Here is a 72,089-nt window from a genome sequence, read left to right as displayed (position 1 = left end):
TGTCTTGAGTAACTTTGGCTCAAGTCATGATCTCAGGGTTCATGAGTTTGAGCGCTACATCAGGTTGGTTCTCTGCTATCAGTGCAGAGCCCATTTTGGATCCTCTGTCTGTCTGTCTCTGCCCCTCCTCTGCTCACATGTGTATTCTTTTGCTCTCTCAAAAATAAGCAAGCATTTAAAAAAATTATTTATTCCCTCAAGAAAATATTAAATATGAAGTATTACTTAAGAGCAGCTTAGTTTTTAATCATATTTGCCAATAATCATGTATTAATAGTTAAAACACTCAGTATTTTCTAAAGACCTACCTACTAACACACAGTCTCACCACCAGCCTAACTAAAAAACATTTATGTTAAAAATGTTACTATCACACTCTTTCCAAAAGAAATTCATTGTGTTAGTCTCGTATAAATAACTCAAGGTTCATCTCAAGATAGGACATATATTCCTTTCTTTCTTAAAGCTAGTAAAATTCTGTGAGAAAGGATGAGGAAAACTACACAGTTTTACCTATAGTTTAAGGAATATTCAATACAGCAATGATATGTAAAAAATATTACAAACTGTGATGGCTAATTTTATGTGTCAACATGGCTGGCCACAATATCCATATATTTGGTCAAACACTAGTCTAGATGTTGCTGTAAAGGTATATTTTAGATGAGATTAACATTTAAATCAGTAGTTTGAGTAAAGCAAATTACCCTCCATAATGTAGGTGGGCCTCATGCAATCAGCTGAGAAGACTAAGGTCCCTTGAGGAAGAGGGAATTCTGCCCCAGACTTTGGACTTGGGGACCTTTGGACCCCAAGCTGCAAAATCAACTGTCCCCTAGGTTTCCAGTCTGTCACTTTACCTTGCAGATTTTGGAATGGCCAGTCTCCATAATCACATGAGCCAATTCTTTAAAACAAATATTTTATGAACATGTACACATTCTAATTGGCTCTGTTTCTCTAAAACTCTTGACTAATATATAAATACTTTTGCATGTTATGTCCAAAAAATTCAGCTGGCAAAATTCACAACAAAGCCAATTAAAAATTTCAAAAACTAGTAAATTAATAACCAGATGACTAAATGAGCATTGCAAATGATACATTCAAAATTTTTCCTATGATTATTCTTCATGTCATTTATTTCTTAAATATTTGAAATATTTTTCTACATCAAATTGTTGTATATTACTTACCTTGTTTTATGTGACACAACACCCTTATATTTCACATAAATTACACATAAAATGATGAATAGTCAACCATAGGAATTCAGCAAATTGGGTAACAAAGCTTTCTTTTCCCAGTTTTTTTTTTTTTCTTTTGAAGCAGAAAAATCTTAACAGATACATTCACAAATTCAGAACTAATTAAAAACTATACAAAGCTTCCCACCTTTATATTTCAAACAATATAAAATGATTATGTATCTATGATAAACTGTAAAAAATGTTGGGGCGCCTGGGTGGCACAGTCGGTTAAGCGTCCGACCTCAGCCAGGTCACGATCTCGCGGTCCGTGAGTTCGAGCCCCGCATCAGGCTCTGGGCTGATGGCTCGGAGCCTGGAGCCTGTTTCCGATTCTGTGTCTCCCTCTCTCTCTGCCCCTCCCCCGTTCATGCTCTGTCTCTCTCTGTCCCAAAATAAATAAAAAAACGTTGAAAAAAAAATTAAAAAAAAAATGTTAGTATTAACTCTCAATGAATAGAATTACAATTATGTGTATTAAATATGAGCACTTTATTTTTTTTTTTAATTTTTTTTCAACGTTTTTTATTTATTTTTGGGACAGAGAGAGACAGAGCATGAACGGGGGAGGGGCAGAGAGAGAGAGAGGGAGACACAGAATCGGAAACAGGCTCCAGGCTCCGAGCCATCAGCCCAGAGCCTGACGCGGGGCTCGAACTCACGGACCGCGAGATTGTGACCTGGCTGAAGTCGGACGCTTAACCGACTGCGCCACCCAGGCGCCCCAAGCACTTTAAAAATTATATTCCACAGTAGTTACTTTGTTTCAATCACAATTAGAGATGCATCTCTTTATTACTTAATATATTAAAAAATGTTGGTATTAAAGAATAAAAAAATAATTTTTAAACATTTTAAAACATCTACCACTACTATGCAAAAGTAACAGGAGTCACAATATACATAGCCAAATATGTTAATAAAAATTTATTCCTTCAAAAGACATTCTTCTGGATAGGATCTTTGGAAAGTACTTATAAATTTAGAATGCTATAGCATTAATGGTGTTTAATATAATAAATACCATATTGCTTTTTAATAATATATCTGCCACTTTTGAGATATAATCATTTTTAAAGGAAATTTGAAGATGTATTCTTCTGGGACCAGTAAAGAGAGAGACCAATATTCATGTAAGGAACTTCTTCTCTAATTTCCATATATTTTATAAATTTTCCCTTTACTTTTGCTCTAAGAAAGTTCAGATAAGATATTTAGTCATGTAGCAGCACCTGGGTGGCTGAGTGAGTTAGGTGCCCGACTCGATTTCCGCTCAGGTCATGATCTCACAGTTCGTGGGATGGAGCCGTGCGTGTGTCAGGCTCCAGGCTGATAAGGTGGAGTCGGGTTGGGATTCTCCCTCTCCCTCTCTCTCTTTTCCCCTATCCTCTCTCTCAAAATAAATAAACTTAAAAAAAAAAAGATACTTAGTCATGTATTAAACCTTAATTTAGAAACTAAATGATTGAATACTTTCATAGCTACATTATCTAGCTAATTAATGTCAATGACCTCTAACCAAAGACTAAAGGAATACAGCCGTAGTTACAGTTAGGAACTACACACACAGTAGAATGAACTGTCCAACATCCCAATAAGAGGGTACTCAAATAAACTTACTATAGGTTTGGATTTATGTTTTGTGATTTTAGGGAGAGGTTAGGAAGCAAGGCTTTGCTCTTTGATTGGATTGGTTTTAATGTCAGGAAGTGAGGGGAATGTGTGACTCCAGTGAGGCTAAAACTATTCAGTAGAGGCAGGAGTCACTCGTTTTAGCCAGGATAAGGTGAAATTTGGTTATTTTTATGGTTTGGATAATGTCCTTTGTTTGTATTCAGACATGAGTACAGAGTGGTCTTGTTTTTATCTTGAACCATTATGGTCAGAGTAACTTTACTGATGTTGATACTCTGTGAAATTGTTTATGTGCCACAGAACACCAAGACCTAGCTATCACGTCTCAGATATCAGGGGTTACTTTTCTATTTCTCAGTAATCTGCATAAAATTTCTATTAATCTATATATCTCTATCCATTGTCAATCTCCTAACTTGCTCTCTGCTTTTTAATCTTACTCTTTTCTCATTCAGCCTTTACAGTGATTTTAGGAAACACACTCTGATCATTCCCATTTCTCTTATTACTCTTCAGTGACATCCCTCTACCTTCAGAACATGGTCCAACCTCCTTAACAAGGATTAGAAAGATCCTCAGTGCCTTGGCCCAGCCAATTTATCCACAAGGATTTGAGAAAAAACAAAGCTGGAGAAGTTTTACTTCATCAACCTGACTTAGCTAACACTCCGATATAGAAAACTGGCATTTACTCATTTTATGAAAAGGGCAAAGCAAATATATCCTCCTGCTTTTCTTTCCAGATTCTTGCTCTTAAACTAAGACCTCCAGTACAAATGAAGGCGCACCCGTGTATGAGTGTCACATGCATACACGCACAGGTACACACACTATCACCCCATCCTCTTCCAATTGTTATATAATTATTTCATTTCTCCTAATATGACATTCTTTCCTTTGCCTCAGAGAATTAGTTCATCATTTACAATAGATTAGAGTATTCACTGCTATTGCCCTTGTTCTACTGTCCCACCCCTCCTCCGAACTCGGGATATTCTGACTCAACATTCATAGCTCAGTTTAGAAGTCACTCCCTTCTATTTGTGGAACAAACTACCATAACAGGTCTTTCTCCTTGATTAATTTGGAAGCTTATTCAGAGCCCATGACATTTATGCCTTTGTATTTTCAATATCCAGAACTGCATTTGACCTGTAGAAGGGGTAGTTAATAAAGTTAGTTTAATATTAGTAAGACTTTAGAGTCCTGAGAAAACACAAAGTGAAATTATTTTCACCTATTTCCAACCTACAGTTATTAACATATTTCATGGAGGGATGTACAATAATTATACCTTTATTTTATTGATTTAGCTTATCTGTTCAATGTAACATATCTAAGTATTGTTCTGTGCTCACATTGGTCAATCAACATTAATCTTTATATTTTCCGAGTTAATGATAATCAGGGATCATGGCTCCTTTATTTTGGCTCACATCAGTTTCCTTTCTTTGTGAAACATAAATACATAAACCTATATCATTTTTAAAAAATGAAATTTGGAAGAAAAATATAGGAAATTTCCCAAAAGTCTTGTCACTAAAATACGGGAGAAATATTTTTGGTCACTGCAAAAATTATCCATAATATGAAATAAAAAAAAGATGTCTTTCACAACCTTACTTTATCTGTTTTTTTTTTTTTAATTATTTTTGGTAGTAAAATTAGTCTGCTTTCCACAAAAGAAATCAATTGACAAAAGAAGTTATCTTTCTGAAAAAGGCAGAGAACAACAGTGTAATATTTAAGCCTCTGCTTCAGGTTCCAGAAAAGTTTGTTAAAATCATAATTATTAGAAGAAGAGTGATAGTAAATTTCAAAAGCAATCTAAGCTGTTAAAAAGATTATAGGAATCCTTTCCCCACCCACTCCCCCCCAAAAGAACAGCCAGGTTTTTTGCCCCTAACAATAAAAATACATTCTTCACTAGTTTAAATAATAGATTTAAATAGAAATGAAGACAATATGCTCATTGGTTACAAGTAAATTTAATACACTTTATATCTCAAACAAAGGTCTTCAGGCAAAATCATAGTATATACATACCTCAACATTTTATTTTACTTTATGCATATGTATGTGTGTGGATGTATATAATACTGAAATGTATATACTGATATGTATATATATACATACATGTCTGTGTATATTCAAAAAGGCCCCTTTTTAAGTCAAGTTCCACATTGTCTAGTTTTTAAACATCACGTACTAAACATGATACATCCTAACGTATCATGTACATATTCTTGTCTGGGTACCTTTGAAGTGACAAAAGAGTTAAAAAAATGCTCTGAGAGTTTGAATGCAGAATCTTTCTAGGTTTTTATTATAATTTTCTTAGTATTTCTTGGTTAAAGTATTTACACCCACAACTTTTGTTGAAATCTCACATTATATTTACATTAATATGGATCAACTATTTAGTTTAATGCATATCAAGGACTCTACCAATTCCTTATGAAGTTTGAAAACTTGCAAAAGTTTGGAAAGGAGAGATCAAGGCCAATTTCCTTTGATAATGTTACCATAATTATCTTCCTCTTTCAGATCATACTTGGCAAACTGCTTGGCCTTCTCATTCAGTTTCTTTTGTAAAATGAAGTGTTGGACTATATGACATTTATAAACATTTATGTCTCCAAAATTCTATAATACAACATTTACAATACCTTTCCTTCAACATTCCATATTTGGATTGAAATAATTTATGGGATTCATTTATTTATTGATTTTTACTTTAGTTTTAGTTTCCTCTTGTGAGTATCTTCAAACTAGGAATCTTTTCTACTGGATTTTCCCAGTCCTGCTGTTGAATGAACAATTCAGTAAGAACCTTCTTAAAAGCTAAAGGAATTGGATGTGTAATGTGGAATCTCAATATCCAAGGAAAAAAAGAGAAGTTCATAGCAGGAGAATCAATAAGGAACAAAAAAGTATAAAAAAGTGTGAATACAGTCCCAGGGAGAGGAATCAAAGTGGCTCACACAAAGACACAGCACTGACCACATTAATCAACTGGAAAAGGTTCAGAGAAAAGACTTCACAATTCTCATAATAAAGGTAGAAGTTCAGAAAAGGCTTTAAGAAAATACTCTGAGGTTCGTTGATCTCCCAGAGGGCATAAGACAGCTAAATGTGGAAGTGTTCATAAAACAAAGAGATAAAAGAAAACACAGTCTGAAAGATCTCTCTACTGCACACTGACCCAACTTACCACCTTGGAAGTTTTGTTCGAACATTGATTTTAAATAGCTAAATAGAGGGAAAGGGACATTATACTAAGCTAAGTCTAAAAAAAACAAGACTACTGAGGCTGCGGAGAGCTCTTCAGGTATACCAAGATTTACTTTATACTTAGAGCTATATGGTTATACTTTATAGAATTTTGAAATGTGTACCACACTCTTGCTATTAAAATAGTAAGAAGCTCTTTGTGAATTGATAAATATCTTGCTCTTTTCTCAAGCCTAACAATGCTTTGAAATTCATAGAACCTAAAAAAAAAAGGAAAACAAAATAAAAAACAAGAACCTGATTTTGTAATGTCAAAGGAACAAAAGATAAAACATGATTGAAATATCTAAATTGTATGATCCATTTATTTTAAAAATCCAGACTGGGAACCACCAGGGAATGTATAAACACAGACCTATTTTAATGTAGATGGATAAAGACAGACAAGCAGAGATAAGAAAAGATTTGGTAAAACTCAAGGGAATGTTATTTCTGTCTCAACTTTAAAAAACACACAAAATGTCCCTTTTCTAAATTTACAGAGTTTCTATTGTTTAAGGAGTTGAAAAAGATTCATGCTTGGCATCAAAACTGAATGTCCTATAATCTCATTGAGAAGGGGAGGGAGTAAGAGGAGAGGAAGGAAAGAAGGGAGGAGCAGAGGGAGGTAAGGAGAGAGGGAGACAGACATAAAGAGAAAAAGAGAGAGGGGGAATTATTTGAGATGAACAAAGGTATCCTATGATGGGCAGAAAATAATGTGGTAGATTCCCTATAAATGAAAATCAATACTTCAGCAGGGATACTTATAGTTTAAAATTTAAGAGTACTCTTATATCCTCCCAAAGTCATCCTACAGGGTACATTTTGTTTTGAGAGAGGCCAATTTAAGTCTCCAATTTAGCCAGTTCATAAATAAGATTCATGAATATTCATTCAAATTTAAGGTAGTATGTTTTTCAGTAAGAGTTAATATTTATTTTGCAATGGACACTTGAGTTTAGAGTGCTTACTATTGTAAACCTTAAGAAAGGACTGCAATTTAAATAAAAAATACAAAGATAAATGTTAAATACATAGAATTCACTTTCATACTGGAAATGTTAGACAAAGTAAAACCAACTTAATCTTGATACATGACCCTAATTATAAACAGTTTGAACACTCTTTAAGTTTGAAAAAGATTAAAATTATAGACATTTATTTACATTGTATAATGGATGAATAGCAGAATTAACTCATTGAGCTACAATTAAGTTGTCTTTAGAGAAAATGGCAATAAGAATGATAAAAGGAATAATAAATTGGCCTATGGTTTTCATTCCACATGAATAGTTAGCTATGAGGTGTCATGAAGATGCCAAGAAATTCTCAAAATCCAATTCATTTTAATTAAAAGAAATAATACATTACTAGGAACTTTTTAGAAGGCTGTAAAAGGAGAGTGTATCTAAACAAAGAAAGGGTATTGCAGTGTCTAATACTGAAAAAAATCAGGAAACAATGCTTTAATTGAATTTGTACTTATTGTTTTAATTAGTTAAATAGGATCATATTAGTCTACAGCTATATACTTTGTGGATGCATTTTTTTTTTTCAGTTGAAACACATGCTGAGTAGCTTAAGGACAAACATAGGAATAAGAATGGTTTTATTCTTGAACTTTGTATCTTTTCTTTCCTTTTAAATAATTTTTAAAGGTTTGTTTATTCATTCATTCATTCATTCATTCATTCATTAATTTATTTATTTATTTGAGAGAGAGAGAGAGAGAGAGTAAGCATGAGCAGGGAGGGCCAGAGAGAGAGAGGGAGAGAATCCCAAGCAGATTCCATGCTGTCAGCACACAGCTGGATGCAGGGCTCTATTTCACCAACCTCCTGGTTTATCTCATGACTTGAGCCGCTAAGATCAAGAGTCAGACACTTAAGGGGCGCCTGGGTGGCGCAGTCGGTTAAGCGTCCGACTTCAGCCAGGTCACGATCTCGCGGTCCGTGAGTTCGAGCCCCGCGTCAGGCTCTGGGCTGATGGCTCGGAGCCTGGAGCCTGTTTCCGATTCTGTGTCTCCCTCTCTCTCTGCCCCTCCCCCGTTCATGCTCTGTCTCTCTCTGTCCCAAAAATAAATAAAAAACATTAAAAAAAAATTAAAAAAAAAAAAAAAGAGTCAGACACTTAACTGACTGAGGCACCCAGGTGCCCCACTTGTATCTTTTCTTATTCATATCACATTTCCTAAAAATTGTAATTTTTAATACAGCAAAGTAAGGTGCACTCCTTTTTCTGTTGTTCATTAAACAATTTTCAGGTGTCATTTATTAAGTACTAATTTTATTTTGCATAATTCCTTTGCCAATAGTTATATGATAACCAAGTCTGAATTTCCTGCCAGAGTTAATATTTAGCTGTACAAAATGACCAAATAAAATATATCTAAATCATTTTACTTAAGAAACTATTGTTTGAAATGTAATGTTCCAAGGTAATGTAATACCTACAATAAACCAAATACAGAATTAAAATAATGATAATTCTATCTTTTTACATAGTAATGAAGTTAGATTAATTCACTTAAAGATTCCAGAGAATCCCCTCAGAGTACACAATAGCTATGTTCTCAATAAATGAATTGCCTAATCACTATTGGTTTTGGATATATTTTATATAGGTAACCCTATGCTACCATTCCCCATTATTTGATTATCAATATTCCATATAGAAAAGTTTTTTTTTTTAATTTCCATGTTAAATTTATTTAAGATAGAAATAACATTTTTTCTTTTTCTTTTTTAAAGTTTATTTATTTTGAGAGAGGGAGAGAGAGAGCACAAGCAGGGAAGAAGCAGAATGAGAGAATCCCGAGCAGGCTGCACTGTCAGTGTGGAGCCCAACACAGGGCTGGAACTGACAAACTGTGTGATCATGACCTGAGACAAAACCAAGAGTTAGACGTTTACCCGACTAAGCCACTCAGGCACCCAGTAAAAATTTTCCTATGTTATTTTCATGTTATTCATCTGTGCAGGTTTTTAATTTCAAGAAGATCATTGTATTTACGTATCAAATACTTACATTAACCTTATACATAGTTACTTGATTATTTATAAGGCAGCTGCGATCATGATCATTTAACCTAGATACTAATACAAGACCAATTATAATTAATTCATTAGTCCCTTATTGAAGGATATCTGAATTGGATACATTATTTCACCATTGGTTTACAATGCTTCCCTTTCTGGCTTTACTCATTCATTACATGTTTAATTTCTTTTCATTTTTTGTTTTTATTTTTTGTTTAATATAAATCTGTTTACTATAAATGTTCTTATAATTACATATTATGCTGTAAATTCTAGTTGATTTCTTTTATATATTTCCAAAATGTTCTGAAATATTAGTCTGTATTTTCCCTTAGGCCCAACAGTTGATTAATAACATGTTTAAATTTTCGATTTGAATTTGAAAATCCAAAATTTGAATTTTGTCATGGATTTCTAATTTTATTGTATTGTGGTCAGAGAATATGCTGTCTAGTATTATCTTTTTTACTTGTTATTATGAATCTCTTTAGGTGGTTTGAAGGATAATCAATCCTCATACATATGCCATTTGCAATTGAAATCCCAAATAAGAGAGAAAACACCATCATTGCTACAGAAATCTCCTTCATGCCTTCTCTTTCAATCTTGTATCCACTTACCCAGAGAAAACAATAATTCTGATTATTTTCTGGCACATATTCACCTAGCTTCCTCTAGAAATTCATCTAAGTGGATTATACAATGAGTAATCCTATGTGTCACGCTATAAATTTACTTCCAAATTTTTTTCTGACCTAAAATTTACAACTATAAATTTACCCAATTATTTTTATAGCCAGCATCACATTGACTTTGATATGTTATGCTTCCTAGTTCAAATTATTTTCATGTGTATCCGTGTCTGTATATGTGTATGCAAGGATGAGAGACAGATCTCCTTTGTCCTATGAATTATTTATTTATATCTACGGTTAAACTTAACAAAATTTGTAGCTTTCAGAGATGTTATTGATTACTCTAAATGCATTTTACTCATAAAAATAACTTTGCGCAATATTTGGATTTTTAAATTATTTGATGTTGTATTAAGTTTCATCAAGTGATATATCTTGCTGAACATACCATGTTCAACTGAGATGACTGCATCTTGTGAAGCTATTAGATTGAATGTTCTACACATCACAGTCAATGTTCTACACATCACAGTCAATTCCAGGTGATTAAGAGTGTTTTTCAGATTTTCTATGTATTCCCTAACTTTTTTTTCTAGTTGTTTTTTATCAATTTCTGAAAGATAAATTTAACATTGCAATCTGCTTATGATATATTTTATTTCTCCGTATCTATCCAGTCATGCTTCATATACTTAGAAGCTCTATTATTTGAACATACATATTTTTAGTTGTTTGGTCTTTCTGAATAATTCATCTTTCATCATTATTGAATACTGCCCTTTATTTGTTGTGGAAATCTACTCTCCCCATATTTTCTAGCACACACAGTCTACGTAAGCTTCTTATGCTTTTCAAGATCCCTATACCACTTTATTTAAATACATCATTTGTAGAATTATTTTTCTCCATTCTGTTATCATTACATTTAATTGGTATGTTTAGTTCATTGCTACTTAGTGCAATTATTGTTGAGGTTGGATTTAATTTGCTTAATTTATTTATTTTCCCCTTTTTTAATTTAAATTATAGTTTACATACAGTACAATATTGGTTTCAGGGTAGAATTTATTGATTCATCACATACATACAATACCCAGTGTTCACCACAAGTGCCCTCCTTAGTACCCATCACCCTTCTAACCCATCTCCCACCCACCTCCCTCGGTCAACCCATAGTTTGTTCTGTATCATTAAGAGTCTCTTGTCCATTGTTTCTCTTTCTTCTCTTCCCCGCCCTTTCCATATGTTCATCTGTTTTGTTTCTTAAATTCCATATATGAGTGAAATCATATGGTATTTGCCTTTCTCAGATTGACTTATTTTGCTTAGCATAATACATTCTAACTTCATCCATGTCATTATAAATGGCAAGATTTCATTTTTTTGATGGCTGATTAATATTCCATTGTATACATATACTACATCTCTATCCATTCATCAATCATGGACATTTGGGCTCTCTCCATCGTTTGGCTATTGTTAATAATGTTGCTATAAACATTGGGGTGCATTCGCCCCTTCAAATCTGTATTTTTTTATCCTTCGGGTAAATACCTAATAGTGCAAATGCTGGATCTTAAGGTAGTTATTTTCTTAGTTTTTTGAGGAACCTCCATACCGTCTGGGACATCTTTGATACGAATGTTATCATGATTTAATAAATTACTGAGTTCCTTAAGTCTGCCTTTGTGATCCCTGACGCTTGCTTCCCTCTTCTTCTCAGCTTCATTGTTTTCCATAATTTTATCTTCTGTATTGCTAATTTGCTCCTCTGACTCATCCATCCTCATTTCAACAGCCTCCCTCTGGGTTTGCATTTCGGTTATAACATTTTTAATTTCAGCCTGACTAAATTTTTTTAATGTTTATTTATTTTTGAGAGAGACAGAGACAGAATGCGAGTGGGTTAGGGGCAGAGAGAGAGGAAGACACAGAATCCGAAGCAGGCTCCAGGCTCCAAGCCATCAGCATAGAGCCCAATGTGGGGCTCGAACTCTCAGATCATGACCTGAGCCGAAGTCAGACGCTCAACCGACTGGGCCACCTAGGCACCCCCTTCTGTGCTTTTTCAAAGCCCAGCTAATATCTTTATAATCGTTTTAAATTCTAGTTCAGACATCTTACTTATATTTGCATTGACTAAATCCCTGGCTGTCATTTCTTCCTGTTCTCTCTCTCTCTCTTTTTTTTTTTTTTTTAGGTGAATTCTTCCATCTTGTCATCTTGGAGAAAGAAATAACAACAACAACAACAGACTGAAATAAAAATTTAAAAATTAAAAAAAATAAATAAATGAAGCCAGATCATAGGTGTATTTTGGTTTGCATGTTAAGAGAAGGTTGACAAAAAAGAGAAAACAGGAAAGAATGGAAAAAAAATAAAAATTAAAAAAATAAAAAATAAATAAAAATCAAATAAAAAATTTTACTCTTTCTGTATCCAAGAAACAAAAGAACAAGAATAACAAAAACAAAAACAGAAGTATCAATAAAAAATGAATAAATAAGCAAACAAACAAACAAAAAAACAAATGAAGCTAGATCCAGTTTCCCCTAGATCTCAAACTTTGCAGAAGTCTGTAGTCAATAGACTAAGCTTGTGTAAGGGATTTGTGCTGGTCCTCCGGGGCGAGGCCTGCTTTTCTGATTTTCAGGCTGACTTGCCCTAGTGGAGATGTGCCTGGAGGGCACAGGGAAACAGAGCTTAGTGTCAGGTTTCCATTCTCCATTCAGTGGTCCTGTTTAGCTCATGGGGGTCGATCAGTATTGGTAAGCTAAAGGTGAAAATGACTTCAACCTGCACTCTAGTCTCCAGAACAGGAAGTCTGAGCACTCACCGATGCACAGTCACCTCTCCTGTGTGCCCCATTTCCCATCTGCCCTCCCCACCTTCCCCCTGCCTGTGTCCAAGCTGTCCACTTACCAGGCAGCATCTCTCTCCAAAGTTTTATGTCAGGCATAGCTGCATTTCAAAACCCCACACTCAGAGACCCCCATAGTTTGGACCTGCAGTGATGTGGAGGAAGAGCTCACTATGCTGTGGCCAGCTTGTCCCAGGAAACAGTGGTGCCAGTAGGCATAGCAGAGGTTTAGAGCTTATGGTAAATCACAACATACAGCTGGCTCCAGGGTTTGCTGCCTTCAGCCATGTCTTTGTTTCTATATGTGTGAACATGGCGGCTTGATGGTGCTCACTGGGTCTTTTGCCCATGGTGAGGCTGTATCACCTCTACCAAATGCACTCCAACCAGGGGAACTGCTTCTGCCCGGCTGACCCAGGGGATCCTTAGACCATGCTGCCCACTCCTGGGGCTCTGCTCAGCTTCCTTTCTGGAGGACCACCAGTGGCTAACCTCTGAAACTTCAGATTCTTCTGTTTATAAAAAACTGGTAGTATTGAAACCCTCTCCTATTTCCCCATCAACGGTTTTGGAGAACAGTTTTCTTGTGCAGTTTCCTGTGTTTGTTTTCACTCTTTCTCTCTAGCTGCTTTCAGGGGGAGGACTTTCTTCTGCAAACCTGATGCACTGCTCTCTCTCTCCTTCTGTCTTTCTCTTCTGTGAAAACAGCTCCCTCCCCTCTGCAGCACCACAACTCTTCTCTCTCTCCCATTTCACCTTTCTGCACTTTGTACCTGACATATTCTGTCCCTCAAATTATGCAGATTGTTCTGTTAATGCTTAGATTGATTTCCTGGGTGGTCAAAATGGTTCGATGTTGATCCAGCTGTGTTCGAGGGATGAGACAAGCCTAGACTCCCCTTACTACTCTGCTATCTTAACTCAGATTTAATTTTAGAGTTTTGTTTTATATTGCTTATTTTTCTCTTTTTTATTTCTGTACCCTTTGTCTTCTTTTGAACTGCTGGAATACTTTTAGACTTTCATTTTAGTTTATGTAATGACATTTTAGATAAAACTATTTGCACACATTTTTAGTATTTGCTCTATGAATTAAAATATACCTCCATACATTTTCATAGTCCATGAGAAAGAACATATTTACACCTAATATAAAATGTGAAAGCCTTGTGACTATATTTAACAATTTACCCATCCTAAGTTCTTTATATTGCAGTTGTTATATATACATATATTATGACTATGTATGTTTTAAATCCCACAAGACAATAATATAATTTTTCTTCAAAACAATTATATACTGTTAAATATATTAATAAGGAAATAAATCATTTTATTCATCATTTTTTTCTGTTAATATCTCTTCCATATTCAAGCTTCCATTTAATATCATTATCCTTCATTTTATCTTTGTACTTTTTTATCTTTTTTTTAAAGAACTACTTTTAGCCTTTCTTAAAGTACAGGTTTTCTGCAAAAAATTCTCTTTGTTTTTTCTACCTGAAAACATCTTCATATCAACTTAATTTTTAAAAGATCTCAGTGGATGGAGAAATAAATTTTGGTGGCACTTAGAAATACATTGTTCCACTGTCTTCAGGCCTCTGTTGTTTCTGATGAGAAGTCAATGAGTGTTCAAATCATTATCCTTTTGTGCAAAACATGTTGTTTTTCTCTAGCTACTCAAGATTCATCTTCATTTGGTCTTTTTCTTTGATTTTAGTATTTTGACAATATGCCTAGGTTATTTTCTTTGTTTTCATTCTGTGTTTTGCTTGGTTTCTCAAATCTGTAAATTTGTATCCATCAATGCTTTTGCAAATATTTCAGCCTTTATTTCTTCAAATATTATGTCTCTCTCTCTGAGACTCTAATTACAGATATATTGGAGTTTTTAATATTGTTCCACATGTCCCTAAAACACTGTTCACTTATTTTCCAATCTTTCCTCACTCTTGAATTTGCACAGAAAAAATCAAAACCAAACCAAACCAGAATACTTTGTTAGTCTAGGTTTATAAATTGATTTTAAAGAATCAAATTTTTCTGGTGAGATAACCTGTAGGACATGAATGTTAAGTTTTAGCATTAAAAATAGTTAAGTTTATTATAGTGTTTTCTACATTGCAATAACTTCAATCTGTTTGCTGATTTACAGGTGAGATAACCTGTAGTACATGAATATTAAGTTTTAGCATTAAAAACAGTTAAGTTTATTATAGTGTTTTCTACTTTGCCATAACTTCAATCTGTTTGCTGATTTATATATATATATATATATATATATATATATATATATATAAAATGAATCTATATCTATCTATATCTATATCTATATCTATATCTATATCTATATCTATAATGAATCTACAGCAGAGGCCAGTAAACTATGGCTCATGGGCTGGCCATCTTTTTTTAAAATAAGTTTTATTATGTTACAGCTAGATTCTTTTATTTTCATATTTTCCATGGCAACTTTTGTACTACAATGCAAGAGTTAAGTAGTTATAACATAGACCAGAAGAACCAGATGCCTAAAATATTATTATCTGGTTATCGTTAAAGGAAACGTTTGACAACTCCAGATCTAGAATAAAGACAATTGAAAAATATACCAAAATATTTTTATAAATGAGCTCAAAAGATTCAGACTACAAATGATTTTTGACAATCATTTTCAGATAATTCATAAACAACATATCTAAGGAATATGACCCCCTAAGAAAAGCCATTATCTGATGTAGAATACAAAAGATATTAGAAATATTTTTTTCACATATGAAAACAAAATGATCACTGATATTAAATGAAATAGTAATAATTGAAAATTAGTCTAGTGAAATCTTTATGGGCCAATTGTTGCTTAAGGAAGAAACAATACACTTTAAAATAAATTGGCCCCATAGTTCATTTTTGCTTTTGCTTCCCCTGCCTCCAGAGACGAATTTAGTAAGATGTTGCTGGGGATGAGGTCAAAGAGGTTTCTGTCTGCTTTCTCCTCTAGGATTTTGATGGCTTCCTGTCTTATGTTTAGGTCTTGAGACCTCATCAAGATAAAAACCTTCTTCACAGCGAAGGAAATAATCAGCAAAACTAACAGGCAACCAACAGAATAGGACAAGTCTTTGCAAATGACATAACAGATAAAGGATTAGTATCAAAAATCTATAAAGAACTTATCAAACTCAACACCCAAAACACAGTCAGTGAAGAAATGGGCAAAAGACATGAATGCACACTTTTCCAAAGAAGACATCCAGATGGCAAACAGATACATGAAAAAATGGTCAACATCACTCATCATCAGGGAAATACCAATCAAAACCTCAAGGAGATACCACCTCACACCTGTCAGAATGGCTAGCATTAACAACTCTGGCAACAACAGATGTTGGCGAGGATGTGGAGAAAGAGGATCTCTTTGGCACTGCTGGTGGGAATGCAAACTGGTGCAGCCACTCTGGAAAACAGTATGGAGTTTCCTCAAAAAATAAAAAAAATAGAACTACTCTATGACCCAGCAATAGCACTTCTAGGTATTTATCCAAGGGATACAGGTGTGCTGTTCAAATGGGCACACGCACCCTAATGTTTATAGCAGCTCTACTGACAATAGCCAAAGTATAGAAAGAGCCCAAATATCCATCGATAGATGAGTGGATAAAGAAGATGTGGAGGGGGACAAAACATAAAGATTTAAATACAGAAAACAAACTGAGGGTTGCTGGAGGGGTCGTGGGTGGGTGGGGGATGGGCTAAATGGGTAAGAGGCATTAAGAGACACTTGTTGGGATGAGTACTGGATGTTACACATTGGGGGGGGGGCATTACCGGAATCTACTCCTGAAATAATTATTGGACTATGTGCTAACTTCGATGTAAATTAAAAAATTAATTAATTAATTAACTAATTAAATTAAAAAAATAAACTGGCAAGCAGTCAGGAAATGTACTAATGCTTGTCACTTGTCTGTTGTCTGAATGAATTCACTTTAAAAATTGAAAATAAAAATTGTGGTTATATTGTAAATATATATTAAAGATTTATAAAAACAGTAAAAATGTGTTTTCCTAAATAAAAAGCTAATGTGCATTATCATTAAAAGACAAAAATATGCAAAGAATTGTTTCAAATAAATCAAAGTAAACCATACATAAGGCATTATATAAATAATAATTCAGAAGGCATCATCAGATTTATAGGTACTGAATTTAACCATCATGTAAAGATTATCAAGTAGTTAAAGATACTAATATGAGAGAGAAGATCCAATGCATCTATTATACACAGATAACAAAAAAGTCAACATATCATTTTATATGAATAAAAAATACAAAGTTTCTGATAATGTTCAAAAGTTGGACAGAAAATAACTGTCCTAGTTGAAGAAACTAATGTTTGGCTGATTACCTCAGGAAAATATCCAGAAAAATAGATTTACTCAGATCTATGGATGTTAAGTTCAAGAACAAAAATGTCATCACATCAACAGGAAAGGTGATTCTAGAACAAAGAACCTTGAACTGTAAATTCAATCCCTTCATTTAGAGAGTGAATGTAGGAGACAGATGAGTAGAGGCTCTATGGCAGTTGACCAAAATCAACAAAAATCAATTAAGATCTTAACAGTGACTGACTGTACACACTTCTTTAACTAGTGCTTGCTATATTAAAGTCATACTTAAAAGACTTTATTTATGTCAAAAATTAAGATAAGAGATAATATTTATGTAGTGCTTAATTTGCTTTAAGAACTATTCTAAGTGCTATAAAACATTAAATTAGGTAATTTTCACAAGATTTTGGCAGCTTCTTTATATGCCCAGACCCACACTAACTGTCCTAGAAGTCTGTTACTAACTCCTACTCTACTCCAAAGCCAAATTTTAAAGAGATATTTAGTTGTGTAAAGTTTGTAAGTCCCCAAGCCATTTTCACTTCTCATACATAACCATAAGTCTAGGGGTCCCCCAAACCACCTTCATTCAGACTCACAGAACTCACCAAAAGCTATTATCCTCATAGCTACTATTTGATAAAGAAAAAAGATACAGATTATTATCACCTACAGGAATAAGTTCATAGGATAGAATCTAGGGAATTTCCAAGTTTGAAGCTTCTAGTAGTACTGTTGCAGTGGAGTTATGAACAATACTAACAGCTCCAGGATTGAGGTGTAATAATATACGTGTAATATGACCAACAAGGAAAGTCATCCAAGGTCTGGTGTCCAGAATTTAATTGGGGTTTGGTCATGTGTCAAGCCTGACTGGCCATGTGGCTGGCAGAGGCCTCTAAATTCTCCATAGGTCCAAAGCTGTCACCATAAATGACTGTCAGCCTAGACTATAAGGCATGTTCCAAGGACCCCTGGCCAATAAAGACATTTTATCAGGCAGGATGTCCCAAGCATTAGAGATTACTTTTCAGAAAATTAAGGCAAAGGACAACCTCTCTTTGGGTAAGGTTAATTTTTTAACAACACTAGTCCACAGCTACAATTCATCTTGGTTGGGCTCTTTGTAATCATAAAAAATATGTAAGGTACAGAAGTAAAGTACATTTTCAGATTTTTGTTAAAGGAAATAGTAGTAGAACTAAATGACAGACACACAAAAAAATTATATCTAGTTGCACATTCTTAACCAAACCATCTTAACCAAATATGCTACCTCTTTAAATGGCAAACTTACACTCCCTTTCAAATTATTGTTACATGATTTCAAAAGTATCCTGCATATATTTCTGTGCTTGAAAATGCAAAATGTATTTGGTAAGGAAATACATACTCAAAGCTATTGTTACAATTTGTCCCCCTCCTGTCATACATGCAAGATATTTATAAGAAGAATATAGCCTAAAATATAGTAACAAGTAAGCATGCTGCAATTTCATGTCTTAGGAAATTATCATTTTCCTTAATCATGAATAACATTCTTATTAATAAGTTGTAAGGGACAAATATACACGCTTACTTTATGTCAACATAGGTATAAGAATGACAAAGTAAGGAAAAGCATAGTGAAAAGTAGCTAAACTATGTAAGCACAATTTGCAATGCCTTATATAAATGTGGGCTTTGGCTTTATGAGTTGAAATTAAAAAGTAAACATACCTTTAAATAAGCTTAGTATGCCAAACTAACCATGGTAAACTCCATGTACCAGAGAAGAAACATGCCTATTTGTATTATGTTATAAACATGCATAAATAAAATATTTTGCTTGTTCTAGATAATATACAGAATGTGGTAATGTAGAATTTCCTTTCAATATTTTCAATACAGTTATTAGGATATAGTAGCTGCTAGCATTGTGATGTTTAGCCTTAATGATTACTTGCACTGACAATAAAATGCATCATTTTGGATATTCATTTCAATTTCATCTTCCAAATGGAATGGTATCATGTACAAGATCAATAGAGTGATCTGACCAAACACACAAATCAGATTATACTCTCTTATCACCACTAAAATTTTAAATTATCAGGAGCACATAATGCATCATTCAAAGGTTTCCAATTTTTTGCAACATTTTTCTACAGTACACAAGAGAATGTCTTTCAGCAAGCTAATGAAATCCAACTAATTGGATATTTTATTTAATATTAGCTTTATTAAGGTCATGTTTATAATGTCATTAATCAACTTCCTCATTTTTATTAACATATTCATGGTAAATATCATATATCTTATATTGTCTATTTGGTGCATTGAACCTCTATTAAAAATATATTTATTATGGGGCGCCTGGGTGGCGCAGTCGGTTAAGCGTCCGACTTCAGCCAGGTCACGATCTCGCGGTCCGTGAGTTCGAGCCCCGCGTCGGGCTCTGGGCTGATGGCTCGGAGCCTGGAGCCTGTTTCCGGTTCTGTGTCTCCCTCTCTCTCTGCCCCTCCCCCGTTCATGCTATGTCTCTCTCTGTCCCAAAAATAAATAAAAAACGTTGAAAAAAAAAAAAAATTTAAAAAAAAAATATATTTATTTTTCATAGGTGTTTCATATAAATCTCAGAGGGATAATTACTACTTAGAACTCGTAATGTATTCCAATTCTTTGTCTAAACTCTAAAATTATAAATTCTGATTATTATTTTTTTTGAGAGAGAGAGAGAGAGAGAGTGAGCACATGCACATGCTTGTGAGCAGGGGAGGGGCAGAAGGAGAGGAAGAGAGAGAATCTTAAGCAGGCTCCAAGCCCAGAACGGAGCCCAACGCAGAGCTTGATCTCACACTGTAAGATCAAGACTTCAGCTGAAATCAAGAGTCAGATGCTCTACTGACTGAGCCACTGAGGCACCCTATAATTTCTGATTATTAAGCCAAAAACATATATATATATATATATATATATATATATATATATATATATATATTTAAGGTATTGTGTTGAAAATTTATCTCTTAAACCACACAGTGGTATTGAGAGAATCATTCTTTTTCAAAGGTATTTTCAGCTCCTGGTAAAAACTGGGCATACAAAAGGTGGTGAATGAATAGATTTTGAATAAAATTAATTTAGATATATGCTACAGGACTTCAATAAAAGATATCTATGAGCTGCCTCAGGCTTGTGCAAAGTGTTAAACATTTCTCATGATAACTAATCTAATAACCACCCAATAATAGAATGAAAGATTTAATCACAGTCTATTAGTTTCCCTTCCTTTCAGAAAATTCATTCTGCTCACAGTTATCAAAGGGCAACTATCAGGTATGTATATCTCTCAACAGTTTCTTACAATAACAGTAAATACAAACTACAGGCCAAAGTAAAATGTAGGCCACAGTTGATGCTTCTAAATATGTCTCATTGTAAGTATCAGAAAAGTACATAATTTTAAAACTATGAGAAGAAATTTAGGTGGAAACAGCATGTTTGTCATCTCAGAGATTTTTATATTTTTTAGATGGAAAGGTCACAAATGTATTAATTTGTATAAACTCTCTACAGGCAAAGTCAGGCAGACTTCAATAGTAGGGAAAATTCTTATTAGCAGCAAGTAATTAGTAAGACAGCCAGGCAAAATACTTTATTTTCTAATTTCTAATTTGAATTTCATTTATTTGGTAATATATTAATTTATTTGCATTATTATTTTCTACATGTGTGACTGCTTAACACAGTAAACAGATTAAAGTATTTTTGCTTTTTTGAAGACTGATAGAACTCTCTTTTGTTGCAAATTTCTTTCCTCTCCTCTCCTCTCCCCTCCTCTCCTCTCCTCTCCTCTCCTCTCCTCTCCTCTCCTCTATTCCCCTCCCAAAAGTTCATTTTTTTTGCAAAAGGCAGAAAAATTAGTTTTTCTAGAAGAAAATCTGTTTCTAAATGCCATGAAAGTCTTAATATATATTATATATTAAAAAAGACAAAAATAATGGGTAAGTGGAAATAACAGATTGAGTAATTGTAACTTTATGAAGGTATGATTAAATTAAGAAACAGCGCATACACATACCTAAGTTATGTAAATTAGAAATGTATATCAACAGTACAAATACATTAATACTGAATCTTGATACATTACTTGTATATATAACTACTACTGTTATTAGTAAACCTTTGGGACTCAGTTTTATGCCTAAGACAGCATCAGTATGTCTTTAAAATCTTCTCTTCTTCCTGTATGGGAGGGTATTTCTAGATACTAATTTTCCTATCTAATATTCAAACACAGAAAACCTACTCTACAAGATACTTCAATTAATGAGACTTTAAGTGTTTGTTTATTAAACTTTTGGACAGTAAACACTCCATGGGCACCACATACAAATACTATGTCAAAAGCGTTGTTACATTAAGCCTTTTGATAGGGCTTGATTGGTGATGAAACTTTATGACATGCTTGAGCCTCCTACTGAAGGGATCACATGTGAGGTAATACTTTGTCCAACCACTGTAGAGGTCCATTCAGAGGAAGTTCAATCCAGTGAGCAGTCTTTACCATCTGCCTTCTGTATTCTGCTTCCCACCCTTTCATAAAACTCATGGTACATATTCTAGTCAGCTGATACACAACTTCAAAACTGATTAGCACACTGAGTAAGAAGAGAAGTAAATTCCTGGTTGGTGAAGATCTTCAAATTGCAGCCTGGTGGAATTTTACACTCTTGCTGCAAGGTGCCAGCTCTATATCTGACTACCCTTGAGGCTCTGCACAAAGATTGCACTATCACTTAGGCACTCGGCAAAAACTTCCCACCTATGTAATACAAGCACACTCCTCTTCCTATATGTCTTTCTGTCATTCTTATGTAGCTTTTTGGTTGACATTGGAGAATAACCCTATGCAGAACCTTTCTTAATTGGATGGATCTGTGAAGCCATCTACAGCGAGTGAGAGCTATGATGTATGGAAGTTCTCTTCAACCCTCTGGTTTAATTCATAACATGATACTGAACACCAAAATGCAGGTTCTGAGTAACTGGATGCAAATCCAACTACGATTAACAGGCAAAGAGTAGTAGGATTTTTTTTTGCTGTAGATCCTATATCCATACATGTGTTCCATTGTTGATCACCTGTTCTTCCATCTTCACTGATACATCCAGAGGATGGAGTTTTTAGGATATAATTATTCTGTGGCTCAATTCCCACTAGGAAATTAGTGTTTTCTGTAAAGGAATAGGTATAATTATCTAGAGGTACCAGTTATGTTATTTCAATACCAAAGGCAACACTTGTGTTTCCAATCTATGGTAGTAGTGAAGTTAAACATACTTCATCCCTTTAAAGACTAAAAGCACATTTTCAGTTTATATTGCTTTGAGTCCACGATGACTATGAATACCAGGCCAGAACCATAATCAGGAACATATAAAATATGGCAGTCCTTTCCAATGAGATACTTGAAGATGACCATTGAGAGGCCCTGTTTGCTCAAAGCAGCTGTAAAGGCCATTGTATCCCACTGATCTATCACATATGGTGTACTTAGTCTCCAAATTTCAGAGTGAGGGCTTGGTATGGTAACATGTTTAGCGTTACAATTTTGAGTAGTGATGCCTTCGTCAAGTTCATCTAATTGTCCTGTTTTCTTTAGTTTCTTCTTCAAACTTTTAACTACTTCCTCATACCACTATTCTTCCTGTCAATTCTTCTCTCCTCTACCTGTTCCTCTAGATTCACCAGATGATTTCTTCTGTCCCAGCAGTCTCTTCACAACTGGTGGAGTGAATGACATGATGGACACTTTCTTACCAAAGGCAACAATCCACACTAAGAAAATATCTTCTTTTTTTTAATGTTTATTTATTTTTGAGACAGAGAGAGACAGAGAATGAACGGGGGAGGGTCAGAGAGAAAAGGAGACACAGAATTGGAAACAGGCTCCAGGCTCTGAGCTGTCATCACAGAGCCCGACGCGGGGCTCGAACTCACAGAGCGTGATATCATGACCTGAACCGAAGTTGGACGCTCAACCGACTAAGCCACCCAGGTGTCCCAGAAAATATCTTCTTTATCTAACCTGAAGCATTGCTGACCACCATGCCTCAGTGTCTCAGCCCAGGGCCCCTTCCATTGTCTCTTGTCTCATCATTGGATAAGGCCTATTGAGGACCACTGCCCTGGTCCACCTTCTGTAGTCAAGCCAGGAGTAGACACTTGTTTACCCCTTGGGAAAGCATGGGGGCTGCCCCATGGAGTACCTTGAGGACTGGACAAACTTTGGCCAAAGAAGGTTTCACAGAAGCCCTGGTGTAAAGTTTATTTTTTAAAATGTCATACACTACACATTCATTTTTAAAGATTATAAAAAGCAGACTGTTTTGAAGTACATAATCAATAAACCACCATTTTGTCACATAAATCATAAGAACTTCTGTAAAATTAACTTTACATAATGCTTTGATTTGAATTCAGATTTTTAAAAAATTGAATTGAAAATCTAAAAACAGTATAATATTTATAGTAGAATCCAACTTGTCTCCATGCTTTCACATATACAAAATCTCCCACATTATAACTCAAATCAGTTTGTCAGTACCTGAAGTCATTTATCCTCCAACCAAATTTGCCAGTGCTGGTGCTTTTACCTTTCACTTTGTCTAAATAAATGATTGTCTATAGGAACTACCCTAGTGCCTAGCCCAGAAGCCTATGTGTCATTATTCAGTGGCCCATTTTCTACTTCATGCCAATATCTAACAAACCACAAGTGGATTTCACTTTCTAAATACTCCCTAATTTTTCTCTTGCTACTTGCCACTAATTTCGTCTTGCTATCATTAATTTGCCTCTGAATTTCTGCAAATTATCATTGTTGCCTGACAATCCATTCTCTGCACTTTATTCAAATTGTGTAATTCCCCCTCCTTGAAAATACTCAGCAATGCCATTCTTACCAAATTACCGTATATATTATTTGCTTGACTGACCTCTTATGTAATTTACCACATAATACCAAAAAAACATTGTGATTGCCTATTTGTTTTCTTTGTGTTTAGGTATTTAAGAAGATCATGCCTCAAGATAGACTGCCTTCTTAAGGTAGATGACTTCAAAAGAATCCTGAATAGTTTCCTATACCTAAAAATTGGAAAGTATCTTTGGTAAAAATAAATAAATTACATAATACTCTTTCCACATTTACTAGCTGTGTAATCTTGGCCAGTTATTTAAACACCGTACCTCAGTCTTCTCATTTATTAAATGGAGATAGTAATAGAATTTATCACACAGGATTGCTGTAAAGATTGCATATATCTATGTTAAAGCACACAGAACAGTGTTGGGAGCCTGTTAAGTACTATAGAAATATTAGCTCTTATTTCATAAGTAGTATATGAAAACAAGAAATGTTTCTTACTCATAATTATCTAGGAAAGTAGTTTTTAAAGTTTATGCTAAATTACTATACATTAACAGATATACACACAATAAGTTAATTTATGAATAAACTCAAAATGATTATTAAATGAAGCAACAGATGTTACTTTCCCCACACACATACAAAAAGCTGGAGGATATGGTGAAATTCTATGTAACTACAGAAGAGTTATCCAAAAAACTAAATACTTAATGTCAGTTATGTTTACATGCTATAGATATATTATACTAAATTAGTTTTTATCTTTATCAATTCCATCATCTTGTTCAAAAAATAAACATTAGCAGTTTTATTTCAACCATTTTTATAATTGTTTGTATTCTTACTCAAGATAACCAAACTACCATGCTAATCTATAACTACAGGCATTAGCTTTCAAGAGATATAGATTTTTATCAATTACCATTAAAATAATAATACTGAATTTCTCCTTACTCTTTATTTTATAAGGCATCACTCTATATTACTTTAGGATTAGAATGCCCCTTTTATATAACTAAGCTACATATGTTAATGGTGCAATTTTTTTAGTGTTGTGCACAAAAGTCCTTTTAGAAGTACAAACTCCACTGTGAAATTATCATTCAGATATAGACTAAAGTGTGTGAAATAAAATATTATACTATTAGCTTTCAAAATTTTGGTAAATTTCTTTTACCGATCTCTTCTCAAAACATTATCCTAAAGCATCTTCTCTGGAAGAATGCCAGGTCTTATTATAGTAAGTTGGAGTAAATATCTTAGAATGTGACGCACTCTCTCTAAAAGGCTGACCCATCTGTGAGGTTCCAGGTAGCCAGAAAGCAGCAGGAGATGTCAATATACAGTAACATTTAAAATTCTCATTTAGAGGGGCACCTAGGTGGCTCAACCGATTGTGTCCAAATCTTGATTTCGGCTCAGGTCATGATCTTGCAGTTTGTGAGATCAAGCCCTATATCAGTCTCTGTGCTGACAGTGCAGAGCTTGCTTAGGATTCTCTCTCTGTGTGTCACTCTGCCCTCCCCACTCCAGCTTGTACCCCCCCCCAAATAAATAAACTTTAAAAAAAAGAATTCTCATTTAGAGATTTATTTTTGTTTTTACAAGTATAATTAATAAATAAGCTATATCAGCTTCCAGCAGGCCCAATCTCTGTTCACCTAAAGATGTCACCTTAGGGAAGATCATTCTGGAATCCCTTCCCTACTGCCGAAACAACCCGAGTTCTCATTCCCATTGCTTAGTTGGGGGAAAAAAGACCTGCCTTCTCTGATAGAATTCTGAATATACTTTCTAGAGGAACCAGTTTACGAGCTGTGGTTAATAATAATGGAAATGTTACAGTCAATAATAGTCTTCTATAACATCATGGTAAATAGTATTTAACTTGTTTCAACAATCACCTTTTGTGGTATTGTTAATAGGAGCAATTTAAAAAATCTGCATTTCAAAGTGCTAAACTTCTCTGTGTCAGCTTTTAGAAAATAACAGAAATGTAAGTTGGGGAATATTCCTAAATTCATATTCAACAATTTGAACATTCTACCATAATGTTGACAACATATAATAAACTATTTGTCAGTTTTAACTGCACCAAAATCATGACTGAGAAAATTATTGAATCTGAGTGTTTACAGCTGCTTTTAATTTCTCATTAGTTCCTGTTGTTTAAGAAATAGAGAAGTGAAATACAGTGAAATACATCAAATATACTTGGCTAAAATCTTAAAGGGAGGAAATTTGAAACATCAGAACAATTCAACTGAAAAAAAAAATTATGGATAGATTTAATATAGTGAAAATATCACTAACAAATAACATAGATCATTAAAATTTAACTACGCATGGTAGTGGGGGGGACAAGTCAATACATAAACTCTTAAGGGATGAAGAAATTTTGTGTTTTTCTTATCAGCAAACATATATATATTAAATATTATTTAAAAAATTTGCCAAGAAAACATACATATTAATGGATGTTCACTAATGTTCTTCTCATCATCCAAGAACCATGCTACAATTACTTTACTACAACACCTCAGGTTTTGAAGTTTTATTAACTGTGAAAGAAATATATAGGGATTATTGGCCAGAGCTTGCCACAGTTATTTCTACCTCACCAACTCCTCATCAATCAAGAAATTGTCATTTTTTTTTCCCCCATGGAGTATACTGAAGTTCATATTGCCTAAATGTCAGTGTGAAAGAGACTTAACTCTCTTTGGGACGAAGATCATGTACTTTCACTCTTGCTCATCATTTTGAACCATTTGACTAGATTTTGGCACCTTCTTTGTAGAAATGTGTGCACACATGAAGTAGCAGGAGTAAAATGCCAGAGGCTTCTTTATATTCCAGAGATATGAAATTCCCAATGTGCTATAAGCAGTATCTTAAACAAAATAAATTCCAACATTAATTCATAAAAATAATTTAAGGAATTTTCTTGGTTTGTTCTGACAGTTTCTATGCAAATAATTCAAGCTTACGAGACATTACTTGGCATCTCTATAGACAAAAGATGACTGTTGGTATTATATGTAGCATATTCTTTGCTTTACAAGTTTTTCCTAATAATAAGACTGAGTATCCTTATCACTTAGCCAATATGTTATATCTCTGACACTTTTGTCCTAATTCTGGAATAATGAAAACTATTTTTACATTTTGTCATTAGGTTTCCTTGGGTTCAGATTTTTTTTTTTTTAGTAAAGTGCTAGCATTTTTATATATTGTATATGATGCATCTATTCTTTGAAAATTCAAGGATCACTGACATATTTTATCTTTTATACCACAGGAAACTTTATAGTGTACGATAATTTCGAGGAAGATTTACTTGACTAATTACTTAACTACTATAAAACCCACTATAAAATTTCATACAAGCCTGTGAAATTCCACACTGATGATTTTACTAAAAATATAAACTTATACAAGAAGGTATGAATGTGCATATACATATACCCAGATAGTCTTAAAATGTGGGACTTCATTTATTATATTGTATAGGAAAATAATCCATAATTTATTACTTTTCTGTGCATATGGAAAGTAGGAGAAGGTGTTTTTTCGTGATATTTGGTGCAAGAGCACAGTGTGTTGTGTTTGTTTAGCACCTGCTGTGCTGCCACATGCCAATCCATGCTCTCCTCACCACTTTTCACTTGTACACACATCAAACAGAAGGGACATTGAGTAGGATGATTTTATTTGAAATAAATGTCCTTGTTACTAATAGCACTTTAAGTCATTATTAAAACCTACTCATATTTCAAGTTCTAGTTCATCTCCTACACTCTTAATAGTGCATTTCCAGATACTGATAATCCTATTGAAGATTCCTTTCTCAGAAATGTAATGTTTTTAAGAATCAGTAAGCTCTTCAAATGTGCCAGTCCTTAAGTGTCTTTTTTGATTGTTTAATTCTAAAAGGTTGACTGCTTGATGGGGCTATAGCCCCATATCTATTCTTTTTAACCTGATATTTTGAGAATTTATCTGAAATATTTATTGAGTAGTTCATATATAATTTTCCCTCAACTTCATTTGAGGTATAATTGGCATATATTGTGTAAGTGATGTACAGCTTGTTGATTTGATACATTTACATATCGCATAATGATTATTACCTTACCTTTAGCTAACACGTCCATCTCATCATCTCATCATATAATTACCATTTCTTTCTTTTTTTTTTTTTTGGTGATAATGTTTAAGATCTACTCTTTCAGCAACTTTCAAGTATATAATCCTGTATTGTGGGTTTTTTTTTATTTTTTTTTGAGAGAGAGAGCATGAGTTGGGGAGAGGGGCAGAGGGAGAGAGCGAATCCCAAGCAGTTTCCATGTTTGGCACAGAGCCCAATGCAGAGCTCAGTTCCACAACCCTGGGATCATGACCTGAGCCAAAACCAAGAGTCAGATGCTCAACCGACTGAGTCACCCAGGTGCCCTTAATTCAGTATTGTTAACCATAATCACCATGATGTGCATTATATCCCTCAAAGTTATTCTTTTATAACTGGAAGTCTGTACCCTTTGACCAAGATCTCCCCATTTCTTTCACCATGCTCCCCCAGCCTGTGGTAAACACCATTCTATTCTCTGTTTCTATGAGTTCAGCTTTTTTAAAGATTCTAACACAAAAGTGATATCATATAACATTTGTCCTTTTTCTGATTTATTTCATTTAACATAATGTTTTCAAATTCCATCCATGTTCTTACAAATGGTAGAATTTCCTTTTTCATCATGGCTAAATAATATTCCAGTGTGTGTGTGTGTGTGTGTGTGTGTGTGTGTGTGTGTGTGTACTACATCTTTATTCATTTATCCATTATTGAACACTTAGGTTGTTTCCATATTTTGGCTATTATGATAATGGTGTAATAAACATGTGTGTCAATGTCTTCAAGATTCTGTTTTCATTTCCTTTGGATATATAAAAGAAGTGAAATATTGATGGTAGTCCTATTTTTAATGTTTTGAGGAGCCTCCATATTATTTTCCACAGTGGTTGCACTAATTCAGATTCCCACCAACAGTGCACTAAAAGGAACCACAAAAGACCAAAGCTGGAGGCATCACACTTCCTTCCTTATATCAAGCTATGCTACTAAATTATAGTAATCAAAACAGTATGGGACTGGCATACAAATGGACACATAGGTTAAGGGAATAGAACACAAACCCCAGAAATAAACCCTTGCGTATACAGTGAACTAATATTTAGAAGGAAGCCAAGACTATTCAATGGGAAAGGATAGGCTCATCAATAAATGGGAAAACTGGATATCCACATACAGAAAAATGATACTGGACTCCAATTTACACCACTCAAAAAATCAATCCAAAATTGATTAAACACTTAACCATAAAACCTGAAACCATACAGTTCCTAGAAATTTAAGAAAAACAGGGAAAAATTTCCTTGATACTGGTCTTGGCAATGATTTTTTTCATATGACACCAAAAGCACAAGCAACAGAAGCAAAAATCAATAAGCAGGACACATCAAACTAAAATACTTCTACAAAGCAAAAGAAAGAATCAACAAAATAAAAAGGAACCTAGGACATAGGAAAAATCTTTGCAAATAATATATCTGATAAAGGGTTAATATCCAAAATATATAATGAATTCATACAAATCAACCACAACAACAATAAAAACCAACATTCTGATTAAAAACTGGGCAGAGGAACTGAATAGACATTTTCTCAAAACAGACATACAAATGGCCGACAGCACATTTAAAAGATGTTCAATGAATGTTCAGAGAAATGCAAATCAAAACCACAATGAGACATTACCTCACACCTACTGAGGTGGCTGTCATCAAAAAGGCATGAGATAACAAATATTGGTGAGGATGTGGAGAAAAGGAAACCCTCCACACATACTTTGGGAGGAACAGTGAACAAGTAGAATACTCTCAGCAAAGGTGGCCTCAATTGTAGGAAATTATGTCTAGTTAAGAAAAGTTGAAGAAACAGGTTGTATTTAGTTTGAAAATAAGACCTAGAGGGCAACTTGATCATTGCATTGATACCATTTAAGATGTTCCACATGAGTAAGAGCTTAGGTTTATTCTGTGTTGCTTCAGAGGGTAACAGATGAGCTATTAATACCAATGTACAATTACATTTTAGAGGAAGGAGAAAATAAAGTATTCTCCAAGATTTAATTAAGTCACTGGACAGCCTGGAAACTAAACAGTGAACAGTGAGAAAATGTATTAGGAAGGCATAAGAACTAAAGGCATAAGAAGACAGTCATTAGTCAATAAATTTGAGTCAATATTCCAGGAAATATCAAGCACCAATAATGCAAGAACAGATAATTTTTCTAGTTTTGCCCTCTGATTTACAACACTGCTGCTCTCAGGAAGGCTTAATCCCTCTCCACAGTCCTTCAGAATAAATGAGATTTACGAACTCGGTGGGGAACAACAGGAAACCAACTGAGGCCTGCTATCAACAAGGCACATGGCCCATCAGTTGCTCATCTTCTTCAAATGGCTGAAAAGCACAGTTCAGATATGAAGCCATATTTTATGAATTCCTGAGACTTACCTCATCTCCACAGGGAATGCAATTGTCAGTGTTCCCAAAAAGGCCTGTTTTAAGGTAAAATTTGAAAAGTAGCTGGTTGAAATCAATCTTGGTCTATGGAAAAATACATATGATAATTAACATTAACATCTTGTACAAAAAATAATAAAAACTACCATTCTTAAGTTAACAATCATCTGAAATTTACTTCAGTTGTAAAAAGTCTAATATTTTAGAAATAAATTAATTTAGGGTTTAGGTAAGTAGTTTATAAAGAAAAAGATATATACAAGAAACTACCTGAAAACGAAGTGAAAAATACAGGGTGGGCATAGTCTCATTATAGTCAAGATTTCACAGATGAAATACTCTGGAAAGAAGATAAAAAATAGTAAATTAGTCATGCAAATGTATAAAATTATTACTAAAACATATCTTAGCATATACATATACAAATATAACATATCAAGGTAATTTAGGTAGCCTCCCTTTAGCGCTTAAATCAATAAATATATTACATATCCAGTCTTTCTCTCTGTTTTTCTCTCCATCTTTTTCTCTCTCTCCCTGTCTCTAAGTAATACATTTCATTGTTTTTGTTATTGAGAATTTTTTAATGTTTATTTGTTATTTTTGAGACAAACAGACAGAGAGAGAGAGTGCCAGTCGGGGAGGGGTGGAGAGAGAGGAGGACAGAGGATCCAAAGTGGGCTCTGTGCTGACAGCAGCAAGCCAGATGCCTGGGCTCGAACTCATGATCCTCACTGTGAGATCATGACCTGAGCCGGTTTTGAAGGCTCAACCAACTGAGCCACCAAGATGCCCCAGTTGTTGAGAATTTTTAAAAACCGCTATTTCTGTATTTAATATCTGTCCTTTCAGTTTTTTCATAAACAATTTCTTATAATTAAATCAAAATGCTCGTGTAGTGCTGCTATCTTCTCATTAAACATTACTTGCTGTTATAAGAATATGGATTGCAATCAAACATATAAAAATGTTCAATGTAATTAGTTATTAACACTCACTAGTATGGCTAAATTAAAAAGACTGACTATAAGAAGTATTGGAGAAAATGTAGAATAAAAATTGTAGTACTTTGAAAAGTTTAACGAAATTAAATAATCCCTTAGAGACTAAGCAAAAAAAGAAACAGAGAAAAAGGAAAATAGGAAATGTAAGAGGATAGATATTACCATAGATCTCACAGACATTAAAAGGATAAAGTGAGCTCTTTTCTTTTGCAGCCATGGATGAAGGAAGCACCGGCAGCCAAAATAAATTTCAATCCCTTTGTGACTTCTGACTCAAGCAAGAACTGTAACAGGCATTTAAATTCACCTTCCTACATTTGCAGCAAGATTATGTTTTCTGCTCTTTGCAAAGAGCTGATACAGAAGTACAATGTTCTACCCATGCCCATTTGAAAGGATGATGATAGACAAGTTTTGTGAAAACACACAAATTGGCAATTAGTCCAGGTGTGCAGGAAGAAATACATAATCTACATTGAACAAGTGCAGCGAGAGATGGTAGATGGCACAAATGTCCATGTGGGCATTCACCCTAGCAAGGTGGTTATCACTAGACTAAAACTAACTGCAAAAAGATCCTTGAACGTAAAGGAAAATCTCACCAAGTGGGAAAGGAAAAGGGCAAATATAAGGAAGCAACAATTGGGAAGATGCAGGAATAAAGTCATCTTATATATGACTTTAAATAAAAAACAGAATGAAAAAAAAAAGATAAAGTGAAAAATATTATGAACACCTATTTGCAAAATAAGTTCAATAACTTGAATAGAACAGACAATTCCTACAAACACAGCTTACCAAAATTAAAAAAGTAGACATCTGAATAGCTATATATTCTTTAAAAAGAACTCATAATCAAATTATTCTCACAAAGAAAATATCCCCAGATGGTTATAAACTGTATCAAATTTCAAAGAAGAAATGGAATAAATTTCATAAAAGGTCTTTGAGAAAGTAGTTGGGGACGGAGCAAAGTTTATTATAAGCAAATACATTTCTGTCCTTTTCATGTACAAAAAAAATAAGAACAAACATCTGAATGATGTTTATTGAAATGATGAACATGTTTCTGCTTAATTTTCTTCTCATGATTTTAGAAGTAGATATTTTTCTAATATTTGTGCCAAGACATGTTTAGAAGCATCAACTGTGACCTACATTTTACTTTGGCCTGCATTCTGTATTACTGTTAGGTTAAGAAAATATTGAGATATGCAGACATCTGACGGTTGCCCTTTGATAAGTGTGAGCTGAGCAAAATGAATGTTGTGAAAACGAAAGTTTTCGTTATTAGGTTGTGATGAAATCTTCCATTCTATTGTTGGTCATTATTAGATTAGTTATCATAAGAAAAGTTTAACACTTTCCAGAGGGTTGAGGCAGCCCATAGATATCTCCTTACTGACGTCCATTAGCAAATAACTAGGTGAATTTCATTTAAAATCTATTCATTCAATAACTTTTGTCTGACCAATTCTTACTTGGAACTGAAGGTATCAATAAAAACATCAATTCCCAGCCACAGTATCACAGATATTGTTTAAGAGAGGATTAATAGATATTTTAAAAATTTCAATACGTACTATACGTACTATAACATGCATATACGTGGAAGAGCAATTCATCTCATCTGGAGAAAATTAAATCAAGATTCAACTTAAAAGCTATAATCCTGATGAAAACACAATTTACTAATGGTTTTGAATTTAATAATTGTTCTAAAAATATTTTTGAGATGAAAAAATATCGAGTGCCTGTGATAAATGTCTTGCATAACTGTATTTATAAAGTATAGTTAAGTTTTGCATGATATCAATGATCTTTGTTAGCAATGTTTTTAATGGCAAAATGAGTAACATTTCTTTTTTGCTTAATATTCTGGTTGTTTTCAATTTTCCACTATTAGAAATAATACTACATTTATATTTCTATATATAAACTCCTGTTTTTCTCATTTCTTTGTGATAATGTTCCAGAATAGGATTAGTAACATTACCAAAATTTAAAATTAGAAGTGTAATGGATATAACACATTAGGGGGCTCTATGCATATTACTAAAACAATTTCCTAGTAACTGTTAACCAATTTATAGCCCCATCATACAATTAGTTGTATTCTTACCAACATTAAGAATTGCACTTAGGGGCATCTGGGTGGCTCAGTCAATTAAGCGTCCAACCTCGGCTCAGGTCATGATTTCACAGTTCATAGGTTCGAGCCTTGCTTCGGGTTCTGTGCTGACAGCTCAGAGCCTGGAGCTTGGTTGTTTCAGATTCTGTGTCTCCCTCTCTCTCTGCCCCTCCCCCTGCTAGTGCTCTGTCTTTCTCCCTCTCTCTCTATCTCTCTCTCTCTGTCACAAAAATAAACAAACATTAAAAAGTTTCACTTAGATAATATTGTATAGTTTATAGAATATAAAAATATATAATAAAGGAAAAATAGAATATTAATGATAGAAGTAAAATTTTATCACAGTAATGTGTTAACCCATCAATGAAGATAAAGAAAGGAGATTTGGGATATGAATGGAGAATTAGTAACTACTAGCTGTGTAAGGTTAAGAAAATTAATGCATAAATGACATTCTAACTTTCAAAAACATTACGATCTATTGAATATTTTTATAAATCTCTATGATCCAAGCTAGAAAGCACTATGTCCTCTAAGGTAAAAATAGATACATGATCACTGGGGAGGAGAGAATACATCAAACTTAGACCATGGGAGGTTTTGCGGAAAAGAGGAAACTTTACAAGACTTTTAACAATCTCATAGGATTTTTCACTTCAAAACATTAAATATTGAGAATATATGATTTTTAATAAACAGTGAATTTCGACATACTGATAATATACAGCAAATCTTTAGTTTAGAGAGGCACTTGAATGTAGAGGGTAATGGCACAGATTCTGGAGAGAGATGCTCTCTTCAAATCCAGCTCATCTAACTTCTCTGTTAGATCAAAACCTCCTCTAGCACTCCCTGGTGTAGTCTGAAACTAGCCCCCCATACTTGGAAGGCAAAGACGTACCATGGAAAGAGGCAGTCCACTTCATGTTAGTAGGTAGCAGGTTTAATAAGCAAGGGAACTTACTTATGAGGCTAAGTCAGGTGGCCACAAGACCAGTAGATCTCCACACCCACTCATCCGAATCTTAAACATTTACAGAGAGGCCTTAACTGGGTTCAATCATGTACCCAGTCCAGATAGCGTCAACACCACATTTCTATCTTAAAATGTACGCATGGAGCAGCTTCAGGGAGTGGGGAAGGCAAGCTGATCACACAACCCAAGGACACAAGAGGGGCTAGACAGCCTCCCAATTGCAAGGGTCCAGCTTGCAGGTTTCCTGGTGGCCACATTTTCTTTATACCTTCTTCAACAATCTCTGTAAGTTTGAGCAAGTTATTTAGGTAATCTCTGCTTCAGTTGCCTCTTGTATAAAGTGGTGAATATAATTGTATCTGCCTCTTTGAATAGGGACAAATTAAATAAAGATTAAATTTAATTTAATTTAAATAAGGATTAAATTAAAATTAAAAATTTAATACATGTAAAAGGCTCAGAATAATGTCTGGCAAATGTTATATATGCCTAGACATCATTATTATTACTATCATCATCATCATCATGATTATTACAAATAGCTTAATCACTGAAAGTAAAATCAGAAGATATATTTTAACCTAATGGAAGTCCTGGAATAACAAATGTATGAATTTAAATTATGTTCTAAAGGTAATGGAAAGACATTAAAATGTTTTCAATAGAAATACAATCAATTAAAAAAATGGATGAGTGTAGTAGTAATGGGATAAAACAATAAGAATGTAATGTTCTCATCTGTATTTTTCCTAGCATATACCTTGAGCACAAACTACTTAGCAGATATTATGCATACAATGGAGATGATCATTTTAAACTCTGTTCTTTTAGAAAAAAAAATGGGCATCTAAACGCCTATTGAGACTTCAGGTCATAGACCAAGAGAAAAATGGAACGAATACACTTGCCATGTAAAATGTTAAAATTTAGGGGATACCTAGCTGGCTCAGTTGGTAGAGCATGTGACTTTTGATCTCAGGGTCATGAGTTTGAGTGCCATGTTGGAGAATAGAGATTATTTAACAGAAAAAGATTTTTTTTTATAATTTTTTTACATTTATTTATTTTTGAGAGACAGAGAGAGACAGCACAAGCGGGGGAGGGGCGAGAGAGAGGGAGACACAGAACCCGAAGCAGGCTCCAGGCTTCGAACTGTCAGCACAGAGCCCGATGCGGGGCTCAAACCCACAAACCTCAAGATCATGACCCGATACTTTATAAATGATTCCAAGATGTCAAACCATTAAAACTTCATTCTCCAAATTCTATGCCTATCCAGTACAGAGACACTTCACTTTGATGCTCTTGCGACACCCTCCCCCTTTTATCTCTTTTAAACAGATCTTTGTCCTCCATGGCATTTACACTTTAGAAAAAAAAATAAGCAATGTTTACTTATTTTGAGACAGAGAGAGAGAGAGAGACAGGGACCATGAGCAGAGGAGGGGCAAAGAGAGAAGGAGACACAGAATCTGAAGCAGGCTCCAGGCTCTGAACTTTCAGCAAAGAGCCCAACACAGGGCTTAAACTCACAAATTGTGAGATCATGACCTGAGTCACCCAGATGGCCCTACACTTTTTTTTTTAATAGAATACAGCCTCTAAAAGAGCCCTCACCCTTTCTAAGACTTGATCAGTGGAAATATAAGTCCTAACTATCTTCCAAGAAAATCTTGCTTTTAAAATCTTAGATTTTATGACAAAGTTGAGCACATTAAGACCAAAATGAAATATGAAATTTCCCTAGGTTAGCTCTTGGTTTGGAAAATAAGTATGGATCAGAAGTAAATCTTATTGTCACTAATATCCATGTAGAAAGTGAGTAAGGTTTGGTCTGTTTTTGTGGCCCATGGCTTTATGTTTTTCACATGATGCATATAAAAGCTAAAAGGTCTCTCATAAAAGAGAGAAACTAAAATTACAACTATAAAAGTATATAGTTTCTTTTTTCTGGTAGACTGCAAAGTTTTGAAAACCAAAATGGCCTGATAATTAACTCAAACATAAAATTAACCTAACTAAAAAAAAGTTTGGTTGGTCTAATTTTAATAAATAAAACAAGCTGATAATTTATTATTAAATTATTCCCATTGTTAAGTTGGCTGCTTTGGTATCAATAAATATAAATTAATGTCATTTTATGAAAATATACTTGTTAAAAGGAATTAAATTTAAACATGTATATTATCATTAAATTTTAATACCTAATAATAATATTAGCAAATAAGGATTATCTCTTGTTAAGGAAAAAATGGTACTATCTATATAACAAATTATTACAAGGAAAAAATAAATTACAAAGAAATATTTATTATATATCTTAAAGATACCATTAAATGCAAAGCTTAAATTGATTGGAGAACTTCTGCATCTGGAGAGAGGAAATAGCCATACTTTCCTCTACTTTTCCCACCAATACAACTAAAAATCCTGAATATTACATACAAAACAACACATGAAAATTCTGAAAGGAGGAGAGAAGAAGCCAACTCATCTAGGGACATTGAGACCAGAAAAATATTGCTATGGTGAGTTCCTTGGATATTCTTTTTGTCTCACGTATTCCAGATATGGAGGTAAAGAAGCCAACAACCTGGAAATGACAGTGGACATAGAAAAAAAAAGAAAAAAAATCCAAACAAATGCTTGCTTTTTCTAGCCAAAGGACCAGGAAAGGGGCAACTTTTCAAGAAAGACAATTTTTAGATAATACAAAATATACTCTGCTGAACACCATAAGAAACAGTTGCCCCATCACCATCCATGCCAACAAAGCCCAACTGGGGAGCTTGGAATTCCATCTTCATAAGGGTATAATGAGATACATGGACACCTCACTAGGATGCTGTCAGAGAAAGGTCAGTAAGATTCTGGTCTTTTATCATCACTTAGAGGCAGCAAGGACAGCCCTGATGTGGTATCAGTGAAGAATACATACGAAGACAGAAATCCCATTCCTGCTAAGTGGCAATGAAAAGGCCTACCACCTTGAATATAGCAGAGGCCAAGCAGTGAATCTAGACATTTAAGTCTACCTGGAAATATCATGGTGATGTTTCCCTTCCTCCCAGTCCTTTGAACTGGTGTCAAATAGCTAGCTAAAGCAAAAAGTTTAGATAAGATCAAGTCTTATAATATCCAAAATGTCTTGGGTTTCAGTAAAAAATAACCTGTTATATGAAGAAACAGGAAGATCTCAAAATGAATGCAAAAAGAGAATCAATAGATGCCATCATCGAAATGACACTAATGGCAGATTTATGTGACCATTATTTTAAAGCAGCCACAATAAAAGTGTTTCCATGACTAATTATGAATATCTTTGGAAAAAATATAAAAATAGAAAGCTTCAGCAAAGAAAGAAAAAGAAGTAATCAATAAATGAGAACATAGAGAAAGAGATACTAATCAATGTGAGCAAGAGAGAAAATCAAATGTAAAAAGCAGACTAGAAACCTATGCGATCATAACAAAAAATGCATAACATTCATGCCATTAGTTCCAGAAAGAGAAAAAAGATGGTGGAGATAAAAAAATAAATAAATAATAAATAAATAAATGTATTTGAAAAAATAATGCCTGAGAACTTCCTATTTTTGGCAAGAGACATTAAGATACAGATTTGAGAAGCTAAGCAGGTTGATTACACTGGATTGCTTCCATCATGGAAGGGGCAGCATTTGTTCTTACTGGAATAAACACATTCTTGATACAGATTTGCATTTCCCGCATGCAATGCTTCTACAAAACCTGCTATCTGTGGATTTATAGAATGTCTTATCCATTATTATCATATTCCACCTAGCATTGCTTCTGATCAAGAAACTGTCGATAGCAAATGCAGTAGTACTGCCATGGAACCATGCTCATGAAATTAACTGGTCTTATGTTCCCCACCATCCTGAAGCAGCTGGCTTGATAAAATTGTGTAATGGCCCTTTGAAGGTCCAATTATAGTGCCAGCTAGGTTGCAATATCTTGCAAGGTTGGGCCAAGGTTCTCTAGGAGATGGTAAATGCTCTGAATAAGCTCTAATAAATGGTGCTCTTTCTCCAATATCCAAGATTCATGGATCCAGGAATAAAGAGGTAGAAATGGGAATGACACCACTTATATTACGATAAGAAACCCCTAGGAAAAATTTTGTTTCCTGATTTCATGATTTTACATTCTGCTGGCCTAGAGGTCTTAGTTCCAAATGGAGGGATACTTCTAGCAAGACATAATAATAATTCCATTGGAATGGAAGTTAAGACTGCTACCTGGTCACTTTGGGTTCCTCATAATTCTAAATCAACAGGCAAAGAAGAGAGTTACTAAGCTGGCTGGGGTGTGTGATACTGAACAACTCTGGAAAAAATGGATTGCAACTCCACATTGGAGGTAAGGAAGAGTATATAGAAGTACAGGAGATCCCTTAGACTGTCTCTTAGTATCATTATGCCCTATGATTAAAATCAATGGAAAAATAAAGCAACCCAACTCAGGCAGAACTACTAATAGCCCATACCCTTCAGGAATGAAGGTTTAGGTCTTATTTCCAGGTAAAGTAACACTACATTATAGTATATAAATAAATAGTATATATATTGTTAAATATTATTAAATTTACTGCTAAATATTGTTAATTTTACTTAACACCATGAAGTTAAATGCTGTTAACTTTACTTCATAGTTAAAAATTGCTAAATGTACTTTAAGTACTGGTAAACATCATTAATTTTACTTCATAGCATTTAAGTTACAGGACAAGGGAGAGTGAAAAATCTTCCAAGGACTTCTCATTAACTTCTGGAGAAAGGCTTAGTGTATTTTGGTTATACATAGGGTTATTATATTATGATAAGTACAAGTATGGCCTTGTTATTGTCTTTATTTAGAGACTAGGTATTATTTAAAGAAATGCATATGGGTGCCAAATTTATAAGAGGTGGACTTGTAATATTTAATTTTGTGTGTCAACATGCCTAGGGCAAAGTACCAAGATATTTGGTCAAACAATATTCTAAATGTTTGTATGATGGTATTTTTAAAATGACATTAACATTTAAATCATTAGACTTTGAGTAAAGCAGATTACTCTTGATCATGTGAGTGGGTCTCATCTAATCAACTGAAAGCCTTAAGAGAAAGACTGAGGTCCCTTGAGGAAAAGAGAATTCTGCTTTAAACTGTCTTCATATTTGAACTACAATACCAACTCTTCCCTGACTCTCCAGCCTACTAGATATGTGATTGTTTGCAATCCCTGACTATTACATCATACAAGCAGAATCATACAGAATTTGTCCTTATATTGTCTTATTTCTCTTAGCATAATTTCTTTAAGGTTTATCTATTTGTAGCATGTGCCAAGAATTCCTTCATTTTTAAGGCTGAATGATATCCCATTTCATGTATATAACACATTTTTTTTATCTCTTCCATCCATCACTGAATGGAAAGCAACTTGGATTATTTCCATCTTTTTTGGCTAATAATGCTCCTATAAACATGGGTATACAAATATCTGTTTGATTCTCAGATTTCAATTCTTGTGGGTATTCTCAGATGTAGAATAACTGAGTCACATGGAAACTTCAGTTTTAACTTTTTGAGGAATTGCCTGCCATATTGTTTTCCATAGCAGCTGCACTATTTTACCTTCCTATCAACAATACACAAAAGGTACAATTTCTCCATATCATTGTCAACAATTATTTTCTGTTTTGTTTTGTGTTTTAATAATAGCCATCCTAATGGATGTTAAGTGGTATCTCTTTGTTTGATTTGTAGTCTCCTAATGATTAGTGATTTTGAGCACCTTTTCATGTGCTGATGGGCCATTTATATATTTTCTCTGTAGAAATGTCTATTCAAATCATTTGCTCATTTTTAAATGGGATTTATATTTTTTTTAGTCACAGGAGTTCTTTTTATTTTCTGAGTGTCACTGTTTATGAGATATATTATTTGCAAGTATTTTTTCCCTTCTATGGGTAGTCTTTTCACCCTGTTGATAGTGTACTGTTATGCACCAAAGTTTTTAATTTTGATATAACCTAATTTATCTACTTTTATTTTTGTTGGCTGTGCTTTGGTGTCATATCCAAGAAATCATCGCCATATCTAGTGTGAAGGTATCCCATGTATTTTCCTCTAAGAATGCTATAGTATTAGTGTTTTCACTTAGGTCTTTGATCTATTTTGAATGAATTTTTGTATATAGTGTAAGTTAATGGTCCAATTTCATTCTTTTCCATGTGGATATCCAGTTTTCTCAAAATTATTTGCTGAAAACACTGTTCTTTTCCCATTGAATAATCTTAGCAATCTTGTTAAAATTGTTTAAACATATATGTGAGGGATTATTTCTGGGATCTCCATTCTATTCTATTGGTATATATGTCTGCCTTTATATCAGTACTACATACTATTATATTACTTAATTTTGTTTTTTTTTATTTTTTATTTTTTAATATATGAAATTTACTGTCAAATTGGTTTCCATACAACACCCAGTGCTCATCCCAAAAGGTGCCCTCCTCAAAACCCATCACCCAACCTCCCCTCCCTCCCACCCTCCATCAACCCTCAGTTTGTTCTCAGTTTTTAACAGTCTCTTATGCTTTGGCTCTCTCCCACTCTAACCTCTTTTTTTTTTTTCCTTCCCCTCCCCCATGGGTTTCTGTTACGTTTCTCAGGATCCACATAAGAGTGAAAACATGGTATCTGTCTTTCTCTGTATGGCTTATTTCACTTAGCATCACACTCTCCAGTTCCATCCACGTTGCTACAAAACGCCATATTTCATTCTTTCTCATTGCCACGTAGTATTCCATTGTGTATATAAACCACAATTTCTTTATCCATTCATCAGTTGATGGACATTTAGGCTCTTTCCATAATTTGGCTATTGTGGAGAGTGCTGCTATAAACATTGGGGTACAAGTGCCCCTATGCATCAGTACTCCTGTATCCCTTGGGTAAATGCTAGCAGTGCTATTGCTGGGTCACAGGGTAGGTCTATTTTTAATTTTCTGAGGAACCTCCACACTGCTTTCCAGAGCGGCTGCACCAATTTGCATTCCCACCAACAGTGCAAGAGGGTTCCTGTTTCTTCACATCCTCTCCAGCATCTATAGTCTCCTGATTTCTTCATTTTGGCCACTCTGACTGGCGTGAGGTGATATCTGAGTGTGGTTTTGATTTGTATTTCCCTCATAAGGAGCGACGTTGAACATCTTTTCATGTGCCTGTTGGCCATCCGGATGTCTTCTTTAGAGAAGTGTCTATTCATGTTTTCTGCCCATTTCTTCACTGTTTTTTCGGGTGTGGGGTTTGATGAGCTCTTTATAGATTTTGGATACTAGCCCTTTGTCCGATATGTCATTTGCAAATATCTTTTCCCATTCCGTTGGTTGCCTTTTAGTTTTGTTGGTTGTTTCCTTTGCTGTGCAGAAGCTTTTTATCTTCATAAGGTCCCAGTAATTCACTTTTGCTTTTAATTCCCTTGCCTTTGGGGATGTGTCGAGTAAGAGATTGCTACGGCTGAGGTCAGAGAGGTCTTTTCCTGCTTTCTCCTCTAAGGTTTTGATGGCTTCCTGTCTCACATTCAGGTCCTTTATCCATTTTGAGTTTATTTTTGTGAATGGTGTGAGAAACTGGTCTAGTTTCAACCTTCTGCATGTTGCTGTCCAGTTCTCCCAGCACCATTTGTTAAAGAAACTGTCTTTTTTCCATTGGATGTTCTTTCCTGCTTTGTCAAAGATGAGTTGGCCATACGTTTGTGGGTCTAGTTCTGGGGTTTCTATTCTATTCCATTGGTCTATGTGTCTGTTTTTATGCCAATACCATGCTGTCTTGATGATGACAGCTTTGTAGTAAAGGCTAAAGTCTGGGATTGGGATGCCTCCTGCTTTGGTCTTCTTCTTCAAAATTACTTTGGCTATTCGGGGCCTTTTGTGGTTCCATATGAATTTTAGGATGGCTTGTTCTAGTTTTGAGAAGAATGCTGGTGCAATTTTGATGGGGATTGAATTGAATGTGTAGATAGCTTTGGGTAGTATTGACATTTTGACAATATTTATTCTTCCAATCCATGAGCAGGGAATGTCTTTCCATTTCTTTACATCTACTTCAATTACCTGCATAAGCTTTCTATAATTTTCAGCATACAGATCTTTTACATCTTTGGTTAGATTGATTCCTAGGTATTTTATGCTTCTTGGTGCAATTGTGAATGAGATCGGTTTCTTTATTTGTCTTTCTGTTGCTTCATTGTTAGTGTATAAGAATGCAACTGATTTCTTTACATTGATTTTGTATCCTGCAACTTTGCTGAATTCATGTATCAGTTCTAGCAGACTTTTGGTGGAGTCTATCGGATTTTCCATGTATAATATCATGTCATCTGCAAAAAGCGAAAGCTTGACTTCATCTTTGCCAATTTTGATGCCTTTGATTTCCTTTTGTTGTCTGATTGCTGATGCTAGAACTTCCAGCACTATGTTAAACAACAGCGGTGAGAGTGGGCATCCCTGTCATGTTCCTGATCTCAGGGGAAAAGCTCTCAGTTTTTCCCCGTTGAGGATGATGTTAGCTGTGGGCTTTTCATAAATGGCTTTTATGATCTTTAAGTATGTTCCTTCTATCCCGACTTTCTCAAGGGTTTTTATTAAGAAAGGGTGCTGGATTTTGTCAAAGGCCTTTTCTGCATTGATTGACAGGATCATATGGTTCTTCTCTTTTTTTTTGTTGTTAATGTGATGTATCACATTGATCGATTTGTGAATGTTGAACCAGCCCTGCATCCCAGGAATGAATTCCACTTGATCATGGTGAATAATTCTTTTTATATGCTGTTGAATTCGATTTGCTAGTATCTTATTGAGAATTTTTGCATCCATATTCATCACAGATATTGGCCTGTAGTTCTCTTTTTTTACTGGGTCTCTTTCTGGTTTAGGAATCAAAGTAATACTGGCTTCATAGAATGAGTCTGGAAGTTTTCCTTCCCTTTCTATTTCTTGGAATAGCTTGAGAAGGATATGTATTATCTCTGCTTTAAACGTCTGGTAGAACTCCCCTGGGAAGCCATCTGGTCCTGGACTCTTATTTGTTGGGAGATTTTTGATAACCAATTCAATTTCTTCGCTGGTTATGGGTCTGTTCAAGCTTTCTATTTCCTCCTGATTGAGTTTTGGAAGAGTGTGGGTGTTTAGGAATTTGTCCATTTCTTCCAGGTTGTCCAATTTGTTGGCATATAATTTTTCATAGTATTCCCTGATAATTGTTTGTATCTCTGAGGGATTGGTTGTAATAATTCCATTTTCATTCATGATTTTATCTATTTGGGTCATCTCCCTTTTCTTTTTGAGAAGCCTGGCTAGAGGTTTGTCAATTTTGTTTATTTTTTCAAAAAACCAACTCTTGGTTTCGTTGATCTGCTCTACAGTTTTTTTAGATTCTATATTGTTTATTTCTGCTCTGATCTTTATGATTTCTCTTCTTCTGCTGGGTTTAGGCTGCCTTTGCTGTTCTGCTTCTATTTCCTTTAGGTGTGCTGTTAGATTTTGTATTTGGGATTTTTCTTGTTTCTTGAGATAGGCCTGGATTGCAACATATTTTCCTCTCAGGACTGCCTTCGCTGCGTCCCAAAGCGTTTGGATTGCTGTATTTTCATTTTCGTTTGTTTCCATATATTTTTTAATTTCTTCTCTAATTGCCTGGTTGACCCACTTATTCGTTAGTAGGGTGTTCTTTAACCTCCATGCTTTCGGAGGTTTTCCAGACTTTTTCCTGTGGTTGATTTCAAGCTTCATAGCATTGTGGTCTGAAAGTATGCATGGTATAATTTCAATTCTTGTAAACTTATGAAGGGCTGTTTTGTGCCCCAGTATATGATCTATCTTGGAGAATGTTCCATGTGCACTCTAGAAGAAAGTATATTCTGTTGCTTTTGGATGCAGAGTTCTAAATCTATCTGTCAAGTCCATCTGATCCAATGTATCATTCAGGGCCCTTGTTTCTTTATTGACTGTGTGTCTAGATGATCTATCCATTTCTGTAAGTGGGGTGTTAAAGTCCCCTGCAATGACCACATTCTTATCAATAAGGTTGCTTATGTTTATGAGTAATTGTTTTATATATCTGGGGCTCCGGTATTCGGCACATAGACATTTATAATTGTTAGCTCTTCCTGATGGATAGACCCTGTAATTATTATATAATGCCCTTCTTCATCTCTTGTTACAGCCTTTAATTTAAAGTCTAGTTTGTCTGATATAAGTATGGCTACTCCAGCTTTCTTTTGGCTTCCAGTAGCATGATAAATAGTTCTCCATCCCCTCACTCTCTGTCTAAAGGTGTCCTCAGATCTAAAATGAGTCTCTTGTAGACAGCAAATAGATGGGTCTTGTTTTTTTATCCATTCTGATACCCTATGTCTTTTGGTTGGCGCATTTAATCCATTTACATTCAGTGTTATTATAGAAAGATACGGGTTTAGAGTCATTGTGATGTCTGTATGTTTTATGCTTGTAGCGATGTCTCTGGTACTTTGTCTCACAGGATCCCCCTTAGGATCTCTTGTAGGGCTGGTTTCGTGGTGACGAATTCCTTCAGTTTTTGTTTGTTTGGGAAGACCTTTATCTCTCCTTCTATTCTAAATGACAGACTTGATGGATAAAGGATTCTCGGCTGCATATTTTTTCTGTTTATCACACTGAAGATATCGTGCCAAGCCTTTCTGGCCTGCCAAGTTTCAAAGGAGAGATCAGTCACAAGTCTTATAGGTCTCCCTTTATATGTGAGGGCACGTTTATCCCTTGCTGCTTTCAGAATTTTCTCTTTATCCTTGTATTTTGCCAGTTTCACTATGATATATGTCGTGCAGAAGATCAATTCAAGTTACGTCTGAAGGGAGTTCTCTGTGCCTCTTGGATTTCAATGCCTTTTTCCTTCCCCAGTTCAGGGAAGTTCTCAGCTATAATTTCTTCAAGTATCCCTTCAGCACCTTTCCCTCTCTCTTCCTCCTCTGGGATACCAATTATGCGTATATTATTTCTTTTTAGTGTATCACTTAGTTCTCTAAATTTTCCCTCATACTCCTGTATTTTTTTATCTCTCTTTCTCTCAGCTTCCTCTTTTTCCATAACTTTATCTTCTAGTTCACCTATTCTCTCCTCTGCCTCTTCAATCCGAGCCGTCATGGTTTCCATTTTGTTTTGCATTTCGTTTAAAGCGCTTTTCAGCTCCTCGTGACTGTTCCTTAGTCCCTTGATCTCTGTGGCAAGAGATTCTCTGCTGTCCTGTATACTGTTTTCAAGCCCAGCGATTAATTTTATGACTATTATTCTAAATTCACTTTCTGTTATATTATTTAAATCCTTTTTGATCAGTTCATTAGCTGTTGTTATTTCCTGGAGATTCTTCTGAGGGGAATTCTTCCGTTTGGTCATTTTGGATAGTCCCTGGAGTGGTGTGGACCCACAGGTCACTTCCCCCGTGCTGTGGTGTATAACTGGAGTTGGTGGGCGGGGCCGCAGTCCGACCTGATGTCTGCCCCCAGCCCACCGCTGGGGCCACAGTCAGACTGGTGTGTGCCTTCTCTTCCCCTCTCCTAGGGGAGGGATTCACTGTGGGGTGGCGTGGCCCATCTGGGCTACTTGCACACTGCCAGGCTTGTGGTGCTGGGGATCTGGCGTATTAGCTGGGGTGGGTAGGCAAGGTGCACGGGGGCAGGAGGGGCAGGCTTAGCTCGCTTCTCCTTAGGTGATCCACTTCAGGAGGGGCCCTGTGGCAGCGGGAGGGAGTCAGAGCCACTGCCTGAGGTTTGGCTCCGCAGAAGCACAGAGTTGGGTGTTTGCGCAGAGCGAGCAAGTTTCCTGGCAGGAACTGGTTCTCTTTGGGATTTTGGCTGGGGGATGGGCGAGGGAGATGGCGCTGGCGAGCGCCTTTATTCCCCGCCAAGCTGAGCTCTGACGTCTGGGGGCTCAGCTGCTCTCCTTCCCTTTGTCCTCCAGACTTCCCGCTTTCTGAGCAGAGCTGTTAACTTATGACCTCCCAGACGCTAAGTTGCGCTTGCTGTCGGAACTCAGTCCGTCCGGCCCCTCCGCTTTTGGCAGCCAGACTCGGGGGCTCTGCTTGGCTGGCGAGCCGCCCCTTGCCCTGGCTCCCTCCCGCTAGTCCGTGGACTACCTCGCAGCCTTCCTACCCTCTCCCATGGGCCTCTCGTCTGCGCTTGGCTCTGGAGACTCCGTTCTTTTACATTACTTAATTCTATAAGAGGTTTTGAAATCAGGAAATGTGAGACCTCTAACTTTGTCCTTCTTTTTCAAGGTAATTTTAGCAACTTGGGTTCTCTTGAGGTTTCATATTAATATTAGGATTTTTTTTTCTGCAAAAAATGTAATTTTGATAGAGATTCCACTGAATCATGGATTGCTTTGGGTGGTACTGACATTTTAAGAAATTTAAGTCATCTAATCCATAAACATTGGATGCCTTTTCATTTGTTGGTGTCTTCTTTAATTTCTTTCAGCCAACATTTTAGAGTTTTCTGTACATGTCTTTTACTTCCTTGGTTAAATTCATTTCTGAGCACTTTATTCTTTTTTGATGCTACTGTAAATGGAATAGCTTTATTTATGTTGTTTTCATATTTTTCATGGTTCAAGTATACAAATGTAACTGATTTTTTATGAACTGATTTTGTATCCTGCAACCTTGCTGAATTATTACTTTTTTATTCTAACAGATGTGTGTGTGTGTGTGTGTGTGTGTGTGTGTATGTAGCTTTTACAGTTTTCTACATAAAGGATCATATCCTCTGTGTACAGAGATAGTGTTAATTTTTTACTTTCCAATTTGAATTTTCTTCATTTTTCTAGACTAATTTCTCTGCCTGGGACTTCCAGTACTATGTTGAATATAAGTGGCAAAAGCAAGTAGCCTTGTCCTGTTGCTGATATTACAGGATTATAAGAAAATATTTTAGCCCTTCACCATCGAGTATGATGTTCACTGAGGATTTTTCAAGTATGATCTTTATAATATTGATGTATTTTTTTCTATTTCTTAGTCTGTTGTTGAGTGTTTTTATCCTGAAAGATTGTTGAATTTTGTCAAATGCTTTCCCAGCATCAATTCAGGTGAGCATGTGTTTTTGTTGTTGTTTTTCATCATTCTGTTACCGTGGTGTACTATGTTGACTGATTTTAGTATGCTGAAACATCCTTCCATTCCAGGAATAAATCCCATTTGGTTTATAATTTTTTTTACTACACTCATGAGTATGATTCCTCCAAACTATGCCAGGCCACCATAGAAAATGGTTTAGGGAAGTCTGAGTAAAAATCTCATAAAATTTCCTACTATTTTGAATGGTGTTTTCTTGGTTGAGAATTTTTTGTTGTTGTTGTTGCTGTAGGTCTTTGAATGACTTCCAGAGATCCCATAAAGTTATTTCCACCAGTCTCTTATGGTTTATTTAATGCTTTTGTGGGAGAATAAGGACTGAAACTTCCTAGTCTACTATCTTGCTGATGTCACCCAAATCTGTTAATTCTTAAAAAATGGTATTAATATATGCTAGTAATAAACATACACAAAGTGAAATTAAAAGTTCAATATCATTTGCAACTACATAAAAAAAATGAAATACTTAAATGTAAATATATCAAACCTATACAGAGCTTGTAGGCTGAAAACCACATGAAGGTGATGTAAGAAATACAGGATGAAAATAAATGGGGAGACATTCTGTATCTATGGACTGGAAAACTCAACATAGTAAAGATGTTGATTCTCTCCAAATTGATCCACAGATTTAATACAATTGCTAGGATAATTCCCTCAAGATTTTTTGTACATATGGACAAGTTTATCATAAAATCTATATGGAAAGGCAAAGTCATTTTAAAAAATAAGAATGAAGGGGAAAAATCAATCTACTAAATTTCAAAACTTGTTATATAGCTACAGTAATCACGAGTCTGTGGTATTGGCAGAGGAAGAGAAACATAGACCAATGCAACAGAACAAAGAATTCAGACATATCCCACCAATATTCTCAATTAATTTTTGACAAAGGTAAAAAGGCAATTGAGGAAGGATAGTCTTTTCAAAAATGGGGTAGTTGAACATCCATATCCCAAAAAAGAAAAAGAAAAAAACCTCAGTCACATATCATACCTTATATAAAATTAACACAAAGTAGATCACAGATTTAAATATAAAATGTAAACTTATGAGAGTATAGGCTATGAAAAAAGAGAGAGAATACTTTGGAATCTAGAGCAAGGTAACAAGTTCTTACAAGTTCAGTCTCTAGAATTGAAACCAAAAGTATAATTAATAAAAGGAAAAGACCAATAAATTAAACTGCATTAAAATTAAAAATGTTTGCTATTTGAAATAATCTGTTAATAGAACAAAAGGCAATTTACAGAGTGGAAAGAATATTCGAAAACCTTATATCCAACAAAATATTACAATCTAGAGTATATAAGGAATTCTCCAAGCTTTCTAGTGAAAATAACCTAATTAGAAAATTGACAGGGGCACCTGGGTGGCTCAGTCGGTTAAGCATCCGACTTCGGCTCAGGTCATGATTTCATGGTTTGTGAGCTCGAGCCCCACGTCAGGCTCTGTGCTGACAGCTTGGAGCCTGCTTCGGATTCTGTGTCTCCTTCTCTCTCTGCCCCTCCCCAACTTATGCTCTGTCACTCTATGTCTCTCAAAAAATAAATAAATGTAAAAAAAAAAAAGAAAATGGACAAAAGACATGAAGAGACACTTAATAGAAGAGAACGCATAACAGAAAATGAACACCTGGGAAGATGTGCAACATTATTAGATGTTAGGGAAATGCAAATGAAATATCACTCTATGCCCATCAGAAGAACTAAAATTAAAAAAAAATAGTGACAACACCAAATGCAAGAGAGAATGTGGGAAACTGGATCACTCACACATTTCTGATGGGAATGTAAAATGGTATAACCATTCTGGAAAACAGATGGCAGTTTTTTAAAAAAACTAAACATGCAACTACCATACAGTCCCAAAGTTACACTCCTCATCATTTATCCCAGAGAAATAAAATTTATGTTTCCATCAAAACCTGTACAAGAATATTTATTGCAGTGTTATTCTTAATAGCCAAAAGCTGGGATGTTTTCTATGTGGTGAATGGTTAAGCAAACTTTGTTATATCCATACCAGGGAATACTAGTCAGAAATAAGAACAATCTATTGACACATTTATAAACCTGATGGAATCTCCATAGAATTTTGCTCAATGAAAGAAGCCAATCCTTAAGGTTTTCCATTTTGTATTATTCCATTTATATAATAAGATTCTTGACCTGAAAATATTATAGAAATGGACAACTTATTAGTGGTTGCCAGAATTTAAGGAATGGGGTGGTGGCTGGAGAGAAGTGATTGTGGTTACAAACAGCAATATGAGAGATACTTGAGATGATGGAAATATTTTGTATTTTGATTTATCACAATATTATTATTCTGATTGGGCTACTGTACTATAATTTTGCAAGATAATATTATTGGGGGAACAGGTAACGGCTACAAGGGACCCCTCTATATTACTTCTTAAAATTGCATGATAATCTATTATCTCAAGTACATTATCTCAAATAAACAGTTTAAATTAAAGAACAGCTTCATGTTTACAGCACAAGGTACAATGTCATCTATTAAAAACTATAAAAGTAGAAATATTTTTTAAAAACATGAAAATAAGATCAGCTGAGCATCCTTAACTTCCTTGTTTTATATAGAAACATGCAAAAATAAAATGTCATATGGTTAAAAAATTAAATTTCTTTGTTGTGGAAATGACCTATAATAAAAACAAAATATCAGAATTTCAAATTAGTTCCCAATGTCATTCCTTCATTTGATGACTATAACATGAATATGTTGTTAAATTATATTTTTAAAATCTTGAAATAAGAGACTTTAAAAACCAGAATAAAACCAAACTGAATAAATTTGATGACTAATCTATTTTTCCTTAAGTTTTAACAGTAATTAAAAGAAATAAAATCATATTATATTTATGGTCATAAAACAATCTGAAATTTAATTTAAATTTTGTATTTATATTCAGAAACTAACAAAATAATCATTTGAAACCACTATATTAAACACTTGTATATTTTGGGGCACCTAGGTGGCACAGTCGGTTGAGCATCTGACTTCAGCTCAGGTCATGATCTCGCAGTTGACAAGTTGGAGCCCCGTGTCGGGCTCTGTGCTGACAGCTCAGAGCCTGGAGCCTGCTTCAGATCTTTGCCTCCCTTTCTCTCTGCCCCTCCCCTGCTCATGCTCTGTCTCTCTGTCTCAAAAATAAAGATAAACATTAAAAAAATTCAAATATTTGTATATTTCATAAAAATGATACCAGATATAATGGAGATAATTATTGTGCTCAAGTGGCAGAATTGGAGGCATTTTAAAATGTTTTGTAAATGTTCTTAAGCATCAACATGTTAATATAATTATATTTAATTCTATGTATCATCCAATCTAATTTTTTTTGAGAGACAGAGTGAGTGCATGCAAGTGGGGGGGAGGGGCAGAGAGAGAAAATCCAAAGCAGACTCTGCACTCAGTGCACAGCCCCACATGGGGCTCCAACTCACGACCCTGGGATCATAACCTGAGCCAAAATCAAGAGTCAACATTTAACTGATTGGGACACCTAGGCATCCCTCCAATCTAATATTTTATGAAGTTAATATTTTATGACATTAAAAGAAGTAGTTTGGCTATGAAATTGGAAAAAACTTAATCCAGTCTTTACTCAGATGAAGATACCATTCATAAAGTGTATTATTAATTTATGAGTATTTGTCATTTAAAACACATTTTCTGAATTCTACACATAATCTTGATGTTATTCAATATCCTAATGGATTACACAGTGAATAGCTGAATTTCTGTTCTCTAGGAGATCATCATCCAAGATAAAAATTTATGTTCTCTACTTCCTTTCTCTATAATAAACTATAACTGCTCAAAAAGACCCTCCCCTTTCCAAGAAAAATCAAAGAAAACCAGTCCAAATTAAATTTTTTTCCCAACAATTCAAAAACACTGACTCTCACATTTTCCTCCAACTTTTCTTCTCCAGCACTTTTTTTTTCTCTTCCTCTCTCCCTTCCTACCTTCCTTCCTTCCCTTCTTCCTTCCTTCCTTCCTTCCTTCCTTCCTTCCTTCCTTCCTTCCTTCCTTCCTTTTCCTTCCTTCCTTCCTTCCCTTCCCTTCCTTTTTCTTTCTTTTCTTCCTTCTTTCCTTTCTCTATTTTTTCTTTCTTTCCTCTTTATCCTTTCTTTCTTTTCTTTCTTTCTTTCTTTCTTTCTTTCTTTCTTTCTTTCTTTCTTTCTTTCTTTCTCTTTCTTCCTTCCTTCCTTCCTTCCTTCTTTCCTTCCTGCCTTCCTTCCTTCCTTCCTTCCTTCCTTCCTTCCTTCCTTCATCTTTCCTCCTCATATTGTTGCTTTTTGAATTGTGTCACCCTAAAGATTAAGTTTTATCTGATGTATCTAGTTAACTGAGTTGATACTGAATTAAGGTGAGCTTTAAATCCAATATAACTATGTCCTCATAAGGAGAGACACAATGGCACAGGGAGGAACACCAAGTGACAAGGTAGGCAGAGATTAGAGTGATGTGTCTACAAATCCAGGAATGCCAGATTGCCAGATACCATCAGAAGCTGAGAAGAGGCAAGGAAGGAGCTTCCTCTAAAACCTTTAGAGAGAGCATGGCCCCACCATCACTTTAATTTCAGACTCACAGCCTTCTGAAAGGTGAAAGAATAAATTTGTGTCGTTTTAAGCCAGTATGTGGTAATTGCCAACACATACTATATTTGAACCTACAGACATTTCAGTTCTTAATATATTAAAGGCACTGTGCTAAATTTTCCTTTTCTAGAAATGGGTGCAGGCAAAGCTGAAACCTGGGCCTACTGAGGCTCGATAGACAATTAAATTACCTTTGCTTCACTCAGTCTTTTAGTAATTGCTCAGGGTTGGAGAGGTCTGGTTGTCTGCTACTTGCACTTGGAAATGGGCAAGCATGTTGTCAGTTTTCACAGTAGGGAATCCCTGAGAGGAGAAAAAAGACAAACTTCTTAATCGGACATAACAAGACCATCTCTCTGCTCAGGGGTTATCAGAAGCACGGGACAAATTTATGAAGACTTGAAGGTCAGAGAAAATGGTTCTTCCAACAGGTATGCCCTGCTTTAAGTAACAATGTCATACAATCTCATTTTTCACTTTAGCCTTGTGTCTCACTGTTTTTTAAAGGTCTGTGGATATCTTTTCAATAATTATATTAAATCTTTGGGCGAACTGTGTAAATGAAACCAAAAAATATAAGGTTTAATGTCTCCCTCAACTTGCTTGTATTCTATCTAGTGACTCAGAAACACCAGCCTTATCATACTTGCAAATTCACATAAAAAATTAAAAATGCCACATGAGTTCTGACTATAGAGTGCTCAATTCTAGCTGTCAAAGAAATTCTATAGAAGATGAGAACTGATCTGCTTTTAAGAGGAGGGACATGGGAGATAGAAATTTGCATGAAGAAATTTATAGGGTAAAACATACATGTCAGAGAAAAGAAGTAGATCAGTGTGGATGGAAGGCTTATGCTTTCTCTATCATACTAGTAATATCTGATCTTTTAGTTGACTAACAACTGATGGCTCCTATATGCTTCATTTTAAATATAAACAAAATGCAAATATTTAATGAAAATATATATTTTATTAATATAGGATCAAGGTTTGCTATTTAACCAAGTGTTTGGTTATATCCCTATTCAACAGTTTGTCTTTTACAGAACAAACATATGCTTTTTTAGAACTACAGAATTCTGTATTGGTACAAATACAGTAAGAGCCACTAATTAACCTATTTTGCCAGTAAAATTTAATACTGAAGTTGGCATTATTTTTTCTCATAAAGTACTGATAATATATCCCCTTCATTAATATAATTTATAATATTTAAAGAAATAGATATTTGTTTATATATTTAAGTAAATGATTTAATCCATATATGGAGATAAATCAATGTATCATAAAAATCACCTGGTTATATGGAAAATTTTTGTGTGGTTCTTTTCCCAAAATCAGTGGAGAAATTTTTTAACACTGGCTGAATTAATTCTCAGAAATATTACAGCTTTAGCACCTGTTAATATATAGTGACAGAGGCAACTGCTAGATGGTCTTTAGGGTCAAACATTTGATGTGTCTGTGGTTCAAGATGTGATAATTCTTTGGCCATAGTACATGATAGCTTGAGGCTTTTATTCACTGTGTGGAGAGAGTGGAGAATGTGGAAGATCTCTTTATCAAATTCCCAAATATTAACCCAAATGAAGGTGAAAGGGTCTCCAATAATGTTCATACCTTGGGAGGAATATACTAGAGCAACAAAAGAAGTGACTAAAGAATAAATGTCCTTGGACCACGTGGATTAGAAGACTTTTACAAGGTGAACAATTATAGGGAAGCTTCAGAGGTAATGAGAAAGGTGTGATTCTCAATTATTAAATGTTAATAAAAATGATCCAGGAACACAACAAGTTAGCTACAAAGATTTTTAGCAGAAACAAATATAATCTGGTAAATTAATCAAAGCTATAGGTTGGATATTCAAAATGAGAATGTGGAAGAGTCTGATGAATAATCATACAATTTAATGGGTGAAATCCAAGCTGTTGCCTTTTTTTTAAATTTTATTTGCCCTTGAGAAATTAGAACCATAGCATTAAAGAATTTGACAAAAGATCAACTGTCTTTTGTTACTGATGAATTAAGTGGACAATAAAAAATTGCCTGCATTCGGAAAATAGATACTTGGTATAAATACTGCCTCTAGAACTTTGAGAAAAATGAAACTAACCAGTACCAGAAAGGGAAAAAAAATCTCCTGTCTCTTGCTTTATTGTGACTATTTCATCAACATAATAGAGACTCTGACTGGAAATATTTTAAAATATGAAGGATTAATTTTGGTTATCTACTTCTGCAAAGAAAGTAAATCAACCCCAGTGGCTTAAAATAATAGTTTGTTCTCTTTGGTGTTTCTCTGGGTTGACTGAACTCAACTATGTGATTCTCTCTTGGGTTACATCAAGTGGTTGTGGTCAGATATTGCAGTCATCTGAAGTGTTCTCAGGAGAGGACACTGAAGAGAACTTACTCATCTGTGGCAGTTGATGTGTAATCTTGTCTGGAAACTCTTATGATGCTGTCCACAAGAGCACCTTTATAACCTCTCCATAAGATTTTGATTTCTTATAATATGGCAGCTAGATTCTAAAGGGGAGTGTCACAAAGTAAATATTCCAAGAGATACTTTGCTGCTACTTTATTAAGTACTGGGCCCAGATACAGGCACATGGTCACCTCTTGATATTCTGTTTCACTGAGAAGTCATGAAATTTTCCAGATTTCCAAGAGAAATGGCCTAAGTCATATCTCTCAATAAAAGAAATGTCAGAAAATTTGTGGTAATTTTTAATTTTCTTTAAAACTTATTTATTTTGAGAGAGACAGAAACAGTGCAAGTGGGCCAGGGGCAGAGAGAAAGGGAGAGAGAATCCAAAGCAGGTTCCTTGGTGCCAGTGCAGAGCCTGATGTGGGGCTCAAACCCACAAAATTATGAGATTTTTGACCTGAGCTGAAACCAAGAGTCAGATGCTTAATCACCTGAGCCACCCAGGTGCCTCTAATTTTTTATAAGTAACATCTTATGGTGACTTTTAAAACTCATTGTACTCAAATAAGCAATTGAAAACAAAAATCTTGCTGACTTTGGAGAATTTAGTTTTCTTCAGCCAAAAAGAAAATAACATTAGTGTCAATAACATATCATGTACCCATTTTTCATGCTTCATCTGTGATGGCATAAATCAATTGTGTTGGTATGTCCAACCCATTGCACCATTGCTGGAGTTTCTGCTCACCTTTAACAAAGGAAAATGTATTTAATATTAATAGCTGATTATTGTAGACAGAAATGCAATACCAAACTTATCCTGACTTGCCTTCCTGGAATTTGATTGTAAGGAACACAGCCATGTTTCTTCCATGTATGTGTAACAAAAGATTTTAGTGTGAGAAAACATTATTTTCTGTTTACCCTGAGAAATTTCATTTCAGTGACTCCACAGGATTTGTAGAATAAAAGACATGTCTACAGTCTAAACTTACTGTTTTGTCTTCATCGTCTCTGACTCAATAAGGGGACTTAGAATGTACCCAGGAACATGAGTTCACTATTTAACTGTATCCCTGTGTTCTCTGAGAGAGATCTCCATGAGGGCTTTCAAGTAATACATACTAATATAAATTCAGGACAAGAAGGAAACCTTTTTATGTTTTGTTGTGTTTTGTTTTCTCTCCAGAGAATTTTACCAAAGTTATGCACAAGGTATTTCTTGAGCCATCTAATGAAATAATGGGGGATTAGTCAATGCTAGATTCCACTGATCTAAAGGGATGACATCAGTGAATTTTTGAAACCTGGAAGAGCAGGAATTAGAAACACTGATAGCATTAGGTCAGACGAAAATGTTGGGTTAAGACATGCATTTTGAGAAGCATCTATTGTTATTTTCTTTGGATTGTTGTTAGAGTATGTAAGCTATTTCTAATTTCAAAAGGACTCCAGTTATTTTCAGAACTTGAAGGGAATAAATAACAAAAGAAGAGAGAGAGAGAAATGACTGAAAGATAGTCTTTTTTAAATTTTTTTTTTCAACTTTTTTATTTATTTTTGGGACAGAGAGAGACAGAGCATGAACGGGGGAGGGGCAGAGAGAGAGGGAGACACAGAATCGGAAACAGGCTCCAGGCTCTGAGCCATCAGCCCAGAGCCCGACGCGGGGCTCGAACTCACGGACCGCGAGATCGTGACCTGGCTGAAGTCGGACGCTTAACCGACTGCGCCACCCAGGCGCCCCTTTTTTTTTTAATTTTTTTTTTCAACTTTTTTATTTATTTTTGGGACAGAGAGAGACAGAGCATGAACGGGGGAGGGGCAGAGAGAGAGGGAGACACAGAATCGGAAACAGGCTCCAGGCTCTGAGCCATCAACTGAAAGATAGTCTTAACTACATATCAATTCAAAGAAGATTATTGTGGGAATTTGGAATTTAAGAAAGTAAATCAGATTCTCAGTTACACAGTTGATAAAAACTGATTTGTGGGAGTAAATGTAGCAATTAAAAGAAAAAGAAAATGTAAAATGTATACCCGTTTAGTGGCTTTGTTCAGAATCTGAGGACATCTTCATAATCTTTGAAAATAAACACAAATATGTTGTCCTTCAACTGAATGTAAACTCCATGGAGACAGATTTTTTTTTCTGTTGTTTATACATTAATGTCTGATTCTTAAAGCAGTGTCTGGCATATAGTAGGTTATCAAAAAAATACCTGTTGGAAATATTTTTAATGAACATATGAATATGAAAACAAAAAAAAATGTAATGCAAACTTCACTCCTGAAATCTTCACTAAATTTATTTTAATTTATTATTATTAGTAGCAATAGTATTAGTTAGTATTACTCTTATTATTATTTGGAAACCACTGGAAAGAACTTTTTAAAAGTAAATAAAATAGCCAAACCATCATCAGAGTTAATGTTTGCTAATATAAAATCTATCTATCCACCCATCCTTCTACATACACGTGTACACACACACACACACACACACACACACACACACACACACACAGATATAACAAAGAAGAAAGTCTTACACAATAAAGTTTTATTTGTTAAAAACCAGATGCTCAGCCTCAAAATCTTAACAGTATTATCAGATGAGGACTATCTGTAAAAGACATTTTCACTGTATATATTCTTATCGTCCCTGATTCAAAATTGCTGAATATCAGACTTCACTCCTTTCACATCAAGATTGGCCTAGGAGGTCTGCCTCTCAATGTGCCTCTCAAAGGTCTTGACACATAGGAAGTCCAGAGAAGGAACCATGACTCTTGAAACCCAAGGACCTTTGTGCACTTTCTTCCTCTCTTTGTCTCTCCCCCCTGATAATCTTCTCTTCAATGTTATTACATATTCTTTCTCTGTATGTGGGTCTGTATATATTTTCCTTCAAATAGCATAAACTGCACTGTAAGGAGGTCTTTCAGGGTCCCTAAAATGAAAGTTCTCTGAAGGGAGGAAACATTGTTTCTTGGCTAGTATTATTGAAAAAGTCAACCGTAAGTATTCTATCACAGTAAGACAAACAAAATTAAATATAAACCCAAAATTCATTCCATTGACTCTTACATAGGTGCTATATTGGGCCACAAATTTGTCTCTATGAATTCTATGATGCAATGTATACAGGAACATTACCTTTTATAATATTTATTCATAGTGTTCAAAGTAAATTTTTAAAAAAAATATGCAAAGAAGAAGTAAGATTTTGTGTTTGAGGAAGAAATAATTATCTATAGTATGTTAACCCTTTCTAAAATAATGCTAAATATTTTAATTTCATAATCAAGCTTGTGAATATACAAGCACTTACTGAAGAGGAAATAGTTAAACCTGCTTGACAACGGAGGCAAAATCAGTGAGATGGAAACAGCCTCATGGCAAGCACTAGTCCTAGCCTTGGTGCCAGGTGCTGGAGTCTATAATCCTTTATGGATGGTCTTTCTATGTCTCAAGTACTGCTGTAGAAACTTCTTAAGGCAATCTTATGGAGTAATATTATGGTTTGCTTATATTGTTTCTTGTCTCTTTAGGGCTCACCTTCCTTCATTGCCAGATATTCAATGTTTAGAAAAAAGTTTCATATATTTTGCATCATTTTTGGTTTTTGTATCTTCGTTTGTTTTGTTTGGTCTTTGTTTTGTTTTGAGCAGGATAGTAACTTTGACCCTATTGCTTCAGGTGGAATTAAAGCAGAAGTTTCTTTTATCTAAGTTCTATATACCTCAAGAGTAAGTACACTATTATTTTCTACCTCCTGGGAGTGTTGAACTCTCAAATTATTATATAATTATAATTTACTATTTTTATTTTATTTATAATTTATTATTTAATTTACAATTAATATTAGGTAATAAAAAGAAGATAATCTTACTAGTATCTGAAACAGATTAAATGTTCCATAAATATTATGTTATTAAGTTACCCATTCTAGGCCTTATTCTCAAGTACATTACACCCTCTGACAAAGACTTTCCTTGACCAAACGTTGGATAGGTTCTTCTTAGCCCTTTTCTCAAGGCTTTACATTTGGCTCCTGCGTTGCTCCTTGCCTAGTCCAGTTTTAGCAAAAGTCTTGCTAAATCAGTATGATGAGAATGCACCCATCGTTAATAGGTGACCACCGCCAAATCTGATCAAATTCTTCATATCCACCTTGATACCTGATCACCCTCGTCTACATTCATCAAGAATCCTGTTAAGTTTCATTAGCAAGAATCCTCCCATCCTTGATGATGTCTTCAGTAATTTTCTAAACACTGACCTCTCACTCTGTTGTTGGCCATATATTCCTACCTATCTTTGCTGTATTTAGAATTGACGCTGGTCTTTCTCCCCTATTATTATACTCCTATTACAATAACCTTGAATAAAATCTTTCTTACTTCTTAACAAGTTTAAGAATATTTTTTTTATTTAACACCACATTTTTTTCCTCAGTTCAATTCAATTCTCACTTAATATTATATTCTAGTCTATTTGCCCTCTACTTCGGTTGCTATTTCCTATTTTTACTGAAAATATTTCCACCTATTCCTTCAGTAAATTTAGGGGCTCCCTTGTCCCTGTCAGTCTCTCATGCCTGAGAAGGAAACTTTGAATCTGTATACGATAGCCTGGATATTTTTTTTTTCAACATTTTTTTTTATTTTTTATTTTTGGGACAGAGAGAGACAGAGCATGAACGGGGGAGGGGCAGAGAGAGAGGGAGACACAGAATCGGAAACAGGCTCCAGGCTCCGAGCCATCAGCCCAGAGCCCGACGCGGGGCTCGAACTCACGGACCACGAGATCGTGACCTGGCTGAAGTCGGACGCTCAACCGACTGCGCCACCCAGGCGCCCCTACGATAGCCTGGATATTTTGTCCAATGGCGGAATATCTCTTCTCCCCGAAAATCTGATCCCACTACCACCCTACTGCACATGTACAATTCAAACAGAAGGTTTTGCCCCTAAAGTGTGGTCCTTCCTTTACATATACCCATGTTGACTAAAATTCAAGTGTTATTTCTCATCAATATACCTCAAGATCTACTATGAATTTCACCTATATATCTTCTAGATTTTCAAATAGGTATTCAATTCCTTTGTAATTCTGAGACTATAGAAGTGAAAAAAATCACTAAAATTAAGCTTGTCATATATTTAGTTTTCAATTTTACCATTCCATGAAGCACATATCATTAACAATGACTCCCTAATTATATTTTAAATACAAGATACAATCATAATCAAATATAGACAGCCTATAGACATATTTCTATGAGTAAATCAACTTATAAGAGTGGAGTCAAATTATAAAATTGCTTATTTTATGACAATGACCCAGTTCCTTTATTTCTTGGTATATATATCCGTATCTTTGTCCTGGTCTTTTGTTTATTAGACTGTATAATACTTCAAAGTATAGCAAGAAAATTCTTAGGTTTGAACAGTACCTTGGACTTATGAGAGAAAAATATACACCAATTATTTGTAGCTCAAATTGTATTTGTAAATTCTGATACTAAATATATTACTTTCTTACAAGGAAAAATGTTACAAGCCAGTTGGAGACTACTTGTCTCCACAAAGAGTTCTCCTTTTGTCCTTTAAATACTATTATAACTTATACAAGCAGCATTTAAGATCCTGCCTTTAAATCAGTGCATATTCAATATCAACATTTGCTTTATGGCATGTCAGTGCAAATTTTGTTGGGCTGTAGAGAAAGAATGTAAGTGGAGATGACCACAGTCCAACTGAACATTCTCACATTTATAGGCTGAATTTGTACCTTATAATTATTGAAGAGTAGTTTTGTGTGTCTGATATTCTTTTTTTTTTTTTAGGTATTATTGTATAAAACAAGAAAATAGCCTTTCATTGACCTTATGTTGAGTTATAATTTACATGCTTTTGTGTGCTGAATTGAGACTGCCTTAATTAACATGTTCTTTTGTACTGAGCAATTCCAAGATCCACAGGCAGCCACTTTTGTGTAATATTCAATGGCACAGAAATTTATAGGATATGTTCCAAGGGTACATTCTGCTTTGTAATAATCAGTCATTCATCATAATCCAAGAACAGATTTTTCTTCCTCCACAAAGTTTACCGTATGTTGAATATTAGGAAGGAAATCAAATCATACCTCATTGCTGAGAGGACCAGAGTACTATTTAGACAACGTGACCACAATTTCCAAGTCTCTCTGATAAACCATCATACTACATTAAGCAGATTAAAATATTAATTGTCTGATTTAGAATGTGGTGATTATAAATTTTATGGCCGATTATCTTTTGCATTCATACCCTAATGCCCTAAGAAAGAGATAAAACATCTCCTAAATGGAAACAGCTTTTATAGGTAAGAGGAAATAATAGTGACTTCTTTCTTTCCATAAGTGTCTCTCATACAACATAAATTTAGAGACGGTACTTTGTACTACATACTTTCAAGGCAAAAGATAGATAGGAATCCTAGTATCATTCTGTGAAAAGAAAAAAATGATAGGTGGTGTTTCAGTTTCTATGCTTACCACAAAAATGTATTTTTTACAGTTATATAGGCTAGAACACTGAAGTGAAAGTGTTGGCAAGGTTAGTTCCTTTTGAGGACTGTGAGGGATAAATCTATTTCATGCCTCTCTCCTAGCTTCTGCTAGCCTCACCCATTTGTGGCCTGTAGATAGCATCATCCCTGTGTCTTCACATAATCTTCCATCTATACATTTCTCTGTGCCCAGATTTACCCCAACTTTTATAAGGGCATAGCACTGGATCAGGGTCCACTCTAATGAGCTCATTTTAACATGGTTACCTCTGTAAGGACACTATATCTAAGCTCAGATTCATAGCTATTAGGGTTAAGCCTTCAACATCTTTTTGGATGACACAATTCAAGCTATAATAGGTACTAAAAGAAAAAAGGAAAAACCTGCCCAGCAATACACTCTGGAGTTATAGTTGCCAACGTCTTCTAGGAAAGATCTACTGCCTTCATGAAATATTCAGGACAATATTTAGGAGATTTATGCTCATTATGTTCTTAAATAATGAAGAATTCTGCTAGAGAACTTTGAAAATTAATTTATCATTTAAATTAAAGTATAAGAAAAATAGATTTTCCAAAAAACAAAAAAAAAACAGTATCAAGGTGACCCCTCATCTGTCACCTGAAAGAAACAAAATCCCCACCCTCCACCCAAAAGTGATAACTGAATGGTCACCAGAAGAAGAAAGGAGCAGAAGATCTACAAATAAAGCAACCAGAAAGCAATGAATAAAATAGCAACAATAAGCTTTTACCCATCAATAATTGCTTTAAAAGTAAATGGACTAAATTGTCCAGTTAAAAGACATAAAATAGCTGAATGGAAAAAAAAATAAGGTAAATTACATGCTGCCTACAAAAGACTAACTTCAGTTTAGGAGAAGCGTTGGAAAAGATATCCCATGCAAATGGAAACCAAAAGAAAGCACGGGTAGCTATTCTATCAACAAAGTAGACTTTAAGTAAAAAACTGTAACAAGAGACAAAGAATGATAGAGGGGTCAATTCATTAAGAAGATATAAAAACCATAAATATTTTTTTACCCCAAACTGGAATTGAGGATATAAAATTCCTAGAAGAAAATATAAGGGAAAAGCTCCTTGATGTTGGTTTTGCAATGAGTTTTTGGATTTGACACCAAACGCAAAGATAACAAAAGCAAAAATCACAAGTGTGAGGTATTTCATTGTGGTGTTGATTTACATTTTCCCTGATAATTAGTGATGTTGAGCACCTTTTCATGTACTTGGCTCAATACTTGGCCATTTGTATGTCTTCTGTAGAAAAAATGTTTATTCAGTTCCTTTGCCTATTTTGAAATTGAGCTGTTGAGGTTTTTTTGCTATTGAGTTGTAGGAGTTCCTTATATATTTTGTATATATATGGTTTGCAAATAATTTTTCCTATTCCATTGGTTGCCTATTCATTTTGTTGATTATTTCCTTTGCTGGACAGAAGCTTTTTAGTTTGCTGCAGTTCTGTTTTCTGAGTTTTGTGTTTGTTGTCTTTCCTTTTGGTGTGTAATCTAAAAAATCATTGCCAAGGCCAATGTCAAAGAGCCGTTTTCTTTTATTTTCTTTGTGTAAATGGATAGCCAGTAGTTGATCCTCAGATATCCTTGACTATATTGTAAACAAGTGAAATGTTCATGTTGATTGCTTTAATAAAATTAGCTAGCATTGTTTGTTGTGATATATAATAGTTAATATTTAACAGTGTACTGAAATATGGATACTATAATCCATATTTGCAGAGATAAAGAATAAAGAACTGGTAGGAAATCTGTTAAAATTTCAAACTAATTATTTTGGTGACAGGAAAAACTCACAGCTCTGTCAGCTCCATGTCAGTCACCCTATAATGAAGATACATGCCAATGTAATTTGGTGATTTCAAGCCATTTAGGCGATAAGATAGTAATCTAAGTATGTATAACACATACTGTGGCATATTCTCTGTCATGTGCATTCTCAGTACTGTAGGGACTCACTTTTCTCATCTTCTACCAAGAATTTGATTGGTTTACAGAAAAGGGATCACAATGATTTAGTCTGCATCCTATACTACAGTCCATCGTTTCTTTATGTTATTGATATGAGTTAGTCTGCAACTTTAGTACGAATCAAAATCATATATATATGTTTTTATTTACACTATGGTTAATCTTTAACTTATACAATATATATGTGTGTGTGTGTATACACACACACACATACACACACAGACACACAGCATATATAGCCAAGATAAAAGTTGTGTACAATGAGAACTTGTTATTCTATTTTTAAATTTAGTGCTGACTTTAATAGCAAAAAATCTGATGATTTAACTTTCTGCTAGATAGTATACTACAAATTATATTCTGCATAAGAATCAATTCATATACTTTATGGAATTATTAAAAATAGAGATTCCAATGATCCATAACAAAAAAATTAAATCAGTATGTATGAGAGGTTAAGCATTAAATCTGTATATTAAACAAACTACCACAGTATTTGAGAATCAGAGAGTGAGAAGATTAACTGAAATGTCCCTTACTAAGATATTTTAAATGAACGTCCACTGCCAGTACTTAAATTCCTTCTTAAAATTAATCTAAAGAGCTGGATAAAAAAGACATGCTCAGGCCATATGCTCAGAGGCTCATATAGCATATCTGCATTCTAACCAGAAGTCTGTATTTTTTAAAAGTCCGGTAGGGACCCCTTTGTAGAAGCAAGATTAAGAATCATTTTTTTTTAAATAAAATTGTTGGGGTCTATATGGAATTGATGGTTTATTCTAGCATCAAAAATGTAAAATAAAAAATAAATTTATTTATTAATTTGACTGACTAGGACCATCTTTGATACATTTCAGATTTAGGAATAATTAAATGTATTATCTAAATTAGTATAAATGTAATATTTGTTCACTTTAAAACTGTACTTGAGAGAAAATACCAAATGGTATAATATGAAAGGTTAAATTCCTCTTTCAAATCCCCACTTTTCAATTCTGTGCATCAAAGGCGAGTTAACAATTTTTCAAGCATTTGTTTTCAATGTTCTATAGTTAAATAGAAATGTGGCAAACAAATACACAATAACAACAACAAATAAGAACAAGAACATATATGCATTAAAGTAAATCCTTCTTCCATATCAGATGACTCAATGTTCAGAAACATTCAGAGTGTCTACACATATGATTTGTTTTCCTTTTTCACAGAAAGATATCATAATATTCCTATTGTTCTGTACATTACCACTTTCCACACATCTTGGCAGTCTTCTCATATAGGAACATATGAGTCTAATTGCTTTACTGGTCACATATTTAATACACTTTACAATTATAAAACAATGTACTTAACCATCCCTTCATTTGTAAATATTTACATTGTTTCCACTTTTTGATATCAACATCTCAATAAGGTAAAAATAAACATGTTTACTTTTACACATTTGAGTATATGTCTAAAAATTAAATTTCTACTCTGCTCAACCTAAAGGTTTTTGTACTTTAACTATGGCAAGCTAGTGACAAACCACCCTCCAAAAATACCCACAGATATGAGTCCCTTCCCCATAAGGCAAAAAAGTTCATTTTTCCACATGCTTCTACCAATAATGATGATTAGAAAAAGGATTTAGCTTTTGGCATTCACTTTAAAAGGTGTCTTATTGTAGTTTCAATTTTCATTGCTATAAGTAAAATTAAGCCTTTCTGCCTGTTTATTGATGGTATGACTTTTTCTGTGAATTGCCTGTTTGTGTTATTTTGTAATTCATGAGTGCTCCTATTGTGTATGCACTTTACACATAGTGGTAAAAAAAAATCTAAAAGCACTAGTCAGTGCTCTATTACCCATAATAACTGAGTACTTCATAAAATTATATGCCTCATATATTAGAAAAATAAATATTACATAATTTATTATTTTTTTGTCAAAATTCTTCCCCCTTCATATATGCCTGCATAAAATTTCCACCACCAGGAGCATGCCCTATTTTTAATAAAATCTAGGCTTGGAGATGTTTGACTTTGCTCTTATAGCTGTTTGTGCTGATTTAGTGAAGTGTACTCAATGTGCTTAGATAAAATGTTTTCTGACAGAAAAAATAATATTGTTCCCATCGAAAATGCTTTGTCTCAAGGTAAAAATAGCCAATTTCAGTCTTTCTTTAGAAAAAAAATCATAGCATTTTATATAATAACAATGTGAGAGTCAGAGGGGTGGCTTACCAGGCTGTATTTCTAGGAGACTTCCTAAAGCCAGAGTTTCCAATCACAGAGGGCCAGTTAAGCCCTTCATCTTCTTCTAGGTAGATAAATCGAGTGCCATGCACTTTGCTGTGCAGGGAACTTTTGAATGAAACCTTTTAAAACAAAGGTCTTGTTTGCTGTGAGTGAAAATCAAAAGAGAGACTTGAATTTTTTATTAATAAAATAGGTTTACTTGGGAGCTGTTCTTGCCTTAGAAATTGCTTGATATTATTGAGTATTTATATAAATTGGAAATATGATAAAAATTTACAAAGCAACCCCTAATCAACTTCTTCCAGATATAATTTGATTTTTAGCTAGATGTTATTTAAAGTCATCATTATTTATAGTAATAGAAATGCAAATAAAAATACTTTTAGGGTTAGTTTTTCTGGTAATGCTGACAAACAATGAATGAAATCACATTTATAGTGGTATCCACAAAGGTAAAGTTATTTTTAGGAAAACTAACATCATGACTAAGACAGAATAAAAGGAAGTAAAGAGTAAATATAAACAAATAAAAAATATAGAACATAACATGTATATTATACATCTCATGCATTTGTAAAAATGACTCATGTTAAAATAATAAATACCACTGAACTGATCTATTGTACTTGTATTATAATTTAAGTTGCCAAAAATAAGTGACTCTGATTTTAGAATTTTCTCCTTTAAAAAAATAGAATCATGCAATATTTAGGTATTCAATTCTAAAATCACTAGAACTGAACCCTTTCTCATCTAATTATTATGCAAATTATTTAAACAACTAAACTTCAACCTCACAAGGTTGTTATAAGAATTAAATCATAGGGGCACCTGGGTGGCGCAGTCGGTTAAGCGTCCGACTTCAGCCAGGTCACGATCTCGCGGTCCGTGAGTTCGAGCCCCGCGTCAGGCTCTGGGCTGATGGCTCGGAGCCTGGAGCCTGTTTCCGATTCTGTGTCTCCCTCTCTCTCTGCCCCTCCCCCGTTCATGCTCTGTCTCTCTCTGTCCCAAAAATAAATAAAAAACGTTGAAAAAAAAAATTAAAAAAAAAAAAAAAAGAATTAAATCATATTTGTAAACATAAAATTATTTAGCATACTGCTTACCACGTTACTAAGGGCTCAAGAAATGTTAGCTATTATTATCAATGTGGTAAATAGCTGCCAATTTCTATATGAAAGGTCTAAATTTTCTGTGACAGAACTGGGAAAGAGAATGTTGGTAGGTGTATTAAGCAATTGTGTGTGTGTGTGTGTGTGTGTGTGTGTGCACACGTATGTGTTTTGTTTCTTCAAAAAATAGAGGGAGATGGGGCGCCTGGGTGGCTCAGTCGGTTAAGCATCCGACTTCAGCTCAGGTCACGATCTCACGGCCCGTGAGTTCGAGCCCCGTGTCAGGCTCTGGGCTGATGGCTTGGAACCTGGACCCTGCTTCCGATTCTGTGTCTCCCTCTCTCTCTGCCCCTCCCCTGTTCATGCTCTGTCTCTCTCTGTCCCAAAAATAAATAAACGTTAAAAAAAAATTAAAAAAAAATAGAGGGAGATATCTGGAAGGTAAGTTCTAGTTTAAGATGAAAGATTAGAGTTTAAAAAGCAATGCAAAGCAGAACAAAGAATAAAAGGCTGATAAAATGAATTAAGACACAGTTAACAAGAAGCAAAAATAAAAGGGAGATTAAATATCAGAAGAGGAATAAATGAATTTAACTTTACAATATGTAGTTTTGAAATTATATTAAAAGAATTAAAAGAAAAAAGAAAAAAAACACAAATCTATAAAACTTTTAAAATTGTATATGGGGCACCTGGGTGGCTCAGTCAGTTAAGAGGCCGACCTGGGCTTGGGTCATAATCTCACAGTCAGTCCCTGGTTTCGAGCTTCGCATCCGGCTCTGTTTTGACACCTCAGAGCCTGGAGTCTGCTTCTTATTATGTGTCTCCTCTCTTTGCCCGTTCCCCGCTCATTCTCTCTCTCTCTCTCTCTCTCTCTCTCTCTCTCTCTCTCTCTGTTTCAAAAATAAACATTAAAATTGTATAATGTTTAATTGTTTGTAAATCATTTTAGCCATTCTTTTCTATAGTAATCTTATAATGGGTATTTGAGTAGTGAGAATAGGTTTTATGCTTTCTATTTAAAACATGAGAAATTAAAGCTTAGAAATTGTAAGTGATATGACCAAAGTTACTATCACAAATAAGCTGGAGGGTCTGAATTTAAATCCAATTTTTCCTTAGTGCTTTTTCATGATATCAAATTATCTCTGTCAATAAATCCTAATGAGATGGATTATTCTAAAACTTTGTTCAACACCTATCATATCCTAAGAGCTTTGTCACACACTACAGACCTCTTATCATTTAAGGCATCTGATAATCCTGTGATTATGTTATAAAACAGATTTGAGAACACAGAAACGTTCGATAATTTATCCTAAATTATAAATACTAGCTTGGAAGTTGTGGATCCGCAGCTTGAACACAAAAACATCTGACTCCAAACTCTGCCCTTCTCACTGCGACTCACAAAGGAATGGTTTCCTGTTGAACTCTCCTTGGCATGTAGTAGTCATCCCATAAATACTTACTGGAAGACTAAACAAGCTAATAAATGAGTGAGTGAATCAGTGTGTTTCAACATAAAATCTCTGCACCTTTACCACAGACGTCTAGGAACCGGAAGTTAGGGAATAATATGGACTACATATGGAAAGGGTATAAAATTCCCACACAATCAAGTATCCCAAGTTCCTGTTCTCAGAGAAAGTGCTCAATGTTGTTACACAGAAATCTATTTACCACTCATTTTTTTCCCCAAACAGGATTCATTCTATATGCTGATTTCAATTAGAAGTAACTTTTTTTGTCAAATTGAGTGGGACTCTAGCCTTCCTATTTGCCGTGGCAATGCAAAAATCTATCTAATTAAATTACCCCATTCAGAATGTGAGCTCATTCAGAGTACGAATGTCTTATCCCCAAAACTAGAATGTCTACTTATACATACAAAGAACCTAGAATACAAATATATATGTTGCATGAATAACCATTCATTCTACCAAGCTCACAATAAGATAGGAAATTTCCCAGTGTTTTGTTTCCCTACCTACACTTTGCTTGGCTACAAAATGAAAAAAAAAAAAAAAAAAATCTCTGGAAGCTTTGCATAAAATTGAACTGAAATGTCTTAGAATACACACAGCCTACATTCAATAACTCTTGTTTTTTCCTCCTTTTTTTGTATGACTATAGCTTATTAACACATTTATTAAAACCTATCCTCTTCTCTCTTAACTCTTAGAGAACAAACTAATGGTTATCAGAGGAGAGGTGAGTGGAGGGATGGGTGACATAGGTGAAGGGTAATCAGCACACTTGTGATGAGCACTGGGTGATGTATGGAATTGTTGAATCACTACACTGTACACCTGAAAGTAATACAACACTGTATGTTATATACTGGAATTAAAAAAAATATATTCCCTCCTTATTGACTCAAAGTCTGTCTTTAGGTAATCAATCTTTTTATCTTTATTTATTCAGAGTTAGGATGAAAACATAAGTGTCAGAAAAAAGGATTTTTTTATAACCATGAAGTTTCTGAAATTCAAAATCACTGGAATTATCTATTTTACAATTAGCAATAAGGAAAGAGGCTTCTGATTTTTTTAAAGGGATTAAGTTTATTCAGAATCAGCATTGGATGGATGTACTCAATACAAAGACTATTTAAGTGTAAGCATATGAGACATTCTGTTGCAATAATTATCAAATATTTCTAGTACACCCAATGTCTGCCTATTCTATATAGGAAGCTTACCCTATAAAAGAAACTTACCAAGTCATGCTTGGTAATGTAATTTTTCATGAAATTTACAGGGTGTGGTAGAAAGTATTTAAATTTTGATACAGAACTAAAAGCGATTATTGACTTTTATTATCTCTATTATCTGACTATCATGTACTGATTTTTTAAAAATATGAACAATTAAATTTTAAAAGTTAATATGCCACTTGGATTCTGCAAATGACTATGGCTTGAAAGAGATATCTGATCCATGAATAAAAAAAGGTATATGTGTAAATTGCACCCTAACTTTTATAGAACAGTGATTGAACAAGCCTAAGATATGGGTTTGTCATTTCAAATAATTTTAAATCTTTTTTAAAGCTACTACAGAATACCTAACAGTAAAGGCCAAGCACCATCATGTGTTATAAAATCCTAAATGTAGTATCATGAAAAGATCTCTCACATGTTTCACTTCTTTTCTTTTTCAACTATCACCAACTTTATCAGACATTAATTTAACCTGCAATTATTTGAATTACTTCCCAAATGTTCACCATGACTCCGTACTTATCTGTCAGAGTATATACTTCACTACTCTATGCTTAAAAAAGATTGTTTCTTCTTGTTCCAAAACCTCAGTATTTTCCATGACCTAGAAAGGGATTATTGCTTTGTTCTGACACAGACTTGAAAGGTGGCTAAACACACACCAAAGAATATCTCATTCAAACGGTGATTCTCAACTCTACAAAGAGAAGTTAAATCACTTTGAAAAGACCTGTAGATGATTCAAATGAGTATCCTTCCCATGGCCAAATCTAAATATTTGCTAAGGCAAAGTGAACCTTATGCCATAAAATCATCTGTAAAACCGTAGAATAGCCTTCCTTCATTCTCACTGTCTCCACAAATATTTCCTGATTTTTATAGCTTAGCACAACCATACTGATAAATATCTATCTCTATGATCACAGAATTCCACAGGTGTATTTTCTTATTTCTCCATATCATGCTAACTTCAATAAATCCATTATTTTATATGCACAATGGTTTTACTTCCTCGTTGGTATAAAAATCTCCCTGACAGGTTGAAAGTCAATGGTTCCTCAAATAAACCATGGTATTTATCCCAGAAATGAGCACATAGTACTTGATTTCAAAAAATGAGAACCTGAGTATATTATGTCATTCAAAATAACTGGGCTGAATAAAAGAATCTATCTAAATAAATAACATCTATTGATCAAAATGGAATAAATTTAAGGTCATTTAGACACCTTTAAGAGACTACTGAGTGGTTGTTTTCCTCTTTTCTGGACACACTTGAGAGAGATACTCCAACTCTTTTAAAATTAATGGTAACATACACTGAATGTTCAAGGACCCAAATCCATGTTTTTTTCTGTCCCTAATACATATGATCACAAGCCTCACTACTCAGATCTCTAGCCTCTGTCAACTATTTGCCACTATCCTGACCAATAAATTATAAATATTTATCTGCTGAGGAGGAGTGGTTTCAAGGAAAGCACTTGCTGTATTGATAAAAAGGGACAAAACAAACAAGCATGGCCATTCTCTTTTCCTTCCCTCTCTGTTAGCTCAATTTTAGATGGGATGATTGTAACTGAAGCAATCACCTTCCAATCATGAAAACATAGATATGAGGACACACCCTACCCTCTTGATTCAATGAAGTGAAAAGATTAAGACATACATTGTGAGCAATTCATCCAGTGTCCTAGTTGTCTAACTCTGAAGTTAAACTATTGTTCATCAAAGTTTTTGTTGCTCACATGACAAGTATATCTACCTGATACATTAACATTGTAATGTGAATTTATGATCACTGTGAAATTTATTTCCAATTGTCAGATAAAGTAGCATATTTTTTCCTTATTCTTATATCCTGCTGTCTCTGAAATATTCAATAGGAATACTGAAAACAGGATTATTTATCCTAGGAAAAGGCAGTTTAAGCTATTGAAAGGCCATGCACAATTTCAAAACCTCTGACACATTTTACCACATTATAAAAGAAATCATATGAATCTCCTTTACAAAAAAATACCGCCATTGGCCTGTTCTTGGACCTCATTTTCCACAAGTACAATCATATTAGACTGAGATGAAAGTTTTCACTTCCTTGCTTTCCAACTTATGTGTGAGAAATATAGTTTCTCTTGGCGCTGCAAAAGGTTACCAAGGTAATCCTTATCTCCTTGTATATAATACAAAGACTAGCCTCAGAGAGCTAAATAGTAGAAATAATTATAGACTTAAGTGTGGAGTCTTGTAGCATAGGGATTTTAACTTGACATATAGTATTTGAAAAAAAATCTACTGTATTATTATTTTTCTTTCAAAAAATTAAAATCATGCTATATTTCTGTAACAAAAAAAAAGAAACTATGTGTTTGTTTTGAATTTGGCCTTTTTGGTCTATGAAACAGGCTTGCACATGACTCTAATTTTCAAAGCCAAATTAAACATTTACTGAATAGTTTTACATGGTCTTCTTTGTAACTATACCCTGAAAAA

The 72,089-nt window shown here is 34.5% G+C and overlaps 2 pseudogenes; one reads left to right on the top strand and one right to left on the bottom strand.

Moving 5' to 3' along the window:
* Positions 1-21,406: 21,406 nt before the first annotated feature.
* LOC131513191 (mothers against decapentaplegic homolog 2-like) lies at positions 21,407-30,894 on the bottom strand (annotated as a pseudogene).
* Positions 30,895-31,814: 920 nt separating this feature from the next.
* On the top strand, positions 31,815-32,257 carry LOC131513190 (large ribosomal subunit protein uL24-like; annotated as a pseudogene).
* The last annotated feature ends 39,832 nt before the right edge of the window (positions 32,258-72,089 follow it).

The sequence above is a fragment of the Neofelis nebulosa genome, chromosome 5, assembly GCF_028018385.1.
Source record: "Neofelis nebulosa isolate mNeoNeb1 chromosome 5, mNeoNeb1.pri, whole genome shotgun sequence".
Classification (NCBI taxonomy): domain Eukaryota; kingdom Metazoa; phylum Chordata; class Mammalia; order Carnivora; family Felidae; genus Neofelis; species Neofelis nebulosa.
Note: the sequence above shows the minus strand (reverse complement) of the source record. Positions and strands in the feature narration are given on the sequence as shown.